Genomic DNA, 72,089 nt, shown 5'->3' with positions numbered 1-72,089 from the left:
CGACAGACATACTCTGTTGAATATTATTAGTAAAGATTTATGTAAGCGAAATAAGAAAAAGCGAGAATGTGTAGTTTGAAAATGTTCAATTTACATTGATGAGCTATAACAGTAGTTTTTTTTCAAAGTGTGTTCAGAGTCGGGCGGTTTTGAAGACATACTTTTGAAATATTAACAAGAAAAATAAAACAGAAAAAAAATGATCTCCTAGTAACTTCGGAGCAGAAGTACAGAAAAGAAACGATCAAAAAAAGAAAGATTAGGAAAAGATCAAAATATGTTCTACAAATTTGATAAACAGGAAGTGCAACTAAAAAAGAAACGAACGGCTAATTTTTACAGAGGAAATTGCAAGGCAGATGGTGTAATTGGTTTATCCCGATAAATTTGTAAATTCATATAACGCGCTTGACGATTATAACTTCCTAGTTAAAGTAAGTAAAATGTTATTATTGAAACATGACCCATTTTCAAAATTTTGTATTAGAACTTCTGATGTTTCAGTGTTCTGAACAAAATATTACACTTTGTTTCAAGCCATATGGAAAAAATCACAGAAAAATGGATTTTGTTTCAAGTTGTTGTAATACGAAATGTTATTTATTCATATCTCGTTACAATCATTTTACTTTGACTGTTTAACTTTGCATTTAGAAAATTTCAATGAGTTTTGGTGCATTTTAAGGATTTAGAAATTATTAGAATCATCGAAAATCAGAGTACATGTCATCAAATATCAGAAAATCGTTAAACAGTTCTAAAAACTACTTGAAACAGTGATGAACACTTAAATTTTGAACTAATTACTTTTTATACGCAGTATCGGAAGATTTGGCTCAATAGGCAAAAAATGGTCCCAACCGCAAAGAACGGTCCCAACCGCAAAGAATGGTCCCAAACGCAAAGAATGGTCCCAAAATTTTGGGTGACCCAAATTTCAGAATTGAATGGTCCCTACCGCAAAGAATGGTCCTTGAAAATTGATACGAAAAACTTTTCACCATTCTCTTAGGCTTAGGTTTCTTAGAAATTGGTGAAAAAATTGACAAAACCGGTTATTAATCGTATTTGTCAATTTTTTCCCAATTTCTAAGAAACCTAAGTCAAAGAGAATGGTGAAAAGTTTTTCGTATCAATTTTGAGGGACCATTCTTTGCGGTAGGGACCATTCAATTCTGAAACTTGTGTCTCCCAAAATTTTGGGACCATTCTTTGCGGTTGGGACCATTCTTTGCCAATTGAGCCGAAGATTTTGTTTGAATTTTGAAGTTCTTGCACAAAAATTGAAAAGAATTGCCATTTTCATCAGACTTAATTTAATCCCATCGAAACGAAACAGTGAAAAATTTAAATTTTAAAAAAGCGATTTGAAAGATGGATGTTGGTTTTTGGAATATCTTTTCTGTTGTGTAACTGCCAAAAATCGAAACTGTGTCTGAGGGATGCGCCATATTTCCTTTTCGATCAAAAAAAAAATCAGGAAAATCCAGTCTTCAAGTAGATTGTCAATTTAAGATCACATAATCAAATGAGCTTATTTAATTTAATGTTAATATCTAATATTGAATGCAGGAATAATGGTTCTGAAACTTCACCCCCATTTTGAAACGGTTGATTTCTGCTAATTTGATGATGGCCTTGGCGAATTTAAGACACCAGTCGGTTGGCGCAGCCTACGGCTGCTCAACCTCCTTTCCTACACCACCCTTCTCAGTTTTACAGCGCCTGCGGCGCTTCCTAAATAATTCAGACAGTCGGGACATTTAAAAGGTCACCGACATCTGGATCGTAAACTTCTCTTCACTTGGTGGTAGATTTTGTAAGCTGAGCTGTCCGTTCCGGGAGATAACAATTGCAAAATCTTTTCAGATTACAATTCTACAAAATTTCTCAATTACCTGTTCTATCCTGATGGAATATAAAATTTAGAAAGAACGGTTTTTGAATTTAATAATCGAGATTTTCTTCCTTTGATTTCCTTATAAGTTTTCTTTTTTCCCTTCTCAAAAGCGAGTGATCATTCAGGTTTTCAGTAATTTTTCTATCCTGAAGGAATTTGGATTTTAGAATGAGCGATTATTTACTTCACCTCTGCCGGAACTATTTTAAAATACTCTTACAGAAAACTGAATTTTGGTAACTTCTCGAAAGGGGAAGGGATCATTGATCACTTTTTTGTAGGTAACCGAGTTACGACAAATTTCCTTATTCACAAATTACCACCACTTCTTGAGTAGTATTCTTCCATTCCGTAAATTCCTAAGTTTCTGGGTGTAACAGCGCCTACGGCGCTTCTTTAGTGGGACATCCGAGGTCTCAGCCTTAATTGAGCAAAATACAGGGAATGCCTTTTTTGGCTTGAGACCGAGAAACCTTTACCGAAATAATTTTGCTGGAATTTGTTCTCCTATATTTTCCTCTGTTTGAACATGGTTTTACTGAAGCTCAGGATTTAGATGCTTTCCTATTCATACCTCCAGAAATATAATTCATTTAAAGTATTATTTTCAAGTTTTAGACCCCTCCCCCCGGAGCAAAATGTCCACCTTTCCGGGAGTTTTGCATTTTTTGACTATTATCATTCAAAAGAGCAGATTCGAAACTATCGGGGTGTAAATTTATAGAGAATTCTCAAGACACACGGGAAGTCAATTCCCCTTTTAGAAATTCGGATTTCCTATTCTCTTCGTCAAAAAATGCTCTTACCGTATTTTTTGAGTTTTTGATATGAAGCTGCGGACAAAAGTCTTATCGTAAGCTGCCATCAGCTTCTGACACAGTTTTTGTGAGATTCTAATTTTTTGAACACCGTCAAAGTGGGAACTCTATCACCCATTAGATGGAATCGTAGCGGTGTGAACCATACTTGCAACGGGCCGGGCCGGGTCACAGTACGAAAATTTGAAAATTTGAATTTTTTGATTTTTTCGCAAAAAAGTCGAATTTTCGACTATGTTTTTACATATCGATAAAACTCAAGTGTACATAGGATTTTTGACTATTTTTGATGAAAATTTCAAAAAATTTTGTGAAAAATTGTGCTCATTTTTTGACTCCGGGCCGACCGGGCCGGCAACTTTCTTTACCGGGCCGACGGGCCGAGCCGGGCCGGGCCGATATTTTGCAAGTATGGTGTGAACAGTGTCAAAAGATTGGTGCAGATAATCACTTACAGCCACTGTTAGCCCTTTTGATCTACGAAATCTAGATTGTAAAGAAGTTATATACAACTTTCATATACTGATTGTCTATGTTCTTTTCAAAACAAAAAACCAAAAAAACATTTCTGACCTGGCGGGAACGAACTCATTACCTCATGCGTAAGAGTCATCTACGTAAACCACTACACCAAATGCGCGCGGCTGGTCGCTCTCGAGAGTGCAGTTAAGAAACACCGAATCAGTAGTATTAGGTTGATGAGCTTTCTACCACCCTGTCGGGACACACCTTTCTCAACGCTTTTTACTGTTGAAATCGGCATCGTCTCCAGAAGACGTCAAATTTGATATTTTTGAAAAAAGAAAAGGACGGGCATCATGCGGGGGAAATTTCTGATCTTTTGGTACAAATTTGAAGAAAATCGGTCCAGTAGGGAGGGCGGTAGGATCGGCGACACACAAACAAACATACAGCCGTTTGCGTTTGTTAATAGTTATAACAGTAGTTTTTTTTCAAAGTGTGTTCAGAGTCGGGCGGTTTTGAAGACATACTTTTGAAATATTAACAAGAAAAATAAAACAGAAAAAAAATGATCTCCTAGTAACTTCGGAGCAGAAGTACAGAAAAGAAACGATCAAAAAAAGAAAGATTAGGAAAAGATCAAAATATGTTCTACAAATTTGATAAACAGGAAGTGCAACTAAAAAAGAAACGAACGGCTAATTTTTACAGAGGAAATTGCAAGGCAGATGGTGTAATTGGTTTATCCCGATAAATTTGTAAATTCATATAACGCGCTTGACGATTATAACTTCCTAGTTAAAGTAAGTAAAATGTTATTATTGAAACATGACCCATTTTCAAAATTTTGTATTAGAACTTCTGATGTTTCAGTGTTCTGAACAAAATATTACACTTTGTTTCAAGCCATATGGAAAAAATCACAGAAAAATGGATTTTGTTTCAAGTTGTTGTAATACGAAATGTTATTTATTCATATCTCGTTACAATCATTTTACTTTGACTGTTTAACTTTGCATTTAGAAAATTTCAATGAGTTTTGGTGCATTTTAAGGATTTAGAAATTATTAGAATCATCGAAAATCAGAGTACATGTCATCAAATATCAGAAAATCGTTAAACAGTTCTAAAAACTACTTGAAACAGTGATGAACACTTAAATTTTGAACTAATTACTTTTTATACGCAGTATCGGAAGATTTGGCTCAATAGGCAAAAAATGGTCCCAACCGCAAAGAACGGTCCCAACCGCAAAGAATGGTCCCAAACGCAAAGAATGGTCCCAAAATTTTGGGTGACCCAAATTTCAGAATTGAATGGTCCCTACCGCAAAGAATGGTCCTTGAAAATTGATACGAAAAACTTTTCACCATTCTCTTAGGCTTAGGTTTCTTAGAAATTGGTGAAAAAATTGACAAAACCGGTTATTAATCGTATTTGTCAATTTTTTCCCAATTTCTAAGAAACCTAAGTCAAAGAGAATGGTGAAAAGTTTTTCGTATCAATTTTGAGGGACCATTCTTTGCGGTAGGGACCATTCAATTCTGAAACTTGTGTCTCCCAAAATTTTGGGACCATTCTTTGCGGTTGGGACCATTCTTTGCCAATTGAGCCGAAGATTTTGTTTGAATTTTGAAGTTCTTGCACAAAAATTGAAAAGAATTGCCATTTTCATCAGACTTAATTTAATCCCATCGAAACGAAACAGTGAAAAATTTAAATTTTAAAAAAGCGATTTGAAAGATGGATGTTGGTTTTTGGAATATCTTTTCTGTTGTGTAACTGCCAAAAATCGAAACTGTGTCTGAGGGATGCGCCATATTTCCTTTTCGATCAAAAAAAAAATCAGGAAAATCCAGTCTTCAAGTAGATTGTCAATTTAAGATCACATAATCAAATGAGCTTATTTAATTTAATGTTAATATCTAATATTGAATGCAGGAATAATGGTTCTGAAACTTCACCCCCATTTTGAAACGGTTGATTTCTGCTAATTTGATGATGGCCTTGGCGAATTTAAGACACCAGTCGGTTGGCGCAGCCTACGGCTGCTCAACCTCCTTTCCTACACCACCCTTCTCAGTTTTACAGCGCCTGCGGCGCTTCCTAAATAATTCAGACAGTCGGGACATTTAAAAGGTCACCGACATCTGGATCGTAAACTTCTCTTCACTTGGTGGTAGATTTTGTAAGCTGAGCTGTCCGTTCCGGGAGATAACAATTGCAAAATCTTTTCAGATTACAATTCTACAAAATTTCTCAATTACCTGTTCTATCCTGATGGAATATAGAATTTAGAAAGAACGGTTTTTGAATTTAATAATCGAGATTTTCTTCCTTTGATTTCCTTATAAGTTTTCTTTTTTCCCTTCTCAAAAGCGAGTGATCATTCAGGTTTTCAGTAATTTTTCTATCCTGAAGGAATTTGGATTTTAGAATGAGCGATTATTTACTTCACCTCTGCCGGAACTATTTTAAAATACTCTTACAGAAAACTGAATTTTGGTAACTTCTCGAAAGGGGAAGGGATCATTGATCACTTTTTTGTAGGTAACCGAGTTACGACAAATTTCCTTATTCACAAATTACCACCACTTCTTGAGTAGTATTCTTCCATTCCGTAAATTCCTAAGTTTCTGGGTGTAACAGCGCCTACGGCGCTTCTTTAGTGGGACATCCGAGGTCTCAGCCTTAATTGAGCAAAATACAGGGAATGCCTTTTTTGGCTTGAGACCGAGAAACCTTTACCGAAATAATTTTGCTGGAATTTGTTCTCCTATATTTTCCTCTGTTTGAACATGGTTTTACTGAAGCTCAGGATTTAGATGCTTTCCTATTCATACCTCCAGAAATATAATTCATTTAAAGTATTATTTTCAAGTTTTAGACCCCTCCCCCCGGAGCAAAATGTCCACCTTTCCGGGAGTTTTGCATTTTTTGACTATTATCATTCAAAAGAGCAGATTCGAAACTATCGGGGTGTAAATTTATAGAGAATTCTCAAGACACACGGGAAGTCAATTCCCCTTTTAGAAATTCGGATTTCCTATTCTCTTCGTCAAAAAATGCTCTTACCGTATTTTTTGAGTTTTTGATATGAAGCTGCGGACAAAAGTCTTATCGTAAGCTGCCATCAGCTTCTGACACAGTTTTTGTGAGATTCTAATTTTTTGAACACCGTCAAAGTGGGAACTCTATCACCCATTAGATGGAATCGTAGCGGTGTGAACCATACTTGCAACGGGCCGGGCCGGGTCACAGTACGAAAATTTGAAAATTTGAATTTTTTGATTTTTTCGCAAAAAAGTCGAATTTTCGACTATGTTTTTACATATCGATAAAACTCAAGTGTACATAGGATTTTTGACTATTTTTGATGAAAATTTCAAAAAATTTTGTGAAAAATTGTGCTCATTTTTTGACTCCGGGCCGACCGGGCCGGCAACTTTCTTTACCGGGCCGACGGGCCGAGCCGGGCCGGGCCGATATTTTGCAAGTATGGTGTGAACAGTGTCAAAAGATTGGTGCAGATAATCACTTACAGCCACTGTTAGCCCTTTTGATCTACGAAATCTAGATTGTAAAGAAGTTATATACAACTTTCATATACTGATTGTCTATGTTCTTTTCAAAACAAAAAACCAAAAAAACATTTCTGACCTGGCGGGAACGAACTCATTACCTCATGCGTAAGAGTCATCTACGTAAACCACTACACCAAATGCGCGCGGCTGGTCGCTCTCGAGAGTGCAGTTAAGAAACACCGAATCAGTAGTATTAGGTTGATGAGCTTTCTACCACCCTGTCGGGACACACCTTTCTCAACGCTTTTTACTGTTGAAATCGGCATCGTCTCCAGAAGACGTCAAATTTGATATTTTTGAAAAAAGAAAAGGACGGGCATCATGCGGGGGAAATTTCTGATCTTTTGGTACAAATTTGAAGAAAATCGGTCCAGTAGGGAGGGCGGTAGGATCGGCGACACACAAACAAACATACAGCCGTTTGCGTTTGTTAATAGTAAAGATTCTTCTGTTCTGGATTGATGTGCATTGGGGGGAGGTGAACTCAGTTAACATATCTATCAGTATATTGAACAATCTTATCAGTCGATACGCTAGGAAACTTTCCACATTATTCTAGTCAGGTAGAGTAGAAGAATTCCATAATTAGAGGGTCATTCAATTTACTGTACCACAGACGCTACAATTCTCCTTCTGTCAGAAATTGTGCCTCTATAGAACGGGTCGTATTTTGGGCTAGAGGATGAGAATGAAATTTTAGATAAGTATTGTGCGAAAAAACAAAGATTTTCAGTTTCACACTTTCTAGAACATCAAAATAAGTTATACGAATTTGATAAGGAATTGAGGAACGGTGGATAATACAACGACTAAAAATGAATCAAAACAAATTTTTTTTCAAATTTGATTGACAAAGTGGTCTCAATTGATACTTAAACTAATGAAGAATTAATGAAGATTACCAAAAAAATGTTATTGTTGAAACAGGACTTATTTTCAAATCACTTTTTGTTGAGGAAATGCAAGACAAAAACTTTCACTGCTAAAAACTTTCATTTATCATGTAATCATGAACAAAACATGCCGCTCAGTAACTAAGAATAAATTTGAAACATTTCTTGTCAAGTTGAAGCAGAAAAAACGTGAACAGCTCTCCGAAAAAGTGAAAATGTTACTTAAACTCAAGGAAATCGCGCCGAGGCCGCGGTTTTTTCCTGAAAATTTCAAGCAGCCGCGGCTTTCTAAACTTTCAAAGGCGACTATTTGAGATTTTCAAGAAAAAGCCGCGGCCGGCCGTGCGACAGCCTTGCCTAAACTTCATTGATACTACAGTAGTCTCATCTCCACTTTTTATCAGCTCAGCAAATTTTCCACCTGATTCGACTATGGTAATTGGATTACTTAACTTTCGGTTCATTTGAAAATACTCACGAAACTGTTTTTATTCGCATATACATTTATGTAAGGTTTGCAACAAGCCACAAAATAAATGTGTAGTTTGAAAGCTTTTACTTCAAATTGATGAGCAATATAAAAAATTGAATTCACAGGAAAATAATTTATGTTTCAAGTAACTGTAAAATAATAGTTCGTTCAGGCTCTTCTCGTTGGAATTCTATACACTGCAGGTCGCAATAAATTTCATGACACCTTTGAAATTTATAAGTCATTATAAGCATGAAAACAAATTGCATTACAACTCCAAAATCTACTTGTGACGGTGATGAACAGTTTCGTTGACCTTAGAAGTCTCTTGCAAGCAGTATCATCGGATTACGCTCGAAACTTGAAGGACTTTTAAGTTAAAAATAAAATTTAAAAAGGGTAATTTTGATTTCCATTAGCCATTTCCCACCTAAAGGAAACAGTGAAAATTTTGAAAACCAACATGAATGTTATTTTTTGGAAAATATTTCCTGTTTTGTAATCATCACAAATATTGAAATGTATTTTCTTACTCAATATTAGCAAACAAGTAAACCATGATCAAAACAGCAGAGAACTTCAGTTTGTTCGTAGTAGATGTTGTCGTACAATTTCCACTTCCTGCAATATTAAAGAAAACATTACATTAAAACAAATACATATAGAAATGAAATGGAAACATTTTTTGGCGATGGTCAAGCCACATTTGCTTATTTGCAAAATCTTGCTGTGGATTTGATATCGAAACGACACATAACTAGATTTTTCCGGAAGTATTTCCGAAAGTAGGTACACAGAGAACACTCTTTCATCATCATTGCAAACTTGAGAAAATTTGAATTTTTTATCACATGCAACCGTGAAAAATTTATTTTTAGGACACTGTTTCACAAATTCTCTCCCAACATGAAATAACTGTAACACATCCGACGGGTCTTCGACCAAAATTGGACTTGTCAAAAATTGGGCCGGTCCGTGACAATTCTGTAAAAATGCACTTCGAAAGCTAATAAAATTATTTGCATTGGTTTTTAGCACTGTTAATTTCACCTCTTGAAACAAAAATATATGTTTCAGAAAAGCAAAAACTACATTCAGAAATTCCAGATGAATTCTTAATCTTGTTCTCGATAAATATGAATGAGCGCAATTTTTCCCAGGGGTCACAGGAATAACAATTTTTAGCAGGATTTTTGGGTCAGAGATATAATTTTGAGACAAAAATGTGAAGCTGATGCCTAAATGAGTTAGAACTAGAACAACTTTGTTTGAGAAAGCAGTTTTTCATGAAAATGAAATATTCGGAACAAATTACGATATTAATAATAGTCTCTTGTATCTATAGTACCTGAAACACAGTTTGTGTAGCTGGAAAGGAGAGTTCTCATAAAATTTCTACTCTCTGTCCCTATTATCCAGTTTCAGTGGTTTAAGTCTGGAATTTTTCTACTGTTCCATCTTGCTCTCAATTTGCATTCTCCGTGTGCCTCTCCAATGACGTTGACTCCATCACTTGCAAAATTTGAATCATAGACCCGCCTCCCAACCAGCCCCATCGATTTCACCCACTCATTATATCGGATTTCGTTGTAATTTTCAAAAATATTTTCAAAAACTGTTTCATTTTTCTCATTTTTGAATTTCTTGAATTCCGGATCTATTAGGTAAAACGGATGTAAATATTCTTCTCACTCATGCTTCTACCCGATTTTTTTCAATTTTGGCGTTTTGTTTTACGATGGTAATATCTAGAATTTTCATACTTGCTTCTATAAAAACTGGAAATTCTCGTAAAATCGAAAATTTTTTACTTAAAAATGTTAAAGAAAAAATGAAATTTCTACAGTTTCTATTGTTTTTCCTACGAAAAACAGTTTTGACATTTTTAATGTTGCAGTTTATTTTGAAGAATTTGGTAAAGTTCTATAATCAAAAGTCAAATAAAAACTTATCAATCAGTAACAGGTAACTAACAGCAATAATGTTAGTTTCGAAACAGAGGTTTTTTACAAACTCTAAATGTTTTCTACTTCAAATTAATTTCAGTTTCGAATTCCAGGTTTCTCCACTAAAGGTTAGAAAGTTTTGTTAGTGGGTACTAGAGTGTCGAATCGCGAGACGATTCCAGCTGAATCCAGCATATTCTCGCAATCGTCTCGTTTTGTTTCGTCTCGTTTTGTCCAGCATGAAGTTCAGCATATTCTCGTTCAGCATAGTTCAGCATAGTTCAGTTACAGCATATTCCAGCACGTTTAATTTATTTCTCATTCCCGCATAATTTTATGCTGAACATTGCGAGAATCTCGCGAGACAAAAATGACCCTGCATCCTCACGAATAAATATAATTTTGACGTTTTTATCCAATTTTTCATACAGATTTTTACAAAATGAATTTAAAAAATTTTGAAAATCAATATTGTTAGAACCGTGACCTGTGGAAAGTTCAAAATGAGGGAAGAATGTGCTTGATTCACAATGAAAAGTCACGGAAATAATACTTTTCAATAGATTTTTCTATTTTTCTCACAGGAAATGAAAATACGTTCGTCTCGCGAGATTCTCGCAATGTTCAGCATAAAATTATGCGGGAATGAGAAATAAATTAAACGTGCTGGAATATGCTGTAACTGAACTTTTGCTGAACTATGCTGAACGAGAATATGCTGAACTTTATGCTGGACAAAACGAGACAAAACGAGACGAGAATATGCTGGATTCAGCTGGAATTCTCGCAAAGTGCTGTAACTGATTCTCGCGAGACGACACTCTAGTGGGTACCCATTTTTACCAATTTTTTTTTGAAATTTTTCGAAAAAAAGAGTAAAAATGCTTAAATTATCATACATATTCACATTTTTATTCAATTTTAAATGTTTATTCGAAAACTATACTTTTTTCAAAAAAGTTTTAAAAATTTTCCAAAATTTTCCAAAAAAAGTTCAAAAACACAAAAATGTTTTGAAAAAATGTTTCAAAACGGGCCGAGCGGGTCGGGTCGGGCCGAGATTTTTCCTAATTTTAGCCCTGCCCGGCCCGTGACAAGTCTGATCAAAAGCAGTAAAAAAATTTAAATACAAACATTTTGACCCTCACAAACTTAACATTTTATTGTTTCTCATTCTTTAGAACCAGTCGGTTAACGCAGCCTAACGGCTGCTCAACCTCCTGCTCTACACCACCCTTCTGGGTGTTACAGCGCCTGCGGCGCTTCTTAAATTGGTCTGACTATCAAGGTCTCAGTACGTTCTTCTCCTCCTGAGTTGTTTAACTTCATCACTTGTTTGTAGTTTTCTTTAGCTGAGCAGCTCGTTCCGGTAGAGAAAAATTAAAACATCTCTGTTTTTTGATACGATTTTGACAAATTTTCTCAGTGACTTTTTCTATCCTGATAGAAAATGGATTTCAGTATGAGTGGATTTAAGTTCACCAATCGGAACTGTTTTCATGTTTTCATGTTTTCTTGTTTATCTAAACTACTACTTTAAAAGAACATGAACTTGGCAACTCTCCTTTTCTCCCTCAAGTGGCGAGTCATCTTTCAAATATTAATTTCACACTTTTGACTGATCGGCGGCGATGCCGTCCCTCTTCTCTGAATATGGCAGATCAAGACCATGTTTTAACAAATCTTTATTCTAGAATTTATTACCTTGTTGAAGGAAACCGAGCAACGACAAAGTTCATATTTCACAAATCACCATCACTTTTTGAGTAGTGTTCTTTCATTAATTTTACACCTATCAAGCTTCTTGCTGTAACAGCTTCTTTGATGATGGAGAGATCTGAGGTCTCAGAATTTATTGTACTAAATCAGGAATTTTTTTTTGGCTTGAGACTGAGAAACCCTCATCAATTCTTTTACTGTAGCTTAGGAATTTGGAAACTTTCCTCTTCACATCTTTAAAAAATGCACTTAAAGTATTATTTTAAAGTTTTTGACTGACAGCCGGTAAAAAGGAATACAGTAATGGCTTTAATTCTAACAACGTTGGCTGTTTTCAGTTGAAAATGTCCAACCTTGAGAGGGTGTGAAGAGAAACATGATTCTACTCTAGTTTAGATGTCCTTTGAACACTCGAACGTCCCAAAAAACACTTAGACGTTCTTTGGGGTCCCAAAAATTGTCAGAAATGATTAGACGTCCGAAAACCGTTAGGACGTCCAATAAAATATTTAGACGTCCCCTGAAATCCCGTTTTTTTTTATTTAAATAAAACTGCTTCACATATTTCGTTGTCCCAAAAAATATTTGAATGTCGCGTGAACACAAAAAAACCAAGAGCTTGCTGTGACACGTGGAAGTAGTGATTACCTAAAAACAAAAAGTCCTAGAAGCTTGACATTGTTCTTAGGCTCAGCACCCGGGAAGTAGCGGTTTCCTTAACACAGAGACATCCAGCAGCTTGCTTAAGTTTTGGGAAAAGTGCAAGCAAGCCTCAGAGGCTCTTTTTTAAAGAAACCACTACTTCCAGGGTGCTGAGTCTCTGGAATTTTAAGGGACGTAAAAACATTTTATGGGACTTGTTGGATTTTTAAACGTTTTCGAGACGTCTAAATGTTTTTGGAAAAACGTTTTAAACGTTTGAAAGTACGTTTTAACTTTTGGAAAAAATTCAGGGCTCGAAAGAACGTCTAAGTGTTTCAAGGGGGACGTTCGAGTTTTCAAAGGACATCTAACCTGGAATAGAGCCAAAAAATAGTTTATGAAAACACACGCATTTTTCTAGACGATTTGAAGAAATGAATTCATTTGAAGAATGAAAAAGTTCTATAACTATTTTCCCCGTGAACTTCTATTTCCCTATTTCGGAAATGAAAGCCACTGAAAGGCTTGAAAACCACTTTTTCTCACGTAGTGACCTAATTTAGAACTATTTTAACTAAAAAAATAGACGGGCATCATCCGGGACAAATTTCCAAGCCATCTGTGTAAGTTTCATTGAAAACGGTTCAGTACAGAGGGCGCTAGAGTCGGCGACAAACGGACAGACAAACGGATCTGCTGAATATTATTAGTAAAGATTTGATTTTATCTATTTCTACACGTTGCGTTTTCTAATTCCTTTTGAAAAAACGCTTATTTTCGCTTAATTGAGGTAAATCCTCGCAGACCGTCCCCCGTGTCTTTCTTACTTGCTGTTGACCACTGTTGTTGGACGGTCCGTAGCCTCCTCTTGGCACACTGCCAATTTCTTTGGTGACGTCATAGTTACAACTGGTGCGTATTTGTATAACCCCCAGTAGATTGCTATCAAAAACCGTTCGGTAGAAATAGTTACTGTTGCCATGAAGATTACGTGAGACGATAGATATAATAAATAGTTGGGTGGGACAGATATAAAAAAGGTGGGAAAGAAAAATGGAAAGAATGAAAAACTTAATGTCAGAATATCAAAAGTTTCATTGTTCTCGAAAATCAGAAACAGTAAGCGTATCGAAATATTTCAGGTTGTGATTCAACATCAGAAACTAGAGCAAGGTTTTTCAGAGAGCCCTGTATATATGTTCTTAATTTCATATATAACAATTAGAATTTTCAAATTGTTGGCACTAACGTTTTTGGAAAAATGGAAAATCGTGAAAACATTACAAGAAATTCGAAGTTAGTTTTTCCTCTTGTTGCACCTTCGTCGATTGATTGAAAAAAAGGAGTAGAGGAAAAACTGAATAATTGAAACTGAAAATTTTCAATCCTTACAAGTCCCTAGAAAGTTTTGACTAACTAAATTTTGAATATAATAGTTTCCCAGAATATTGAAACAGACGTAAATAATTTTGAAGTCGATTCTAACTGGAATTCCCTTCGAAACCACTTTTCAGCAGTCTGAAAGGACATTGGAAGTGACGGAGACATAAACAACCCCAATCGGTGGAATGAGGCGGCGGACTTCAAAAAGTTGTAACTCGAAAAGTACCCGTTCAAATTTCTAAAAAATTATATTTTCTGAATTCTAGAAAGATTACACATCGATTGATGTAAAAATATCGGTATGTTGTCGCTGGAAATCGAGAGAGATTTTGAGTCAAAGTCGGAAGTTAGAGTTACTTTTCTGGAAAACTTGGATTTTTATCAGGATAGAGAGGTGGAGTGGTGATAAAAGTTATATAGGCTTGTCGGAAATGTCTCTGGCTTTCCAAAAATCTAGGTTAGAATCTCATTGCTTTAATCACGGAGCTGATAACTCAATTTCCCCGAGCTCGGGTCAATTTGAAACCAAAACTTTAACTTTGAACGCATGCATTACGGTCATATTTGTCGAAATTTTTCGGATTTTCGATATGTCATAGATAAAATATCGGGCTATAAGTCCAAATAAACAGCTTTTAGAATTTTCTGCTCTAATCTGCAATTACGCACACTATTTGGGATCCCGTCCTTCCCCCTATTCACAAGGGTATTCGGTGGAAAATGGAGAGGCGAGGTGTGTCTCGACAGGGAGGAAGTTTTCTATGCACCATTTCCGACTCTGATATTGATAGTTCCGAATTTCACCAAATGATATCTTCAGGTTGAAACAGGAAAAAATGAGATGGTGTCTCACAATCAGACAGTTTTGATTCTGAAGATTTCTGAAAAAAAACTCGAGTATGAAAAGCGGATTTCAAAATTTCAGCACTTTTAACTTTTTGGAAAAAAAAACGATTAAAAATTTTACTAAACTCAAAACTATTGGCTCGCACAGAAAGCCGTTTAATGATCGAAGAAAAGATTTCATATAAAATGGAATGACTGAAACTGAAATTTTTTTAAACCAACATTTTTTCAGAGTTTTCTAACAAAAATTCCTAACCACCGGAAAATGTTGTTTAGCTGAACTAAAAAAAGTATTTTCCAGATAATGGAAATATTTAGTTCAAAGTTATCAATTCTAACTGGAGGCCACTTCTCAGCAGTCTGAAAGGACATTGGAAGTGACGGAGACATAAACAACCCCTTACGGAGGAATGAGGCGGCGGACTTCAATGCGGTGTAACTCGAAAACTCACCGTTCAATTTTTGAAAATGTTATATTTTCTGAAACCCAGAAAGATTACGCATCGATTAATCTAAAAATATCGGTATGTTGTCGCTGGAAATCTGGAGAAATTTCGAGTCAAAGTCGGAAGTTAGAGTTACTTTTCTGGAAAACTTGGAATTTTATCAGGATGGTGATGTGGAGTGATGATAAAAGTTATATAGGCTTGTAGGAAATGTCTCTGGCTTTCCAAAAATCTTGGTTAGAATGTCATAGCTTTAATCTCCAAGCTGAAAATCCAAATTTCCCGAGCTCGGGTCAATTTGAAACCAAAACTTTGACTTTGAACGCATGTATCTCGGTCAAACTTTGTCAAAATTTTCCGGACTTTTGATATGTTATAGATAAGATATTTGGCTATAAGTTCACATCAATAACTTATTGCATTTTCAGCTCCAATCTGCAACTACGCGCACTATTTGGGATCCCGTCCTTCCACTATTCACAAGGGTATTCGGAAGAATAGGGAGAGGCGAGGTGTGTCCCGACAAGGGGGAAGAGAATTTTGTTGTTTGGTAATTCTGTGTGACCTCTCAGAAGATGTAGATTAGAATAAATTCTTATGACATCTTGTTTTTCTGAATCCGAGAACAGGAAAGATAACCAAGAAGTGATGAGACATCTGAAAAAGTGGATCTTTTGAATTCGAGGACCGAGAATTGATAGAAGTCTGAGAAAAATCTGAATGATTGCTGAAATTTTAGAGAAAAATAAGACAACACCAACACAGTTTTTTGGATTTTATAATTATTTATTATTCTAGACGTCAGAATTAATGGAAAAAAGTATAAAGAGGAAATAAAATGGAAAGTACCCGCAAGATTTCAGTATGTCAGCTTACAGGGAGTGAGAAGGTGGGGGGTTTCAAGTAAGAAAAGGAAAAAAGAGATCCAGTACATTAATACGATTGAACAGAGGTAATGAGGAATGAATGTACAAAAGTATGGGGATCATTTAAGCCTTCTTAGCAGCGGCAGCTGGCTTAGCGGCGGCGGCCTTCTTCGGTGCGGCTTTCTTGGCTGGAGACTTGGCGGCCTTCTTAGCAACTGGCTTCGAGACCTTCTTTGGTGCCTTGGCCTTCTTCTCTCCGGCGGCCTTCTTTGGCTTGGCGGCTGCTGGCTTCTTGGTCTTTTTCTCTCCAGTGGCTGCGGCCTTCTTTGCTGCTGGCTTCTTGGCGGCTGGCTTCTTGGCCTTCTTCTCTCCAGTGGCGGCCTTCTTCTCGGCGGCTGGCTTCTTGGCGGCGGCGGCGGCCTTCTCGGCGACACGGAAACGTCCGTTAGCTCCGGCTCCTGCGGCTTGGACGAGGGCTTTGCTGGAGACACCACGCTTGAGGGCTTGACGGAGATGGGCGTTGATCTGGAAGAAGGGGACTATGCTTTGGATTTTTCAAAAAAAAATTCAAAATGTAAGAAAAAAGAATTGTTAAAAAAAACTTACTTGAATAACGTTGTCTCCGAGCTTGAAGTGGGAAGAGATGAACTTGAGGATGGCTTGCTTGGAAGCTCCCTTACGGTCCTTGAGCTCCTTGATGGCCTCCTTGATCATGTTGATGTATGGTGGATGGACGACTGGAACCTTGGCCTTGGCGACCTTGGTTGGCTTAGCGGCCTTGGTGGCCTTAGCCTTTGGAGCTGGGGCGGCTGGAGCAGCAGCGGCGACGGCGACTTGAGCGGAATCCGACATTCTTGAGGGTTGGTTGTGAGAGAGTGACACTGAGAATAGTGATGACTGGATCGTCCTCCTCCCTTTATATATATACAAACGCCCAACCCCCCTGTCGGGACACATTTCTCCTCTCCTCCACACACCGAATAGCAGAGTGTTGGAGTGGAGGATAGGGGTCTGGAATGGGGGCGCGCTACCTGGAAGACGATGACAATTATAGAATTTGTAAATGTGAAGTTGTAGCCAGAAATTTTATCTATAACATATCAAAAATCCGGAAAATGTCGACAAAGTTTGACGGAGATACGGGCGTTCAAAGTCAAAGTTTTGGTTTCAAATTGACCTGAGCTCGGGAAAATTGGATTTTCAGCTCGGAGATTAAAGCTAGGAGATTCTAACCCAGATTTTTGGAAAGCCAGAGACATTTCCTACAAGATCATATAACTTTTATCACCACTCCATCTCTCTGTCCTGATAAAAATCCAAGTTTTCCAGAAAAGTAACTCTAACTTCCAACTTTGACTTAAAATCTCTCCGGATTTCCAGCGACAACATACCGATATTTTTACATGAAACGATGCGTAATCTTTCTGGCTTTCAGAAAATATAAAATTTTCAAAATTTGAACGGTTACTTTTCGAGTTACACCGCTTTGAATTCCGCCGCCTCATTCCTCCGCAAGGGGTTGTTTATGTCTCCGTCACTTCCAATGTCCTTTCAGACTGCTGAGAAGTCGCCTCGAAGATAATTCCAGTTAGAATTAATGTTTTTAGGGTGCACCTGTATGCTTCCAGATCAAGATAACCAATTTCAGATATAATTTCAGAAGGCTTTCAGGGTATCACAATAATTGGCTTGGCCCCCCATACATCTCTACTTCCTGGTTGTTATTGCCAATCCCTTGAGGGTTTTATGCATTTTCTAGACAGGATTAATAAGTGGAGTATGGATTATCATTATTTATCTGTAATCAATCAAGGTGATGACTATGTGTTAAGTATTCAAATCTGAAATTAATTTGCTTTTTCAGTTTTCTAGTAAAAAAAAGTATGATAATAGAATTTTTAATCCAGTGGAGTTTTTTCATACCCTGTTAAAATATTAAATTTTTTTTAGTCCCTTTTCAAAATACGGCGGAAATTTTCAAATTTGAGAGTGATTAGAATGTTCTGTTGGTTTTCCCAGAATTTTTTCTTCTTTTTTCCAATGGGGAGAAAGGTCAATCGCGGTAGAAGAAAGACGGAGAGACAAAGAGATGGGATTGAAGAATCAAGATAATTGGTTAGTTTTGAAAAGTGATTGTTGTTACAAAATCTGGATAATAATTTTGAGTTTTTCGACAGAAATTACTAAATAAACACCCGAGGAAGATCGTTTATTAATTTCCTTCTGAAATTCGATTGTTTAATTTTGAGATCATGTACTTTTGAAACTATATATTGTTTTGTTAGCCAAAATTATTTGATACATTGAGAGCTAAAAACTTTAGTTCTGCAGTTGAACTTTTTTTCATTGTAACGACCGATTATTGGAGAGACAGACACACAAACAGACATAGTGACTCACGGAGAAAAAACAAAACATGGAATAAAGGGAAATAGTTCGTTTCGCGATTTGAACAAGAACACGCAACTTTTATCATTCTATCAACGAAAAAAAAATTGTCAGTGGTTAGAATTTATTGATTTAAAAATGAAATACTTTCGAAACAGAAGATCAAACTTTGTAAAGTTTGTATATGTAATGATTATAGGAGGTGTTGTTTCCAGACTTGCATCGGGTCGGGCCAAAAAATTCTGCCGGCCCGGAAGTTTCAGCCAAAACAATTTTTTTTTTGCAAAAAAACTTTTTTAAGACTGGTTTTTTGTAGGTTTCAAAGGTTTTTGAGGAATATGCTTGAAAAAATATGGCAAATTTTCAGAAAAGAATTTGGCTTGTAGTAAAAAACCCGGAATTTTGCTACTATTTTGTACGGATTTTTCCTACAAGGAAGTAACAGCGAATCGGTTTTCCAATCAAGTAGACTTATAAAGAAACTTGCGTAAAACAGAAAAAAAAAACAGAAAAATAAAATTTTCAAAATTTTTTTCGAGTTTTTATTAACCATTATTTTCGTTCACCAATCAAATTATTGTTACGTATTTGAGAACAATGGAAATATTCCAGACGGGCTTTCTTCGTACTCCCAGATATTTTTTCCCGTGGGGAACAAAGGTCAAGCGCAACATACGAAAGATAGACAGATATTCACCAACAAAAAATGCGTTAGTTTTTTTTTTCAATTTACTGATTATAACTGAAAAAAATTACTGCTTCTGTTAATATTTAATTTTCAAAACGGTTTTTGTAGATTTTTATCACCAAATTGAGACCTGATGAGAAAAATATTGAACATGAATTTGAAACACAATTCCGGAGAAGACATCCCGATCAGTGTTCCTTTCATTCAAACGGTCTTCTTGGATGATTCTATAGGCAGATTACGCCATCAAACGTGGAATGTCACGATAATGAAAAATATATCAAAAATCACGCGTGGGAAGATTTTTTGAATGGGGAATGAGGTTATTATTCATTTTTCTGAGTGACCAGCGTATTTTGCAAAAATCTGTCACACAGTTTTGTTGCGTCAGCCTAAGCTGGTCTTCAATAAGTACCTATCGGCAATCATCCTTTTTAGACCATTCGACTGATTTCGTTTCGATTCCGCCTTTTAATCACACTAACCAGAAACGGCACTCTCCGTGTTTGCAATATAATTCCGAGTTGACTAATTCGAAAATCAGCGCTCTAAAAAATTGTGTTGTATGATTCTTCTAGGAATGCTTACCACGGAAACATAAAGTCAATCGGAACATAGGAAGGACAGAGAGACACAAAGACAGATCAGGAAGATAAACTCGTCGGGTGGAAATGGAATTAGTTAACTTATTCATTGAAAGTTTTTATGCTGTGAACGGGAACGAGTAAAAATTGAATTTTAGAAAATTTCTTAATAAATAACTGAAACAGAGCATCCAAGTTAATACAACAAAAATTGAAACCACTCAAGTTTATTCAAATTTTTGATATCAAGAGTAAGTGACAGAGGCAACACTTTCCGTTTTTTATAGACGCCCTGTTCCCACAGAGAAACGAGCACACTCGACGGAAAGACAAACAGACACTAAGACAGACAGCGTGCCCTCTAAGAAACATATTTAACTTGAAAGAAGAAGCTTCCCAAACAGGGCTGAGCGAAATTCCGCATTCCGCAATACTAAGATTTTTCAGCTTTAAAAAATTATTCGTCTTCTCAAGTTTGCTGATATTTTTTGAGGTTTTTTGCAGCAAAGTTATATGTTTTTATTGAAAAAAAAAACGAAATTTAACAAAATATAACCATTATAGGTAGGGACCGCAATGAACGTGGGCGGAGTTATTCATTTTCTTCTCTTGGGACGTCATGGGGAGATTATCAGAATGTTTGACGGTCTGCCCTGAGAACCCAGAACGCTAAAACAGAATGAAAACTTTTGACCCCTATGTAATCGAGTACGTAGAGTTCAATGAACATACTTTCGTTTCACCCAAATTTTTAGTTTTCTCAGAAAAGTGAAAAAAAGTTTTGCTTCGAACAGAAAAATGTCACGTTGAGATCGTTGTAGGTCAGACTCGCATCGTTTTTTTACTATTTCTAGTAGTTCTTTACATACTCTAAGAGGTTTTGAAAGAAAATTCAATTTTCGTGTTGTAGAATTTTTTTGGGAGCCAGCTGAACTTCGAGGCATCACTTCAAAAAATTTACAGTGATTACCTATATATTTTCTGATATATTGTTTTCGGAAATCTCTTCAGGTACCTGGGGCCAAAATTTGGAAGCTCATTGATTCGTAAAATGTGGTTTTTTCTATGTTGGAAGACAACAGATTCAAAATGAAAATCAGTTTTCCCGATATTTCAGGTTAATGCAAGTCAGACTCGCATCGTTTCTCGACGGAATCAAAATCTACGCAAAATTTCGATCAAGACCCACTTAGAAATTAAAAAATCCGTATTGTAGAACTTTAGATATTTGATGTTTTATCTCAAAATATGCTGAAAATCCTTCAAAAAATTCTCTTGAATTTTAAAAAATCACGTCAAAAATATATTTTCCTATTATCAGCGTCATTTTTGTGCTCATTTAGTTCATTGGATAACACGCTGGTTTTTAACCAAAGGGTTTCTGGTTCGAACTTTCCTAAATTTTGCAAAAATTTGACGGATTGAAAGTGAAAACAGAAAATATTTTTGGCGTGGTCAGGAAAACGAAAGAACAAGAGAAATTCAGTAGTAACCATGGCTGACTAAAAGGTACTGTAGCTTCGGAGAATGTGAATATTTTTGGGAAAAATTTTGGGAATGTACTTCGATATACCTGAAGAACAGGCCAGGAGAAAAATTTTAATGGAAAATTGAGTTTGAAAAAAATGTTGCGGTCTCTAATTATAGGAGCTTTTTGAAACAAAATCAAACCAAAATCGTCATCTAAAACATGGCATTTTATTCCGACTCGGTCATCAAAATTTAACATAAACACCTAATTACCCAGCTTAAAATAATGAAATTGAAACAGAATTTTTATGAACACGTTCCTCTCAAATTGACGCTTTCGAAGTCAAATAAAACGATTTTTGTATATAATACGAGCAGAAAAAATCAAAATATTGGGGAATAATATTAACCATTGAAACAGAAAACAAACATATCAAAAAATATAAAAATGACTAATTCCAGTTTCAACGGGTAAAATGGGATAACTTGGGAATATATAAAAATATATTTCGGCTGCTGATCGGTTAGATTGTTTTGAAAAGGGACAGTTTTTGGGAGCAAAATGCATAATTGAAAAATTTCTATTTTTCAGTTTTGAGACTCGAAATAGTTCACTTTGTAACTATTTTTTAAGAAGCCTTCTATGAATATTAACGTTTTGATACAGCAAAAAATATATCTCTCCATTTCCAAGTCATTCTGCGTTTCGTTTTAACTCATTTCTTCCAATTCCATTCTCATTTTCTCCGTGATCTCTCTTACTTCTCTATTCTAAAAGAGAACACAACAAACCGAACGTCAACACCCTCTTCACGTGTTCTTCACAAGTTACTCGTCTACCCATCACGTGTTGTGTTCTACTTGTTTTTCTTTTAATGAAAAGTAGCGCTCGAAATGGGGACGCCCACTTTCAGGGGACGTCCCATTTTCCGGGACGGGGATGAGCCCCGTCCCACACTATGGGGACGGGGCGCGTCCCCGTCCCGCTTACTGGGGACGGGGATGAGCCCCGTCCCAAATTTTTACTTTGATGCACAACATATTTTGATTATTTCTTTATACAATTTTAACAATTTCGTTATCAGACATTCATATTCAACGCTGTTGGGAGGTTAATTTTCTGCAGGTGCATGAAATGAAGATAAAAATATGATTTCTTGCATAGGAAGGATTACAAAAGCTTATAAGAGTTTCTATAAAATGAACAAAAAATATATTTCACCAGCCAGGAACTGAACCCTCGACCACCGATTCCCAGTCATCTATACTATCCACTAGGCCATGGTGGCGAGTCGCGGCGGTGGACATATGACTTTCAAAAGGAAGAAGGTAGTCGGCTCGACAACAGCTTAGATTCATTACAATTTTGATTTTCGCGATATGTTCCAAATTAAATTTCCAATTTCGGTAATCGAAAATCTCCTAAACAGATTTTGATGTTGTTTTTGATAGGGACAAAACACTTGGTTTTACCAGACTAGAAAGATTGAGATAACAAGCACATTTTTGAACAAGACCGTATCCAATCATTCAAAAACAGTGAATCTACCTCAAACTTACCGAAAGTTGGTTAATGGGGTTCTTAAAGATTGTCTATGCGTATTTCAATATAAACCACATATAGAGAGCGTTAAAATGTTTCCATTATGTATACGTAACTGTTTAAATCTAGAAGATTTATTCCGTATCTGGGCGAACTAAACTCAAACTCTGTTCGAAAAAATACTTTCAACTAACGGAAACATCAGAATTCTACTTAAATTTAGTAAACAATTGATGCTGCACCAAACAAGCAATTGGGACGGGGCGCGTCCCCGTCCCCATAGTGTGGGACGGGGATCAGCCCCGTCCCCACCATCGGGGACGGGGCGCGTCCCCGTCCCAGATCTGAGGGACGGGGCGCGTCCCCGTCCCAGATCTGAGGGACGGGGCGCGTCCCCGTCCCACAGGGACGGGACGCGGGGCGTCCCCGTTCGTCCCATTTCGAGCCCTAATGAAAAGAGAGAGAGAGAGAATGGAGCTCTTAAACTTCTATACAAGGTTAAACGTTTGTCAGTGTGAATAGTTTTTTTTCAAAGTTTGATGTTTTTTGAGTTTTCCGTCTTGTCAAAATATCCGTTTAAAAACGCTTAAGTTATTAAGCATATTCACTTTTTGATTGAATTTCAAATTTTGAGTCAGAAACTAGGCTTTTTTCAAAAATAAATACAGGACAGGCCGAGCAGAAACATACAACGCACTGGAATTTTCTGAGAGACTTCTGATGAGTTATAAAAATGAATGTGGAATTGAAAGACTGTTTCAGACTTCCTATATCTTTACCTCTATGTCGAAAAAGTATTACCACAATCAGCTACAGAATGTACAGCTTCACAAATAGTCATCGCTCACTAAAACCTGAAAATATACCCCTGGTATAAATTTTCACCTTTAGACCATTATCAATGCTAAATTTCAGAACCCTTTCAAAATATGACGGTCCCCTGGTGAAAAACAACATTTCACCGAGAGTCCCAAACTCTTCTCTAGTACGCCATTGCCTTAGAAATCCCCTTCATAAAGCACGACCATAAATAACTTTGGGGAGCCTGTCTCAAGTCAGTCAGTCTCAAGTAGCCAGTTGCTTAGCAGCGAGAAGATTCTTCTCTAGTTTTTTAAATGTTTTTATACAATTCAATAAAAAGAGCCACAAAACACTAAATAAGCTAAAAAAAACCCTATTAAAGTTTAAAGCTAGCTGTGATCAAAATGTCATAGTTGTATCGCTGTTTCTTCATTTCCATACGGGTGTTCTCGTTTTCCAACATAATCCCTCTTCTTGAAAAAAGTCAACATACATAAAATGTTACATCTCTAAGTCATGCGGATAGGAAACAAGCATAAACTCCAAAAAAGCGGACTCCTTTCAAGTGGTCTATTGTCATAGCAATCTTTTTCAAAACGTACCACCGTAAATCACTCTCGAAGAGTCCGTCTCAAGTACCCTTTGTTCAGAATCGACTTTCTGTTTTTTCAATCTTCTGAACTTCACAATCCAAAACTGAAAAAGAAGGAAATGATAAAATACCGAGCAAAAACGAATGCAATATTTGTAGACACACATCGGAGGAAGCTGTAGAGTTAGTTCTGTTCAAAAATGACAAGATCACTACAATGAATAGTGAATCAGAAACTGATTGTTCTATGATCTCCATATCAGATGATTCCAACTGATTATTCTAATGAGTTGCCAATGCATATTAAATTACACCCACAAAAAAGCGTTCTCTATTTAACAATCAGCCACATTAGTCAGTTCGCTCGTCATGAAATCTATTGGTTTATACCTACTTATTTCTTTAATTCCGGTTCTAGTTAACTCATGTCTTGTTGTCAAGTCCCCGCCATGTCCTTGTCCCATCACACTTCTGGACAGGACCAACATCGATCAGATGTCTGAGAACCCTTGGTATGATTACGTTGTTCAACGTCCACTCGTCACACCAACTGTGCAATACATCAGTAATTGCGTTGCCTGGACTCGGTGTCAACTTAATTACACTCTGTATGACATTGAATATATACATCCGACCGTGAGTTTCTACTTCTTGTGTTACTAGTTGAAATACGTCTCCATTTGAGACTTTTCTACCGTTCCAAGCTCTAGGAAATTGCGATGCAAAGACTAAAACCTGGATCGTTGCTGATGGGCAACGCATGTATAATTCTACTAACTGGACTTCAATTTGTGTTATGGAGATACGTTTGGAATCGTATCCTTTTCAATCAACATCATGTTTTTTTCAGAGAAAGAGCTTTGCACTCCCAAAACTAACACCACTTTTCTTTTTGCATATTCCAATGATATGGACGCAGCAAAAGTGCAAGAAATAGTTGACTATATAGATATCCCGGAGATTGATTATATCCGATCTCCGCAATTTACATCAATAGCTCGTGTTCGTTTTGATGTTCTTCAAGAAGAAACCTTTGAGTATCACAAAAATTATAAGTAAGCGTTCTTTATATTTTTGTCAAAAAGCAAAAAGATACACGTGGAACCGGTACTCAGGAATAATCCTTTCTATAGCAATTAAATAATACGGTGTGTTTTTCATTTGAAGCTTTTTTTTCAAATTCATCAATAGTTCATGTTCTGACCCTGGGAAACAGGTTCTTGTCCCCTTTTTTTTGATCTCGAGGTGTCTCACAGATTTAATGCAATTGCCTCACAAGGGATGTATTTACATGACGAGGCGAGTTGAACTTTTTCTATGAATGCATAACTTGGCCGTTTTTGAACAAAATTTTGTTGGCTAATTTATTTTTTTGGTAACAATCTGGCAACCAGGGTTCGACCCCCACTGGTGCCAACACTTTTTGTTTTCCAAGATTCAGATCCTTTTCGGAAAGGAACAGTTCTGAGAAGAGACTTTTGAAAGTTTTACGGTTTTGAAATTGATAAGTTATGAAAGACACAACAAGTTTATGGTAGACTTTTTGCCAAAAGTATCAAGTCATGCTTTCAGTTGATATTCAAGAAAGCCGTCGCCGGCTTTTTAAGATTTTGAGGGAAAAGCCGCGGACCTTCACGGCCGGCCGCGATTTTCGACAGCCTTGCCCCGAGGATTTCAAATCTGCAAGAAAAATCTGCGAAATTTTCTCGGGAACCGAGCTATGAGCCGTCAAACTTTTCACATGGTTAAGATAATTACACAAGACAAGCCTAATCAATCAAAAAAAGCTAAAGCCTCACTGTATAACGTTAATTAATTATCAGAGAGTGGCGAACCGCAATTACTTCTAAACTTCCCGACCCTTCATTAAGCTTTACAAGCTCAGAAACTGGAAGTGATGTATTGAAAGTCATTTCAATGTTTATCAATAACACTCAAGTTCCAATTTGTGGTTCTCGAATATTCATACTACTGAAGCGTTCTCCGAATGAACAGGATATTACTGAGTTGGTAGCTCAAATGAGAAAATACCGTGTTTATGTATATATTGTTGCTTCTTCAATGTCATCGGGAGGTTTTCATCCGGAAACGATAAGAAGTCTAACTACTCAAACAAACGGATGGGATATTCATTATGGAGATAGCTCATACATCTCAGATGTAAGCCCTAAAATGACTGTCGACAAGGCTGTCGTACGGCCGGTCTCGTCTGTCCGCAAGAAAAATAAATAAAAAAGCCGCGGTCGGCCGTTTTTGGTAAAGTTTATCAAGTCATGTTTTCAGTTAATATTCTAGAATGCCGCAACCGGCCGCAGCTTTATGGGATTTTCAGAAAAAAAGCCGCGGCCTCGGCCGGTCGGGATTTCTGACAGCCTTGCTGTGGACATACAAGAAAAACAAAATAATTTTCAGATAGCTTTTTACTCACCGTTTTTCTATAGTGATAACTTGATTTACGCTGCAAACGTGAACTTATCACCAAACGGATCAATCGCTTTACCAAAAATGACAGTACCTCGACATGAAAAAATTGGATACTTGGTAACCCATCATAGTAAGTGTACTTATATGTAGTTATCTTTCAGAGTACTGACCGGCTAGAAATCACGAGAATTCTCGCTGATCAACACTTGAGTTATTTTTCTTTTTTAAGGGATGGAATTTGATATACCTTCTCTGAATTTGAAATTGACAAACGGCAATCTAACAATGAATGAAAATATCACTTTTACGGTTGAGTCATGTGTGGTAATTTTGTTTCAAAAATCTTTTTCAGAATAACAACAACTTCGCCTCAAAAGTTATAAATTTGAATGCCGCAGTTTACGAAGTGCAGCTTGACTATGAAATTAGTAATGACGTTATCTACGCAGTTCAAATTAGAATCTACACTCTCGGGTAGAATAATGATAGTATTCTGATTTATCTTCATCATTTAAAACTTCAGATCTGACAGTTACTGGATTCCATATGATGACTGAAAATTTCTCTGTTACTTTTGTATTGATAAAGTATTTTTACAACTGATAAGTAATCATCTTGTTTTTCAACCCTACGCCGTTTTCTTAAGAGCGTCTCAGGCACCCAGTAATGTGAAAATACACGAAAAAATTCTCAAAAAAGCGGGCATCTTTCAAGTGGTCCATTGCCTAGCAATATCGACAAAGCGTACCACCATAAATAACTGGGGTGGAGTCAGTCTCAAGTACCACGTTGCTTAGTAGAGTAGCGACTCCCCGCCCTCCCGATCCCCCCAACTTTCTCATTCGACTTCGAAAGCGAACTCGAAGTCATGTTGTGGAATCGGACTCGCAAGCAAATTTTGCTGTTGTGGATTCTGTGTAGCATTGGATTATGTGCAAGAGAAGACAAGTCGGAGATAGAAGGTAAGATATTTGGCATGTGTCGTAGTCAGAAGCGTTGTACAAGGGAAGTACACGACGGACCGATTTGAACTTTTTCTATTAATTTGACCACGGTCGAAATTACCTATGGTCAAATTTTCATAAGATGCAAAGACTAAAACCTGAAAAAAAATTTTCCTCGGCCCGGCCCTGGCCCGGCCCGTCAAATGACAAGTATGTAAGCAGGTAAAACAAACTGGACAAGTTATAATTGTAAAACAAGAAATCAGAAAAGATGATATAAAGCATCGTTACACAGTTACAGTCGGATTTTTATAGTAATTTAGTGCAGTTCCAGTAAATAGGGATTCCTTATTCTCTTGTAAGAAAAATAATGATCTCCTTCAAGATGCCACCACTGAAACAACAAAAACCAATTGCTCCTGGCTCTCCGACCCTTTTAACGTTACCGATGAGAAAACTGGACAAGTGACATTCACTTACAACGGATCGTGCTGCTCAAATCTTGCTGCGGAAATGTTGAAAAACAGTTTTTACTCAACAGAAATGGAAAGGATGGAAGACCAATTGAATACATCTAACTTTCGTACGGAGTATCAAATCAGGAACAATATCACCGCTTTGAAAATAAATGCACTGGTAAAAATGTTGTACTGCAATTCGGACGCCTGCCCTGGAATGGATTCGGTTTGGGATAACTGCTCAGGTAGGTTTTATGAATTCTTTTTTTGAGGTTTAAAATTGTTTTGGAGATACTAGTGCAAACTTATTATATTGCTTATTAAACAAATCCTTTCAGAAACTACTAGCTCCTCCTCCACCACTGAAACAATGAAAACTCCAGTTACTACCACAAGAAAATTGGATTGTTATTGGCTTGATGAACCTTTCATTAGTTATTACCCAGTGGGACCAGACAGCATGGTAAATGTAATTTATACTGGTGGTTGTTGTACTGAAACGGCAAAATCAGCATTGGAAAATGGTCCTCCGGATCATTTACACTTGGAATCTTACCAGGAAGACTATAAAGCAGAAGCACTGTTTGATTACTTGTTCTGCATCCAAGACGCTTGTCCTTACATGACCCCAATATGGACCAATTGCTCAGGTACGTCTCAAATAATTAGCTGGGCCATAATTCATTAGTTTCCAGATTTGACAACCACAACTGAAGCTCAGACGACACCGACGACAACCGAATCTACGACTGTCACATCTGAAGTCACGACTACAAAGAAAAGTAGGTATATTTTAAAATTTCTTTTGATTGATTTTTTTTTCAGGACAAGGAGGATTCCTACCGGAAGACACTACAAGGACATCTACATCGACAACCAGTGAAGCGGAAACCTCGACGGAGAAGAAGGCAACACGGAAGACTAATAATGGAGAGCCATCGGATGACAATGAAGTGACAACAAGACTAACTACCGTGGAATCAACTACAATAAGTAAGCATCTTAATAAACATTCCTCTTTCAAAACCTTTTTTCAGCTCTTGCGGATCTTTTGAGCGGTGTTACAAGCAAGGCTGACCGGACCTCAACCATATCTAGCACCTCATCAATTCAAACAACTACTACTGCTGGATCCTCGTCAACAACTACAAGTGAAACACCAAAGAATGAAGAGCCTATTGAGAATGAAATGACAGAAGAACATGAGGAGTCAACAACAATAAAGACATCTCCAAAGGAATTCCAGGAACCCGAGAAGGCTTCGACTGCAACAACGAGTGTGACGCAAAGCAAAACCCTAAACAATTTCAAAATCACAGTTGAGTATTCAGATTCCACTGGGACATCAACCGTTGTCCAGCAAGAAGAAACGTCTACCACTGTGAGCAAGAAGAGTACTTCTTCCAACGAGCCTGAGACAACAACGGATAAAGGTGACGTCTATAAGTAGCACGACCTATTTGCAACTTTTTTTGTTTAGAAACCCCTGCAACCACTACTGATGCTGATACCGAGGTAACTGTCTCAACCACTTCTGATGACTCTGAAACTTCTAAAGACCCTGAAGAAACTAGTGAAAATACAACGCCCTCCGAACCATCCAAATCATCCTGGACTACTGAAAGCTTCACAACTCCTCTGATCAATCTGATCAGCAGTTTGACTGGCTCCACTGTGTCTTCTTCGTCTCCAAAAACAACTGAAATGCCAATGGATTCTGATGAAACTGGAAGCTCCACTACTCAGACTTCGCCAAAAATGACTGATGTTTCAACCACTCCCGAAAGTGGAAGCCAATCAACAGATACTGCTGCATTGACCACATCTGGAACTCATGAAACAGGAGCAACTTCAAGCTCCACTGTGTCCTCTTCGTCTTCAAAAACAACTGAAGTGCCGATGGAATCTGAAGGAACGGAAAGTTCTGCGTCCTCAGGAATGACAGCTGGTTCTTCAACTACCGAAAGTGAAAACCAATCTGGAACTCATGTTTCAAGCACAACGACAAGCCAACGAACTAGCACCACGGTGTCCACTTCATCCTCTAAAATGTCAACGGATTCTGATGAAACTGAACGCCCCACGTCCTCAGGAATGACATCTGGTACAACAAGCTCAGATCCAAAAGACCGATCAACAAATCCAACCTCTCAAACCAGCTCAACTCCTTCATCTGAAATACCGACCACTGCTGAATCTGGCAAGACCGACGTAACTGGATCAGCTGTTGAAGTGACTGCAACAACCGGCTCCACAACACCTTCTTCCACTCATTCTGAGTCTGAAACTGCAAGTGGTTCTACTGGAACGACGTCGACAGAAACCGTCACTGGATCAACCAAATCGACAGCTCATGGCTCAACGGAGACGCCAACAACCACAACGGCTGGAAGTGAAGCAGGCGGTTCTGGAGAACCGAAGACTTCTGCAACTGGAACACCGGTCTATACTTTTATGAATTCTTTCTAATCTAAGCTTATATTTTCAGTCAACTGCTACTCGTGGAGCCACAGTAACCGGAAAATTGGCACCGTCTCCTTCAACCAGTAGTACACAAGGAACGGGCACTGTCACAACTGGAGAAACTGGTAAATCTGGATCAACGAGCACGACTCACCCGGTCAGCAATCATGTCCTGATAGTCACCCGAATTTTCTATTCCAGAAACCGACCATCAGCGGACATATCATTGACTACACAGGGACTGTGGAAACCACTCCAACAGCGAAAACGTCTGAATCGAGTTCTGGAGCAACTGGAAAAGGAGATTCCAGCTCCATGGACTCCTCCACAAAATCCTCAAGTAGCTCAACAACGACTAAACCGACACAAGGAACTGGATCAACATCAAAACCAGGAATTACTGATTCCTCCAAAACTTCCTCAACTTCAAGGAAACCGGAAACAGGAACAAGTTCTAGTGGATCGTCAACTACTACCAAATCATCTGGATCTAACTCGACTAGTGGAACTAATGGAACAACCAAATCTTCAAGCTCGATGAAGACATCTACAACTGCTCAGTCAAGCAATGGAACCACAAAAGGAGCTGGTGCAACAACTTCCAACAAATCTGATAGAACAAAGACGACTACAGCCAAATCAACAAAGGCTTCTAGCTCTTCAGAAAAGTCGAAAGCGACAGATTCCCAAAAAGTGTCCACCAAGCCAACAACAAAGTCTCCAGTCTCCTCTTCTACCTCGGTTACCACCTCGACTACGACATCGACCCCACCCCCAACATCAGCCACCAGTCCGATGTCCGACATTGACCGACGCTACCGACCCACTGATGCCGAGCTGAAGCCGTTCTACGCACCTAGAGAGCGAGTAATCCATCTCTGCATCAAATAGTATAAGATGGAGGGGGCCGGCCAACCCCTGAGGATCTATCAATGTGAAGAAGATGGGAAATGGATTGGAACTTTCCAGCGGTGTGTTCGTGAGTTGATGCAATAGATAAAAGACTGAGCAATGATAGTATTGGTTTCAGCGGACACATTGCCACCGAAAAAGGAGTTGTAAGCAGGAAAGAATTCGGATAATCTGAAAAAGAACCTAATAACCAAAATTCTGCAGTTGAACATTTTCCTCTGAAAATACCGACTATAGGAGAGACAGACACACAGACAGACATAGTGACTTACGCTGAAAGTACAGAACACAAAATGAAGGAAAATATTCCGTTTCCCGATTTGAACAAGAATACGGCACTTCCATTATTCTACCAATAACGAAACTTTTTTCAGTGTTTACAATTTTCGATTTACACTTGCACAAAAGAATATCTAACATTGTAAAGTTTGAAGAATGATCAGAAGGGGCTTTGTTTTCCTGGAGTTTTTCTAAAAGGTACAACAAACGAAGTGAATCGGTTTTTCAATCAAGCGACCCTATGAAGGAACAGAAAAGCAGAAAAAAACATTAGACGAACATAAAAAATTTGTTAACCAATCAAATTACTGTTAAAATTCACGAATTTAAAAATAATTGAAAAGTTCAAGACGGGTTCTCTGCGTACTACCATATCAGTTTTTCGGGGAACAAAGGTCAATCGCGATTTGAGAGGCAGTAAGCATGAATACAAAACAGTTATTCACCAACAAAAAATGAATCAGTTAAAAAAATTTCCATTCTCAATAAATTGAGACCTGATAAGAAAAATATTGAACATGTATTTGAAACAGAACACTTTCACTGAATAATGAAATAAACTGGTGAAAAATTGCCGAAGGATCAGAAATAGGGCTGTTAAAACGCGATCGCCGTCCACGCCGGAAATGAAACCGGCGATTGCGGAAAACGCAATTTTCAAAACTTGCTTTTGACACCGCTTTTTAACATTTTCATTCTTTTTCAGTATATTTTCTACTCAAAAAAGCGGCGTTTGACGCCGGTTTGGAAATGAAAACCGCCAATGGAAGCAAGTTTTGGAAATGAACATGTAACAGCCCTAATCAGAAATAAAATGAAATTATACCATTATAAATGAACATCAAAATTATTATTCCCGATTCAAAACAAGATGAAGAAAAGACGTAAATGAAAAGTTTTTAATAAGAGAATCTTTTTCTTTTTCTCGCTGACTTTGAAAATTGAACTCTCCGTCTGACTATGCTTCAACTTTTTCAATTTCAGACTACTTTAGCCTATTTCTGTTCGAGAAAAAAAAATTGTGTTGTACGTTTTTTCTGAGCATGCTTACCACGAGGAAGGCCAGACAGACACACAGACAGATAAAGAAGAGAAACTCGTCGTATAGAAATAGAATTAGTTAACTGATTTGTTGGAAAGTTTTATATTATACAACAGAAACGGAATATTCGAGAAAAAAACTCAACATGACTCAGCCCCTTACCGATATTACAAACCAGTAGTCTAGTATCAGGATTGAGTGACAAAAGTAACATTTCTCTAGACGTCCTATGTCCTCAGAGAAACGGACAAACAGACACAAAGACAAACAGGCACAAAGACAGACAGCGTGAGTATGGAGACAATGCAAACAAGAACATAAATGTAATACTACCAAACTTTTTTTTATTTGAATTTAAATCGGAATATGTATAGACACGTTGTTCTCAAATTTTTTTTCCAAGTCAAATTAAACGACAATATTATGGGAAAATACAATTAACCACTGAAACAGAGAACAAACATATCAAAAACTGTAAAAATAACCATACTTGTCAAAAATCGGGCCGGGCCGAAATTTCTCTTGGCCCGGCCCGGCCCGGCGGCCCGGATTCAAAAATGGGTACCCATTTTTACCAATTTTTTTTTTGAAATTTTTCCAAAAAAAACAGTAAAAATGCTTAAATTATCATACATATTCACATTTTGATTCAATTTTAAATGTTTATTCGAAAACTATACTTTTTTCAAAAAATTTCCAAAAATTTCCAAAAAAAGTTCAAAAACTCAAAATGTTTTGAAAAAATGTTTCAAAACGGGCCGAGCGAACCGGGCCGGGCCGAGATTTTTCCTGATTTCGGCCCGGCCCGGCCCGTGACAAGTATGAAAATAACTAATTCCAGTTTCAAAGAGAACAAATGTGACAATTGGGTTCTGGAAATATTGCTGCAATGTGTATCGGTAAGATTCAGACTTGCAACGGGCCGGGCCGGGCCGGGCCGGGCCGGAATGAAAATTTCTAGGGCCCGGTGGGCCCGGAAGTTCAGTACTGAAAAATATTCAAATTTTTTTTCGAAAATTTCCCGATTTTTTTTGAAAATATTTTTTAAAAACAATTTTTTGTAGGTTTCGAAGGTTTTTGAAAAATATACTTGAGGAAAAATATGAAAAATTTTCAGAAAATAAATTTTTGGACAAAAAATTTTAGTGAAAAAAGTTCAAAAATTCAAATCCGGGCCGGCAAGCCGGCCCGGAATTTTGCAAGTCTGGTAAGATTGTTTTGAAATGTAAAGAAATCTTCTATAAATATGCAAACTCTGACACAGCACAAACACTTTCTCGATAATTTTCTCGACATTTTCTCGATAGTCATTCTGCAATTTATTCCAACTGATTTCTTCCAATAAAGGTAATCGCTGTAAGTTTTTTCGTTTAGAAATTCTCACTTATACCTGAAAATGTAGCCCTGGTATAAATTCCCACCTAGAGACAATTATCAGTGCTTTATTTAAAAACCCCCTTCTAAATATCTAGATCCCACACAAACTTTTTTTCCGTTGAAAAACAAGAAAGTCCCAAACTCCTCTCTAGTACGCCATTGCATATCTATTTTCTTCAAAACGTACCATCATAAACAAGTCAGTCTCAAGTACCCAGTTGCTTAGCAGTGAGAAGACTCTTCTCTAGTTTTTTTCATGTTTTTATACAATTTAATAAAAAAAGCCACTAAAAACTAAAGAAGCTAAGAAAACCCTATTAGAGTTCAAAAGTCGGAATTGGAAAGCGTGACTAACAGAGGACCCAAAAATCTGTTATTTGTGTATTTCAAAGTTTCTCAACAAAATCCTGGTTCTGTGTTAGCTAAATCCATCTTGTGATGAAAAAGTCATAGTTGTATCGCTGTTTCTTCATTTCCATGCGGGTGTGCTCATTTTCGAACTCAATCCCCACTTCTTAAAAAAAACCGAAATACATGAAATGCTACATTTTCTAGTCATGCAGATTGAAAACAAGCATAAACTCGGTAAAAGCGGACTTCTTTCAAGTGGCCCATTGCCATAGCAATCTCCTTCAAAACGTACCACCGTAAATCACTTTCGAAGAGTCCGTCTCAAGTACCCTTTGTTCAACTGAGAATCGACTTTCTGTGTTTTCGATCTCCTGAACTTCACAATCCAAAACTGAAAAAGAAGAAAATAATAAAAAACCGAGCAAAAACCAATGCAAGATTTGTAGACATATATTGGAGGAAGCTGTAGTGTCGGGATCATAATCTGTTAAAAAAAACATTACAAAAATGAATAGTGGACCATCAGATACTGATTGTTCTATAATCTCCTGATCAGTTGATTCCAACTGATTATTCAAATGAGTTGCCAATGCATATTCAATTACACCCACAAAAAAGTGTTCCCTATTCCACAATCACCCACATCACTCAGTTCGGTCATAATGAAAGCTACGGGCCTATATCTACTTGTTGCTGTAATTCCGGTTCTAGTTAACTCATGTCTTGTTGTCAAGTCCCCGCCATGTACTTGTCCCATCGCAGTTCTGGACTGGTCCAACATCGATCAGTTTGCTGGTCAATCATGGTATGATTACGTTGTCCAACGTGCTCTCACCACACCAACTATAAAACCCTTCGAAAATAACTGCGGTACCTATATTCATTGTCCACGTCCTTATACTCTGTATGACGCTGAGTTTGTGGATGTGAACGTGAGTTTCTATTTCTTGCATTCCTAGATGGAATACGTTTTATTTTTAGGATAAAAGGAGACCGACCCAAGCTGTAGGGCATTGTGATCAGAAGACTAACACGTGGAATGTTACAGATGGGCTAATCTCGCATGAGACCACTAAATGGTCTCCGATTTGTGTTGATGAATCAAGTTTGGAATTCTATCCTCTCCAATCAAAGTTCCCAACTTTTCAGCGGAAGAATTTTGCACTCCCAAAACTAACACCACTTTTCTTTTTGCATATTCCAATGATATGGATGCAGCAAAAGTGCAAGAAATAGTTGAATTCCTTTCAGTTGATGATATACGGGCTCCGCAATTTACAACATTAGCTAATATTCGTTTTGATGTTCTTCAAGAAGAAAGTATAGAGTATCACAAAAATTATGAGTAAGTGTTCTTTATTTTTTTTTGACAGGAAGCAAAATGAAACCCTTGAGACCACTGCTCAGGTATAATTTTTTTCAATAGTTGACACATGAGTTCTGTAGAAACGGCATTCCTTAAAACCGCGGGAATTAAATTTTGAAATAGGAATTCGACACGTGGCACCGTGACCTCTAAAATATTTTTCTCCTTCATCCAACAATAATAAGACTCTTATAAAATTTGGGCATTTAAAACAGGTTCTAAATAATTGTCGGCAAGTTGTCATGTTTCAGAATTGAATAAAAAAAACGTTGAAAGTGGAGCAATGTTCAATTTTGAACCAGAACTCTGGTCTTGAGGTGTCACACAGATTTAAGTACATTAACATTATTTCATCATCATAACCAATCGAAAAAAAGAGAGAGCCTAACTGTATAACGTTAATTGATTGCCAGAGAGTGGGTAACCGCGATGGGATCTAAATTTCCCGACCCGTCATTAAGCTTCACAAGCTCAGAAACTGGGAGTGATGTATTGAAAGTCATTTCAAAGTTTATCAATAACACTGAAGTTCCAATTTGTGGTTCTCGAATATTCATACTATTGAAGCGTTTTCCAAATGAACAGGATATTACCGAGTTGATAGCTCAAATGAGAAAATACCGTGTTTATGTTTATATTGCTACTTCCTTGCCTCCATCTGGAGGTTCTCATCCGGAAACGATAAGACGTCTAACTACTCAAACAAACGGATTGGACTACTACTATGAAGATAGCTCATTCACTTTATCGGTAAGCCATGACATGACTGAGGACATAAAAAGAATAAAAAAATTTCAGATAGCCTTACTCTCACCGTTTTTTTTTGACGCAGATTTGATTTACGCTGCAAACGTAAACTTATCACCAAACGGTTCAATCGCCTTACCAAAAATGATAGTCCCTCGTCATGAATACAGTTTTTACTTTGTAACTTACCCAAGTTTGTGTACTTATATCGCTCAAAAGATTACCAACTTTGGTTGTTTTCAGTGGAAATTTATGTGCTTAACAGAACAAAAATATCACATTATTTTTGAAGTTGGCCATTTTTGTAGGGACACTATCATGAACGTTACAGGTATTCTGAGTCATTTCTCCCTGAAACCAGTTAATTTCAATGCTTATTATCGACATTTTGGAGCTTTTCACTTGGACAACCGGTACCTCAAGATAGTGTCCCTGCAAAAAAGATCAATAAAATGCTGTACTGCTTTTGCTCTATTCAGCCAATACAGAATTGAGTTTATCGGATAACCAGATGACACCTAAATACACTGTCAAAGGTTCTACTAAAAACAGCCAAAGTTGATAACTTTTTGAGCGGTACTGTAGTTAACTTTTAGAGTACTGACCGGTCTGCCACTTTCTTGCTGAAATAGCAAGAGTTTTCGCTGGTCAACACTTTTTTGACAATTCTATATTTATTTTTTAAAGCGTTGGAAACTAATTTACCTTCTCTAAATTTGATGAGGACAAACGGCAATCTAACGATGAATGATATTATGACTTTTCCGGTTGAGTTATGTGTGGTAATTTTGCTTCAAAAATATTTTTCAGAACTACGAAAGCATGGTCTCAAAAACTATATATTTTAATGCCTCCGCTTACGACATGCAGGTTGATTATGAAATTGGTGACGCCGTTGTCTACGCGGTTCAAATTAGAATGTATACTACCGGGTAAAAGAATGATAGTATTTCAACTGTCAACTATTGAAATTTCAGATCTGACGGCTACTGGATTCCATATGATGACTGAACAAAGAATGTTTCTCAGTTACTTTTGAATTGATAATTTTTTTTCACAACTATAATAATAAGTAATCTTATTTTTCTTTTTAACCCTATGCCGTGTTCACATAAAAAGCAGGCATCTTTCAAGTGGTTCATTGCCTAGCAATTTCGACAAAACGTACCACCATAAATAACTGGGGTGGAGTCAGTCTCAAGTACCACGTTGCTTAGTAGAGAAGCGACTCCCCGCCCTTCCGATCCCCCAACTTTCTCATTCGGCTTCGAAAACGAACTCGAAGTCATGTTGTGGAATCGGACCCGCGAGCGAATTTTGCTGCTATTGTTGTTGATCGGAATTGGGCTGTGTGCAAGAGGAGAAGAAAACATCGGTGAAGAAAGTAAGTGGGGTATAAAAATAAATGGAATGGTAGTAGGTAATTCAGTATAGGTGTAGTAGGTATAGGTGATTCATAAATTTTTTGGCTCTTATACAGCACCGTCCGAAAGGTTTTAAACTTTAGCCGTTTTCTGTTTAAATTAGCCAACTTTGAGAGAGAGCATGGTAATACCGATTGTCCCATCTAGTAGATTTTTAATGATTATACAGAACAAAGGTCGAGCTGCATTTTTGTAGTTGACAACTTTTTTGTATGAACATCCCCTAAAGAGTTACATATCGACAAAATAATTTCTCCCTCAAATCGATCAATTTCAATGTAAAATACTGCATTTCTTGAACTGTCGTCTTTCTAGGGAGTGTCCGTACAAAAATGTTGTCAACAACAAAAATGGAACTCCACCTGTGTTCTGTACAAGTAATTAAAAATCTACTTGATGGTACGATCGGTGGTTTTTGATGGAATTTTGTATGAAAACAACGCCAAAATTCGTTTTCAGCTATGACTAGAAAAATATTTTCTCAAATTTTTAACTTTCAAAATTAACTTCCGACTTCCGAGTTCGGAACCCAACTTCCGACTGTCTTCTTCATAAATTTACTTCCTGCTTCTTTCTTCCGACTTCCCTTTTGAAAATGTTAAGTCCGACTTTCTTTTTCAAAAATTTTACTTCCGCACAACTCTGAAGTCTACAATACATATTGCATACCAATTTATGAGTCTCAAAGTTTTTCGAGGCAAAGCTAACAAATAGTAATAAAAACAATGAAATGAACATTTTGTGAAAAAAAGTTTGGAAGATAGAAACGAAAATTTCATATTTAAGGCAGCCCTACTGAAACAACTAAAACAAATTGCTCCTGGCTCTCCGATCCTTTCAACGTTACCGATAAGACTGGAAAAGTGACATTTGCATACAATGGATCGTGCTGCTCAAATGTTGCTGCAGAAATGTTAGAAAACAGTTCTTACCAAAAAGAAATTGAAAGTAATCAAAACTTGTTGGAACGAATGACTGAATATAACTTGTCAAAAGATAAAATAATTAACACTATTATTGATGCGAAGCAGAGTGCACTGGTCAAACTATTGTACTGCATTGAAGACGCCTGCCCTGCAATGGATCTAGTTTGGGATAACTGCTCAGGTAGGTTTTATGGATTTTCTTTTCTTAAAAGTTCAAAATTTCTTCGATATTACTATTGAAAACTTATTATGTTGTTTAAAAACATATCCTTTCAGAAACTACTACTTCCTCCTCTACCACAGAAACAACGACAAGTCCAGTTACGACCACAAAAAAATTGGAGTGTTATTGGCTTGATGAGCCTTTCATTAGTTATTACCCAGTGGGACCAGACAGCATGGTAAATGTAATTTATACTGGTGGTTGTTGTACTGAAACGGCGAAATCAGCATTGGAAAATGGTCTTCCGGATCATTTACACCTGGAATCTTACCAGGAAGACTATAAAGCAGAAGCACTGTATAATTACTTGTTTTGCATCCAAGACGCATGTCCTTACATGACCCCAATATGGACCAATTGCTCAGGTATGTGTTAAATAATAACCTTGATCAATATTGACTTTTTTCAGAACTGACAACAACGACAACAAAAGCTCAAACGACACCGACAACAACCGAATCGACAACAGTCACATCTGAAGTAACGACTACAAAGAAGAGTAGGTTCCTCTTCAAATCACATTTGATTAATTTTTTTTCTCAGACCGAGAAGAACCTGTGAAGGACCTATCGGAAAACACTACAACCACATCTACATCGACGACCAGTGAAGCGGAAACCTCGACGGAGAAGAAGATGACACAGAAGACTGAAAGTAAGGGTATCTTTGAATTATAAATATGAATTTCTATAATACCTTTTGAGATAATGGAGGCCCTTCTAATGACAATGAGCTGACAACAAAATCGACTACCTTGGAATCAACTACTGATAAGACTACCACGACAATAAGTAAGCATCTTAATAAACATTACTCTTTCAAAACCTTTTTTCAGATCTTGGAGATCTCTTGAGCGGTTTCTCAAGCAAAACTGACAAGACCTCAACCATATCTAGCACCTCATCAATTCAAACAACTACTACTGCTGGATCCTCTTCAACTACTACAAATGAAGCACCAAAGAAAGAAGAGCCTATCGAGAATGAGGTCACAAAAGAGCATGAGGAGTCAACAACAACATCGACAACATCAAAAGTCACCACTACAGAACTCAAGGAATCTTCAACTGCAACAACTAGTGTGACGGAAGGTATTAAGACGGCACGCTTCTTACAACCGCGCTTCACCGAAACTTAAAGCGAAATTTTGAGACATGGAGAAAAGAGACATTTTTCAAGGGCAGTTCGGTGGAGCGCAGTTGTAAGAACTGTCCAGAGCTGATAAAACCTTTAACAATTGCAAAATCACAGCTGAGTACATAATTTCAGATTCCACTGTGACATCAACCGCTGTCAAACAAGAAGACACGTCTACCACTGTGAGCAAGACGAGCCCTTCTTCCAACGAGCCTGAGACAACAACGGAAAAAGGTGACGTTCATGAGTAGCATGATATTTTTTTCAAATTGTGTTTGTTCAGAAACCCCTGCAACAACTACTGATGCTGATACCGAGGCAACTGTCTCAACCACCTCCGATGACTCTGAAACTTCTAAAGATCCTTCTGATGACTTTGAAGAGACTAGTGAAAGCACAACACTCTCGGAAACATCCGAATCGTCCTGGTCTACTGAAAGCTTCACAACTCCTCTGATCAATCTGATCAGTAGTTTGACTGGCTCCACTGTGACCTCTTCATCCCCTAAAACAACTGAAGTTTCGATGGATTCTGATGAAACTGAATCTCCGAAGTCTTCTGGAATGACAGCTGGTTCAACAAGTTCCGGAAGTGAAAGCCAATCAACAGATCCTGCTACATTGACCACATCTGGAACTCATAAAACAGGAACAACTTCAAGTTCCACTGTGTCCTCTTCGTCTTCAAAAACAACTGAAGTGCCGATGGAATCTGAAGGAACGGAAAGTTCTGCGTCCTCAGGAATGACAGCTGCTTCAACAACTCCTGAAAGTGAGAACCAATCTGGAACTCATGTTTCAAGCACAACGCCAAGACAAGATTCTAGTTCAACTGTTTCCTCTTCGTCTGACAAAACGACAACGGGTTCTGACCAAACGGAACGCTCCACATCCTCAGGAATGTCAGCTGATACAACAAGCTCTGACCAATCAACAGATCCAACCGCGAAGACCACACCCGACACTTCTGAAACCGGCTCATTTGAGACACCGACCACTTCTGAATCTGGCAGGACCCATGCAACTGGAACATCTGCTGATGTGACGACAACGACTGACTCCTCCACACCTTCCACTCATTCTGAATCTGAAACTGCAATTGGTTCCACTGGAACGACGTCGATAGAAACCGTCACTGGACCAACCAAATCGATATCAACGGAGACGCCAACAACAACAAACTCTGGTAGTGAAGCAGTCGGTTCTGGCGAACCGGACACTTCCGCAACTGATGGAGCCACAGTAACCGGAAAATCGACACCGTCTACTTCAACCAGTACTACTCAAGGAACTGGTACTGTCACGACTGGAAAAACGGAGGGATCTGGATCAACGAGCACTGCTTATCCGGTGAGTAATAATAATGTTTTTCGGCTCACTGTCTTCCCAAATTTCCATTTCCAGAAACCGACCATCAGCGGACATATCATCGACTACACCGGGACTATGGAAACCACTCCAACAGCGAAAACGTCTGAATCGACCTCTGGGGCAACTGGAAAAGATGATTCCAGCTCCATGGGCTCCTCCACAAAATCCTCAAGTAACTCTACAACGACTAAACCGACTCAAGAAACTGGATCACCATCTGGTCATACGGTAAGAATCAGGTTAAAAACTTTCGAATTTGATTAATTTTTTCAGACATCTGCAAACATAGTAACTACTGATTCCTCCAAAACTTCCTCAACTTCAAAGAAACCGGAAACAGGAACAAGTTCTGGAGGGTCGCCAACTACTACCAAACCATCTGGATCTAACTCAACTAGTGGAACAAATGGAACTACCAAATCCTCAAGTTCGGTGAAGACGTCTACAACTGCTCCGTCAAACAATGGAACCACAAAAGGAGCTGAAGCAAGCAAACCTGATGGAACGAAGACGACTACAGCCAAATCAACAAAAGCTTCGAGCACTTCTGAAAAGTCGAAAACGCCAGATTCCCAAAAGGTGTCCACCAAGACAAACACAAACTCTCCAGTTTCTTCTTCTACTTCGGTTACCACCTCGACTACGACATCGACTCCACCCCCAACATCAGCCACCTGTCCGATGCCCGACATTGACCGACGCTTTACGAACCGACCCACCGATGCCGAGCTGAAACCGTTTTACGCACCTGGAGAGCGAGTCATTCATCTCTGCATCAAATATTATAAAATGGAGTGGGCCGGTCAACCTCTCAGAATCTATCAATGTGGAGAGGATGGGAAATGGATTGGAACGTTCCAGCGGTGTGTTCGTAAGTTGAGAGTTGGGAGTTTGAGCAATGATAGTATTGATTTCAGCGGATGTGCCTTCACCAAAAAAGGAGTTGTAAGCAGGAAAGGACTCGGATAATTTGGACACGTGTTAAACTTTGAATAAAACTCCCCCTTGTTAAATTTTTCTGTTTACATTTTACGTCTTTTAGGTGGTAAGAAAAATAGTATCACAGTCAATTTATTCTTTACAATAACGCTGGAACTTTTTCTACTAAGCAACGTGATACTAGAGATTGCCTTTCTAAAAGTTATTTATGGTGGTACAATTTGTTGGAATAGCTATGCAATGAGTACTTAAAAGAGCCGGCTATTTTTAAAAGTCATAAAAAGGACGCGGATACAAAAAGTACTCAAAAAGTATTGGTACAGAATGAAGATCAAACAAACAGAAGAAATGGAAGTTTATTGTTCCTCTTGCTGATTGATATGGTAAAACAGGTTTAAGAAAACGAAATAATTTTTTGTTGATTGAATACCAACCAGTGTGATCTGATTATCTGGCATTATGAAGATCGAAATACCCGAAATAACTGACGCCTTAATACAACACACGTCATTATTCAAAACTTTCATGACTCTGTGTCACTTTTGTCAATATTTGAAATTTATCTCGCTGTGAATACTGTTTCAAATGGAACAGTAAACCAAAACAGCTTGATAGTCAATGATGCTTGATAGTCACATACGGAATATTGGTGAAGAGCTAAAGGTAGGATTGTCCGTTTATCTTATGTATTTTTATTAGGTTCTTGGAAAGATCAAGGAGTTGTTAATGTTGATACCTCATTCTGAAACTCCAGGTCTTGAAAAGAGGTATACCATCTGTGAATAGGCGCTATCCAAGTGGACGGGAATACTACCAACTTTCTAGTCATTCACAATCTTTACAGCCGATCTACATATTAGTTGGTTTTTATCTATCAACAATTACTGTTTTGAATGGAACAGTACAGGGTGCGCCATAAATAGTGATATGCAACTTTGCGTCAGCTCTGACGCATGCACAGAAGACGTAGCGCTACAGAATTTTTTTTTTCATTTCCTTATTTGTTTGTTTTTGTTTTCCCAAAGTTTCAGGTTTTAATTTTAATTTTAAAGGTAATGACGGCCGCTTCTCCATACCGTACCGCCATCATTAACTGTTCACGTCAAGGAATGACCCCTCCCATGATTGTTGAGAAGCTCGGAGTGCCCCCAATGCTTGTCCACAGGACAATCAATCGTTACAAACGTATTGGTACACTCAAGGACCTTCCGAGGAGTGGTCGCCCGATAAGTATTTCGACTCCACCTGTGATCAAAGCGATCCGAGAGAGAATTCGACGAAATCCGGAGCGAAGCCTAAGAAAGATGGCACCAGGCTTCAATATGTCACCTACAACAATGAGACGAATCGTGAAATTGAAGCTTAATATGATACCATATCGTATCCAAAAAGGCGCCTTCTTGACTGAAAAGAATAAGCAGCTACGAATGAAAAAAGCCCGGGAGCTCCTTCTTGGCACGCACAGTGGCACTCATCTGACTACTGTGTTTACGGATGAAAAAATTTTTACAATCGAAGCTAACAAGAACGGCCAAAACAACAGGATTCTAGCAAGAGACTATCGGACAGCATGCCAGAATGGAAAAATTCTGAATAAGACATCCCATCCAGCTTCTGTCATGGTTTTTGGTGGAATCTGCTCAAATGGCAAAACTCCTTTGATTTTCGTGGATCCTGGAGCCAAAGTCAATCAAGAATACTACAGAGAAAAAATTCTTGAAGCTGGAGTTCTTCCCTGGGCCAAATCCCATTTCGGAAACCAATTTTGGACATTCCAACAAGACGGAGCGCCGGCCCATCGTGCCAAGACTACTCAGCAGTGGTGCAAAGACAATTTTCCGGCATTCATCTCGGCATCGGAATGGCCAGCGTCCTCACCAGACCTCAATCCATTGGATTATTCTGTCTGGGGATATTTGACCCAGATAGTTTCTACAAAGAATTATGCCAATTTGAATGCTCTGAAGGCTGCCCTCCTGAAGGCGTGGGATGATCTTGACGTCAACTACCTGCGTGCCGTAGTGGATGACTACCCGAAGAGATTGAGAGCTGTAATTCAGGAGAAAGGAGGACGGATCGAAAATCATCATTGAATATCTGTTCTGTGCCGAATGAATAAATTTGTGTTAAAAGGAAAAGATGTTTTGATGTTTTTGAAAAAAGTTATAGCGTTTTTTGCGTATATCACTATTTATGGCGCACCCTGTAAATGTCACGAAAACTCAATGAGATCTGTTTCAATCGATAAGTTGAGAAGCAGGTAATTTTGTTTAACTGTTGGTGGATCACTCTGAAATTTCAGATATTGAAGAAATCGTTTTACTCTTTTTTGATGTAAAAATTATGGGAACCTTAGCAACTTTTTTCTGTTTCAGAACTTCCACAAGTTTCATACGTCTGGTTTTTTTCTAGTTCCATCTTGTGAACTTCTCAAACCACTTCTAATCCCATTGCCTTCCGGCATACTTTCGTTATTCGTTTTCGCCGTCTCTTCACCAACATGTACCTCTAACGTCTTTTTTCTATCTTTCCATCTGTTCAGCATCAAATCGTTGGCGAGCCGATCAATATGTTTGTTTGCATAGCAGAACACATCTCTGGAGGTCATCTGTTCTCCTCATAGCATTCTATTATAAATTCACGACACTGCGCCGCATGGCTTTTGGCGCCTCTAATTTGTTCAAAATGGTCTCGAAGCGAAAAACATTATTTGCATTTATTTTTAGACCTGCAAAGCTCGAAAATAGGGTATTTGATCTTTTTCAACTACGAGACCATTCCGCGAAATTTCTAATAAATGGGATGCGCCTTTAAAGCCATGCGGCGCAGTGTTGTGAATTTATAATACTCTTTCTCCCCTCCAGTTGTTGTTTTTTTCAGTCACTGTCTGTCCACGACACCAAACAATATTTGACCTTTCACTTTTTTATACTTTCTGTATATTATTTTCTACATTGGGAGTCGGATTTCAAACTCAATCCGCCTGTTTCAAAATATCAAACATATCTGAAGCAGATATGTTTTCTGGTACGCAAGTCTTCCGCAAATATATTGCTTTGTGTGCATTCCGTCTTCCCTAGAATTTTGAAAAATAATTCAGAATATGCCTACGAATTTCTATCCTTCCTCTTCTCTAATCCGTCCGTCATCTCTGCTCTGTTGCCACGTCACATCTCCTTTCTCCAAACCAAACACCCCACCTCCCTTTCTCTGCAATTTTATCACTTATTTTCCCACGATTTTTTTTTGGATTATTTATATGTGTGTGCGTGCGCGTCTACATCTCATTTGACACTTTTTCTCTTTTTTTCTCTTATACATATTATACGGGGTATGCCAACAGTAGTTAGATATTGTTTTGAAACCGGACATAAAGGACTCTTCAAAAGCGTGTATAAATCTTTTTTCCCGCGTTTTTACGGTTTCTCCAAGTTATTTTATTGTAAGGCTACTTTTCATCAAGATTTTACTGCCAGTAGTCGCTTTAAAGAAAACTTTATCAACATGTGAGCCTTCAGGCGGTAAGCCTCCAGCCAAGATAATTTTTTTTTAATCCCGTTTCCATGAAATTTTGAATAATTCAGAAATGTTCAGCCTACAGTTCATCGAAACCCTGATCAGCGAATCCATCTAATTTTTGGTTGCAATAAAATAGTGGGACACCCCTCTTGATCGCTAATACGACCCTTCTTTTTTTGTGTAAATTGGATTACTGTCGTCAAATTTACGTGACGAACCTAACCAGTTTTTCCAAGATTTTACCACAGTTTCTTAATTTTTACTTCTTCTCTTGTAAATTTATGCACAACTCCATTCTTTGCATTATTCATTGCTCATGTTTAAAATACCGTAAATACTGTATTATAACGGCATGCAGTTATATTTTTCAACCAGCTCCCAGAGAAATTTTGTGGTTTCAGAAACTTATTAAAATTTACCGGAAAAACTTTTTTTTGGAGTTCTATCGGCTGATCAAGAAGTTACTAATCACGCTGCTTCTAGTCAGAACCAAAAAAAGACACCGGGATGATCACATTCATGAATTCTGAGTATAGATGGGGTGCCGTTATAATACAGGTGCCGTTCTATTACAGGTGCCGTTATAATACAGAATTTACGGTAGTTTGCAGGCCATGGCATGAGAACTTTTTTTTTACGTTATCTAGTGTGGTCAACGCTGATTTTCAGACGTTTCTTTTTTATGCATACTACTCAGGGAATTTTGAGCGAATCGCCCACCGTTTGGGCGATTTGCCCACCAATTGGGCGGCCGTGCCCACCCGGGTTGGGCACTACCGCCCAAATCAAGGGCGAATCGCCCAACGTGTGATGTTTTTAGCGCTCGCTTTCCTTGCCGATTCTCATATATTTTGCTTGTAAAAACAGAAGGCAGTTATTGTTTTCATCAATATTTATTAATTCAATTAAAACGAAAAAATTTATCAAGTCTCTGGCACTTCTTTTTGTTGTTAGCTGTGGAAGGAGTTGGTGATTGAGAGAAAACCATCGATTCACGAATTGGTGTGGGAGTATGGTTTCATGATGATCCGTATTCATTAGGGAGAAATCTGTAACATGAATTATGAAAGCATGAAGAGTTAGAACCATATAACATTTGGTCCTCTTTGAAATCTTTTTTCACATCAACCGGCGGATCACTTGCAGAAAGAAACGATTTAGCAGAGTGGACATTTTGAAAAATATATTTTCATAAATTTCGCAAGCGTTTTTACTCTATCAAAGTACACTAACCTCAATTAGAAATCCATCCTCATGGCATGAGTTGCAGATTGAGCAACTAACGCGGTTGCAACAAAAAATGATCCCCTATCCTTTCCGACGAACAATTTTCCGAAGTCTTAAACATGTTTTTAGAATTAAATTGTGTAATTTATCACTTACAAACCTTTCTTCTTTGGTCGCACGGTGTCCTTTTCTCATATTCATAAAAGAATAGTGCGTTTGAAACAAAGAATTAATGCAGAATATTAATGAAAGAAATGAAAAATTGAAATGATTTTTCCAGTACGATAGAGCGCGCGTTCATAAACTGGGCGAATCGCCCTACAAATGGGCACTTCGCCCTGCCCCACCACTCCTCCTTTCTCAATTCTTCGACCTAACCGTCGCCCAACCCTCGCCCACTGGGCACTTCGCCCAAAACGCCGGCGATTTGCCCTAAATGAAGGCTCATCGCCGATACTGTAGGCAATTCGCCTACCTGATGCCCACCCGATGCCCAACCCTTGCCGAAAATTCCCTGAGTATACATATTGCTAATAGCTTCTATCTTCTCAATTCCTTCTCCTCCCACGTATTATAAAGATATTTCCCATTTCCAGAATGTCATATCCCTTGTCCAACATCAAAACCGAATCCCGCCCAATTTGGGAGCAACCGCCACCAAACATCGTTCTCCCAGAGCTTCCGCCTGAAGACCCCACACGTCACATGACGCTCCAACAATATAAAAAGCTCGCGTGTGCTCCAGAAATCGCGCGGCAAACATGGGCTCGTGTTGGGCAGAGTTGTGAAGCCAAACAGTTACTGGAGTTGACGATCCTACACTGCTTCAGCGAAGTTCCTCCACTTGGAAAGAAAAGGAATAGCCATCAGAAGGTACAGGATCACTATGCAATTGTTGCTATCAAAGTGTGGAAGAGAATTGGGATTCTTTACAGCCGTAAGTTTAATAATAAGCACGGCACGCTTCTAACAACCGCGCTCTACCGAAACCCAAGAAAATTGTGTACGAATTTGGGAGACTCAGAGAAAAAAAGGAAAAAAAAGTTTTCAAGGGAATTTCGGTAGAGCGCGGTTGTAAGAACTGTGTCGAGCTTACATTTTGTTTGTTCAGAGCAAGTTGTGAGTGGTTGTCTTATGGCGGCGAAAATTGGGCTACGAAGACGTCTGAGAACATTTACTATCGAAAAAAAATTATCGAAAGAGAAGGTGGAGGAAAAAATGTGGGAGTGGCCACTCTATCTATACATGAGAACATATCGCCAAGAAGATTATGAAAAGGGATTGAGGACAAAGGCGTTGAAAGATAAAAAATGGGCAGCCTTTCGTTTTTGAGTTAAATGACGACGACGATAAGGAGGAGATGGAGAATGATAGAAGTGTAGAGTGAGTTTATAAAATAGATCATTTTGAAAAATTATTTATTACGTATCTCAAACGGGGGCGTACTACATTTTTTGCCCAATTTTAAAAACAGCGAGGTGTTGTCGGAGTGCAGTGAGACTTTCACAGGGTAGAGGACGTCCGAAATTTTTTCGAAAAACTTTTCGCGAAAATTTTTGACCTATTAATCAAAAAAGTTTTCACTGTAAACTTTTTCGAAAACCGCCAAAACCGAAAAAGTTTTTTTTTGCACTGCCCTGGTTCCAACTCATCCTTTTTTGAACGCAATTTGCTTGAACTAGAGCATTTTTTTTATAGAAAAGTTACTGAGCCATCTCGAAAACTCTGGACGTCTCTTTCCTATACATATCATTTTCCAGATCCATCCCTGCTGACAACATCAAGAAAGAGTCACCAGCTCTATCCGCCTTGAAGCGCTCTGTTCTTCTTCAAGTCAAGCAAGAAGGAGAACCTCCGAAGAAAATTTCTCTCTTCTTGCCAAAGACACCTGTATTCACTCCAGACATGCCAGAATCGTCTCAAAACATGCCAGAACCATCCTTGACCCACTCGGCGAAAGGGTCACCAGCTCTATCCTGTTCAAAGCGCTCTGCTCTTCGTCACATTAAGCAGGAAGAAGAAGAATCTCCAACAAAAATTCCACAGGTTGAGTCAAACCTATCTGGATCCTCTCGACACGTGCCAGCAGTTTCTCGTCAACATCAGAAGGCTCAGTATAAGCAAATGCAGCGAGATTTGCCAGCTTCGTCCCGACACGTGCCAGGTTTTTCTGCAGACGTGTCAGGTTCATCTCAAAACATGTCTGGACTATCTTCGAGCCTCTCGCCGAGTCCTTCTCATCAACATCGAGTTCCTCACTATGACCCATCGCTTCAAGATATGCAAAGTAATTCTCCAGAGATGCCAGGCCGTTCTTACCAACAGGTTAGTGGTCACCACGGGAACCAGTCTGAATTCCTGAAGCAAAGGGATCCGCTTGGAAACCAGCAAATCATGTCCTGTTTTCCTACTGTAAGTTTACGCAAACCTCAATAAATTATTATCTAAAAAATTTTTAGGCCCTGAGCGAAACCGATCAATACCATTTCAATGAGGATATGAAATATCTCAACCGAAAGCTGTTGAGAATCCATGAGAAGAACGAGACGCTCTATAGATCCGCAAGGGACGCCGTGCTTGCGGTGACAGCGGCTATCGAGAGGAAGACTCCGGCTAAAAGTTTGGAATCGGTCTTCTTAGGATTGGCAGAGTTTTTTAAGGATGTGAAGATTCCTGAATGAGTTTTGACTTGAATTCTCGGTACAGTAATCTCCATTATTTTCATATTTTAAAACTTTATTTTTTGTCAAATCGTTCAATTTCCTTCCTTGCAATTTGTATGTACCATCAGTTTTTCACCAATTAATGTCTATTTTTAACATATCATAACGTTTCAGTTGTTTCATAAGAGGTAATTGTTTGAAAACTGAATCGATAGCATGAAAAAATTTTTAAAAATTCGAAAAAGAATGTTGAAGTTTCAGAAATAGAACGCCCATAACAAAATATCACTGATACAGTGATTTCATTTTTCAATAATAGAAATTAAAAATTAATGCATATCCGTGTTTTGCGAGAAAGCGAAAGAATTTTCATTTGACATCGTAAGAGGTACGTTAAGCGTCAATAGGAGGAACACTATCAAACTTCTAAATCGCTCAATTTTTTTTTAATCTTTGACTGTAATTTTTTTTTGCATTTTCAGAACTTTTAAAACTGCTTGCACATAATTTTAATATCATGAAAGTGGTAATACCGTTAAACTTTCTTAAATCCAAACTCTTCATGACACAGCTGGACATCCTAACTCGTTCTCCTTCGAGCGCATATATTGAGGAACGTTCAACATCTCAGACAACCCCCAAACTGGAATAGACCCATATGTAGATAACAACTCTTTTTTAACTGATTTTGTGATCATCACGTTTTGTTTAAAGAATGAATGTTTCTAAAGTTTCAGGAATAATCCAATTGTATTGCCTGGTTCCCAAAAAATTCATTGTTTCTAGAAAATCTTCCAAACATGTGGAAATTCAGCAATAATTCCCATATTTATTTAATTTCAATGACCACTTTGAAACGGTTGAGAATCCACTGATTAATTAAAAGAAACGGGAGGTCTTGTTGAAAAGATGAAATTTTCAAATTTGGCCTGGTTTATATCATAAAGTTACTGTTCCAGTTGTTTCATAAAAGGTAAGTGCTTGAGAATTGTATCGATAAATTTAATCTATTCAGAACTACTCGAAAACAACATTAAGGTTTCAGAAATAGAACACCCATAACAAAATATCACTGATACAGCGATTTCATTTTTTAATAACAGAAATTAACAATTACTGACTCATCCAGATTATTTTTCAGTATAAATTATTTTTACGTGATGAAATGAACACATGCCAACCAAAATTGATCATTTTTCTTCTGACATTTTTTTAAAATTCGCTCTCAATGAGTACTGAATAGTTCTAGAAAAGTTCCTGAAAGAGACAGTTCTGAAATCGGAAAGTTCTGGGAGCCTGCGTGAAAGCGAGAGAATTTTCATTTGACATCGTAAGAGGTACGTTAAGCGCCAATAGAAGGAATACTATCAAACTTCTAAATCACTTACCTTTTTAATTTTCATCTTTAACTGTAATTTTTTTAATTTGCCTTTTCAGAACGCACATATACAACTGCTTCAACATTATTTTAATATTACAAAACTAGGGAATTTTGGACCGCCAAACTGTGATAAAAACTGTAAATAAAAACTGTATTTATAAAATATCAGATCTCACAATCTCGAAAGGAAACATTCCACTTTTTGTTATTACCAACATTATCTTCTGTACATCTCAAATAACACCGTTTCCTTCAATTTTTAAAGCTGTGAAACAGGAATCTCAATCAGTTTGTTGTGAGCATCTAGCGAACATTCGTATACAGTGTTAAAGTTTTTCTGTTTTACCAAAATGATAAACTTTTGAACTCTTGTATTTGAAGCTATTGGTTTTGTAGTGCAAGCTCTTCAATTTTCACTTTCATCATCGAAATCCTATAATATTTTCCCCAATCAAAACTTTTCCTCAAGTCAAATTCTATCTTTTTTTGTTCTGGTGCCCCGTGGTGAGAGTGGGCGACCTCTATCTGGCTGACTCACCATCAGAATCGCGTTGTCTCTATCTCTGGGTACCCTTTTCTTGGTCACTCAAAATATTTCTTTTTTTTCCTCGCTCCCCTCAATCAGAATGTCAATAAGAAATTGTCTGTCCCTGGGACATTTATTTACACATGTTGTCTTCTAACGGACGGTCAGAGTGTGTCCGTTCTCGCTCTCTTTGTCTGTGGTCACTTAATATTTTCATATTTTTGCATGTGTGCGCGTGTTCGTGTTATTGATTTTTTTCACATCCTATATTTTCTGATTTGAAAACATGTAAACTGAATTTGTCGGAAACGAAAATTTCGTTATTTTTTTTTAATTTTGCAAGATCAATTTGTCTATGTTTCACATTTTCCATTTTAGATCTTCAGTCTTCAATCATTTTTGTTATGCTTCATTCGACTTAGGTTCTCCGCATTTCGTTTTGACTTTCTGGAATTTAGGGCATTTCCGTTTTTCGTCTTCTATTTCCACTATCTCGGAGTAATATTTTACAATTTCTCTCTCCCTCTCTCTCTCTCCCTCTCTCTCTCTCCCTCTCTCTCTCTCTCTCTCCTCTCTCTCTCTCTCTCTCTCTCTCTCTCTCTCTCTCTCTCTCTCTCTCTCTCTCTCTCTCTCTCTCTCTCTCTCTCTCTCTCTCTCTCTCTCTCTCTCCTCTCTCTCTCTCTCTCTCTCTCTCTCTCTCTCTCTCGACTCGTGTTGGAGAACGTACACTCTCGTCTTCTGTGTCTCCCTTTTCTCTCTTTCTCTCTGCCAATGCAATAGAAGTAAATACTATGCTTTTCTCAAAAGTGACGCTGTGTGAGGGGATTTATTGGCTCCTCCCACTTTGGCAACATTGCCGCATGGTTTTGTCGCGCCATTTTTTCAGATCATATCAAGATGGTTTTTGCTGAAACATAGTGATTGTCAAGGCTCGGATAACTGACGGCAAAGTTCAAAATTCAATTTTTTTCGAATTTTTAAAAATTACTTAAATTTTTTTCGCGAAAAAGTCAAATTTTCGACTATGATTCAAAATTTTAAAAAATTCTGAAAAATCAGCAAAAATTGATAAAAAAGTCGAAATTTTTCAAAATAGGTTTTTTTTTTGAAACAAGGTCTTCAAAATTGCAACGCCAAGGGTTTTTACGTTTATTTTACGTATCTTTAATAAAAGCCGCGACGCGCACGCAACGCAACTCGGAAAAAATTCAAATTTGTTCGTTGCGGGCCTTACCACTCAGCGTCCCCAACCCGTAGTTTTCCTTCCAATAGCTATTCTTTGGAGCTTGTCAAAATTTTTTATCCTTATTGACACGGCGCGCCTTCGATAAGTGCGCTCCATCGAACAAACATAAATTCTCCTTCTGCGTCTCTCCATTCCCCACGCGACGATGCCCCTTGCGTCTCGCTCTCTCCACGTTTGCACGCTCTCTCAAATTTCCAATTTTCTCTTTTCCATCGGTTTAGAATGACAGCGAGGATTGTTTGAAGAGTGTGCTTTCTCTCTTGCCGTCTCTTTCTCCATAGCGCAGAGCGAAAAAGACACATGAAGAAGGAGAAAGAGAATGCATAGTGTGTCCTTGCCGCGGGCAGCGCGCAAATCTTCTCTTTCATACACATTTCTGCACGTCTCCTCTCTCTCTCTCTCTCTCTCTCTCTCTCTCTCTCTCTCTCTCTCTCTCTCTATCTTTTCCTTACACTCAACAGCGGTCGCCTCATGGGAGTAAATATACTTGCTTTCCTCGTTTCTTTCACCCCTTTTCACCATTTTGTGTGTCTGTGGTCTCTCTGTCTATTTCGGTATAATCCCCCTTTTAAACTTTCTGTATTTGGTTAAAAACATGTAAATATACTTCCCAGGAGGCGTAATGTCAGCAACAAACTAGTTTGATGTTTTTTTTTCGGAGTCGCGTTGCGTGCGCGTCGCGGTTTGTATTGAAAGAGAAAATACTTTATTTGTCACCGTGCCAACTGTTGTGCGATGGAGCGCGTTTTTGTTACCTTTCGCCTCGCACTGTTGTGTGCGTGACCATGGGACAACGTGACAAAATTAAGTGCCACAGTTTAGACGCCGCACGCATTTCTCACTTTTGTTTTTCACTTAAAGTGCCGTGATAAAATACAAACTTTGACCTGTTTTAGTTGAAAATGACCAAATTTTTAATAGGGTGTTAAGGTATCACTGATTGTCCCACAAAGTAAATTAAGTACAAACCATACAGAACAAAGGTAGAGCTTCATTTTTGTAGTTGACAATTTTTTCGTACCGACACTCCATATAAAGTTATGGTCATTTTAAGCGAGCGGACTGCTCAAAAATCGCTCTATTTTGCACTGAAATCGGTCGATTTGAGAGAGAAATTACTTTTTCGAAATGTAACTCTCTAGGGAGTATCCGTGCATAAAAGTTGTCAACTACAAAAATGAAGCTCTACCTTTGTTTTGTACTTTTCTAGTTGACAACTTTTTTGTACGGATACTCCCTAGAGAGTTACATATCGACAAAGTAATTTCTCCCTCAAATCGTCCGATTTCAGTGCAAAATAGAGCGATTTTTGAGCTGTCCGCTTAAAATAACCATAACTCTTTATGGAGTATCCGTACGAAAAAGCAGTCAACTACAAAAATGAAGTACTAATTTTGTTCTGTACTTTCAACTTTTTGACCGGTACTCTTTCATCCTTCCGTCTTACGTACTTCCATCTTTTGTATTGTATTGATATTGTTTTGGGCGTCAACAATTTTAATAGTTCTTATTAACGCAAATCTGTTTTGACAATTGCGCTCCACCGAAAACCCCTATCTTTTATATCTTGTGAGTATAAATTTTTTGGACAGGGTATATCGAACAAAAATTGTAGGAAATGTACTTGAGGACGCTCTAAAACTGTTACATTTTGAAAAAATTTGCTGAAAATCATATAAACCCGGTTTTACTGTATCAAAAAAGTTATTTTCTGACCAAAATTCACGTTTTCTTGCTATCGAAATGATTTTTTTTGATCCATAGCAACGTCTGCAAACCTGAAAATACTGCATTTTCAGTGCAAAAAATTGAAAGATTGAATTAAAACGTGAAAAAATCGGCTTCACGTTTTTTACAGATCTTTTTCGCAATGTGGGAGACCGTGCAAGTTGAAATTTTTTTACTTGATTTTAAGCCTAATTTGTTATATTTGTTCCGGTTTCATCCTTCTTTCATTTGTACTTGCATTATTGCTTTTTACTTTTCCTTCATTCTTTTGACTTTATATTTTTCTGAGCTTTTTAAAAAATATCATTCTAATTAACGCAAATCTGCTTTGACAATTGCGCTCCACCGCACACTTTCATATTTTCTCTCTGCGTCTCTCAACACACTTAATTCCATTTTTCTCTTTTCCATTAGTTTAGAAAGACAGCAACGACGGCTGGTTGTTTGAGCGTGCCTTTCCTTTCCTCTCCGCAGCGCTCGTAGAAATTGATGGAATTTAAAATGGAAAAAGACGAAGAAAGAGATAGGGAGAAAAAGGAAATAGTGTGTGCTGGCGTCCACAATGCTAGATGGAAAGAAAAGAGAGAAAAAAGGAAAAGAAATGAATGAAAGGAAAAATAAATTATGTATGCTGCTTGCGCGCTGCGTCAACACTGCCGCAGTCAATTTTGTCACATGGTCACATGGTCACGCCCGCAGCAGTGCGAAGCGTAAGGCGCTCCGTCGCACCAAGGTTGGCACGGTGCCAAAAAGACTTGCCAAGGATTTTTACGTTTATTTGTCGTTTCTTTCAATATGACCCGCAACGCGCACGCAACGCGTGATGTGCTCGAGGACCGGAAAATGTAACAAATGTGCTCGAGGACCGGAAAATGTGCTCGAGGACCGGAAAATGTGCTCGAGGACCGGAAAATGTGCTCGAGGACCGGAAAACAAAATCAAATTTGTTCGTTGGGGTCGTTGCGCCTCCCACTGATGTGTCTGCTATGACATTTTTGCGTCCATTCCAATAGTTTTCCTTCCAATGTCTGTCCTTTTGAGCTCGTCAAATAAATTGTTATCTTTATTGACGCTGCACGGTTTCGATAAGTGCGCTCCATCGAAACACTCTTTCTCCGTCTCTCAATTCGCCACGCGACGACACTCCTTGCGTCTCGCTCTCTCCACTTTTGCACTCTCTCTATTCTATCGATTTAGAAAGAAAGCAGCGACTTTGTCTCTTGTCGTCTCTCTTCTCTCTTCTCTCCGCAGCGCAGAGCGAAAAAGACGGAGATAGGGAAAAGAAATGCATAGTGTATCCTAGTTGCGTGGAGCGTGCAAATCTTTTCTCTAATACACATTTCTGCACGTCTCCTCTCTCTCTCTCTTTTCTCTACATACTCTCAACAGTGGTGTCTTTCGCTCCCGCTGGGTCGGTTTAATCCTTTACAATTTCTCTGACTCTCTCTCACAATCTCTTCATCTCTCAATGTTTGTGTGTTTCTCTGTTCCCTCCATTCATTTGCTTTCTCAACGCATGAATGAATGCAACGAGGATCGGTCTCTCTCTTCTAAATATTTATTTCGAAAGTCGACGATTCGCCGTTGGAGAGCGTACACTCTCTATCAAGACCCTCTCGTCTCATGTGTCTCCCTTGTTGTCTTCCTGTGCCAATGGGATAGAAGTTAGTACTCTGTTTTCCTTAAAAATGTGATCTGTGTGAATGGGTTAATTAGCTCCTCCCACTTTGGCAATACTGCCGCGAGGTTTTGTCGCGCTAGATTTTGAATACAAACTACATACTTGACGTTGCTTCCCATCCGCGCTATACTGCGGTAGTGAAAAGAAGGCTTCGGGACATTTTGAAACCAATGTTTGAAATTTGAGACGCTTCGAAACCATGACATTTTGACACGAAACGTGAAACTTTACCTTTATCCTTGATCCTTTTTCTTTTCCCTTTACCGTTTACCTTTACCCATTCCCTTATCCTTTATCCTTTTTTCCTTTATCCTTTACCTTTTTAGGCATTACCTTTTTTAAAGGGATTTTCTTCATAGTTGGTGGCGAAATTTGATGGGTTTGGAATGCCCGGTGTCGCCCCAAAAAATTCCGTTTCCGAATTCCGTCTTCCACCTTCCGTATTTCCGCTTGCCGTTCTTCTAGTTATATCAATTTTTGATTCTCTATGTCTTCTCCTCCTTACTGCCTGTTTCTTTTCCACTCTCTAATTTCCATTTCCAGAATGCAGTCTCAAATGCTCATGCCCAAACAAGAGCCCGTCGCTCGTCCACTCTGGGAAGAACTTCCAGTACCACCACACGTCGTCCTTCCTTCTCTGCCAATTGAGAATCCCGGTGCGCACATGACGGTACCTCAGTACCTGTTCGCAATTCAAGCTCCAAATGTGCAGGAGCAAAAGTGGGCAACTGTTGTCTCCAGAAACAGTAAGCAGTTGCTCGAGTGGATCATTCTGGACTCCAGCACCAAGTATCCAATGGAAGGTGCCAAGAATAGAGCGAATATTCACAAATGGTACTGCACAACTGCAGTTTCAGTGTATAAAAGAACGGGACTCGTCGTGCATCGTAAGTTCTATTATTTTTATTTTTATTTTTATTTATGTACTTTTTTCAGCCTCAATCATAAGGGATTGCCTCCGAGCAGCAAAGCAGCACCTCTACAACCGCCTTCTGAAGCATATCAAAACGGATAAGCTTTCCCCAAAGGAAGTGGAGGAAAAGCTGTGGGCATGGCCGACTTATCCATTTGTAAAAGCCTTCCGCACCGAGAAGATGGAAAAGAAAATGAGATCAGCGAATCTTGTTGATGAAAATGGAGCCCCGATTGTCATTGATCTGGGCGAGGATGATAGTGATGATGATGACGATGAGGACCTTATGCCACCAGCTCCCGCCACACCAGCACCAGCCACACCAGCAAGTGTTAAGTTAGTTTTCTTCTTCTTCTTCTATTTTTGCTTAAAACTTTAAAACAAATCATTTTTCAGACCCACATTGCCTCTGAACGCCATCAAGGCGGAGTATTACTCAGCTACACCGGCCAAACGTCGACATGTTGAAGGTGTACCAGATCAATCAACAATGGCCGTTTCGTATCTCCCTGCGACAATGCCAAAAGCATCGTTCGCTTTCATTCCCGCCGATCAAACCATGGACACATCCGGACCAATGGAGCCCGATTCGTCTGCGTCTGTTGTAAGTTATCAAAGCCGTACTTGTTAACCGCGTAACTCGTTTCAAACTGAGTCGTGTGAGCTGAACAATATACCAAAATGTAGCTCTCACCGAGAACTAAGTTTGTGACCTACCTACGGGCCGCATTAATGGTTGTTAATGCTCCGCAAAGCGGGATAAAGTGCCAAAAAACGCAAAATTGGGCGAAAAAGGCTTTTTAACCCGGCCCGCGGTACATTATCGATTAGTCACCAACATTTTCGTATATTTTTCAGCTCAAATAACTCAGTTTGAAGCAATTTTCGCACCGGCCCTTTTTAATTCGGTTGACCACTATGCTCCAAACATTAGAATCATATGTTCAATTTTTAAATTTCAGAACCCACCTCCATCAGAACAGGATCTCCAAGACTTTGAAGCAGATATGATGGCGATTCATCGTGATGTGATGCGGAAAGCCAGAAAGGATCCGAAAAAGATGGACCTGATCCGCGCGGCACACGCCCAGATGATGGCTGAAATCAACACCACCAAAACGAACGATCTCGGAGAGATGTTCATGAATGTTGGCAGAAGAAATCTTGGAAATGTCTTCAATACCGACTAAATTTTTTAACCTTTTTGCCTCTTATTTGTAGCGCCTATCCATGATTTCCTTGCTTTCACTTTCTCCCCTTGAGATACTCGAATGTATGTCCGCAATTTTGTGCATTCCATATAATTTATAATAGTTTTATTCGGTTGTTCACTTTCAATTTTTCCTTCCCGCCTTTCTTTTTCCTTGTTAAATTGCCGGTCTCTTCCAATTTTTATTTGTGGTTCTTCTCAAGTTTTTCATTTTTCCTTCTTCAAATACTGTAAACTCTCCTTATAATTATGTACATGATTAATTGATTATAAGTTCCTCGATGAATAAATCCAAGTTTCTTTTTCAAGTTGATGATTTTTTTTCTCACTACAAAACTGGAAACTTTTAAAGACAGGTAAACTTAAGTTTTTGAATACCTATATAATTTAATATGTTCATTTTCTAGAGAGCCTCATTTTTAGAAGTCGCGTTATTCAAATCATTCATGTCACAGTAAACTGTATATTTTAAAGAGAAGTTCAGCTTTACTGAGTTCTTTTTGAACTTTCATTATATTAGCTCGGCACAGTTCTTACGACTGTGCTCCACCGAAATGACCTTGAAAAATTCCTCAACTTCACACACAATTTTTTTCGGTTTCGGTAGAGCGCGGTTGTAAGAAGCGTGCCGTGCTTATATGAAAAATGAAAGAAAAAGTCATTGAAAGTGAAAATGAAACTTATTGTTTCACAAAGCTATCTTCTCACTTTGAAAAAGTAAAATATGTTTATTCCGAGGTTTCAGATGTAGATTGCAATGAGAAACGCGAAACTGATTTTTCTCACATTGGACTGTAAAAGTTGTTTCACAAATGTTGCACATGACAATCGGTTTATTAACAAGCTCTAGTTTTTCTAAAATATGAAATGCTCAAAAATTTTATAGGTTTTAATTACAACAATAGCTAGATAAAGAAATCAAAAAACGGGAGTAAATTTATAGTTTTAGGTATTTTAACATTAAGTTACAAGAAAAAAAAGCTCTTAATATTAGTTAGAGAGTATTTACATTGAAGGCTTCGAGAAGTTGAAATTTCTGAACTATTGTTATTCAAAATATTTCTGATACAGCAAATTGGCATAATTTAGAGAGAAATTGATTTTTAGTGTCTCCTAGATTTTAATGACTCATAATGACTCACAGGTGAATTTTAGTGACCCATGACCTTATGTGAAAAACTTTTATAAAATCTGGTTCGCGTTAATGATATTTACTGTTTTCCCAAAGTTATTTTCTCACTTTGAAAAATTAAATTATGTTTTGCTGCTCGGTATTCATGTTGTCAGAATTGCGTTTCTAAGATTAACTCTATGTATTGCGTTGTGAAATTGATTTCATATTCTCTCTCCATCAAGTTTCTTTATCTTCTTTTACTATGCACAACAGTTGTGTTGGTTATTATTGCTGAATTTTTCAAGATTGAAAACGTTAATTGTTTCATTCTTCAGTTTTCATTACCCGATGTGCGCAGATCATAATACTTGATAATTCGAATTATCATCATTTTTTGATTTTTTTCTTCACAGAAAACTGTGACAGTGAAATTTTTTAAAGCCAACTGATGATGAAGTACAACCTAATTCTAGATTAAGAATTCAAAAAAAATCTTATTTTCATACCCAAGGGATTCATATGAAATGAACACTATTTTCTCATGTTTCACAGAACACATAAATTATTTCATGTCAAAAATCATGTGTTCGCGATTTGAATAGTTAATGCAACTTCAATTTCTAGAAAAGTATGTTCACAGTTTACAAGTAAAAAACCATTATTCAGAAAAAAACATTAATGAGATTTAACGTTTCACGCAGCCACCAAATTCCCTCCACCAATTTACTGGTGTTCCTTTTGCCCAATTTTTTTGACGAGACAATTCCAGCAAACTATTCTAGCAATCCTCTCTTTTCAGGCTTACTATCAGTGCACAGGAATTATCAATAATTGAACAACTTTCTTTCAAAAACCGGAAAAGTTGCACATTGGTAATTGAATAAAATGCATGAAATTTTTTATTGAAACAACATTATGTAAATTTCAAAAACAGTTTCACCACATATATGATTCTTCTGATCTTCAATACAACTTACTTCGTTGTCTGGTTCCACATTTCACAGTAAGCTGAAAAATAGAAGTTCACTGATATGAAAATTTTTAAATTGCAACAGCCAACATTACCAAATCATTCATTCAAAGTGGAATTCAATACTGTTTCAAGAAACCGATAATGTTCTATTGTAACATCAACTATAATTTTTCACAGGTGTCTATGCTTCCATTAAATCATGTGTCATAAAGTGTTTTTAAAAAACATACTTGCAAAATATCGGACCGGCTCGGCCCGGTCGGCCCGGAGTCAAAAAATGAGCACAATTTTTTCCTAAAATTTTTCGAAATTTTTTGAAATTTTCATCAAAAATAGTCAAAAATCCTATGTACACTTGAGTTTTATCGATATGTAAAAACATAGTCAAAAATTCGACTTTTTGCGAAAAAATCAAAAAAAATTTCAAAAAAATTCAAAATTTCAAATTTTTGTACCGTGACCCGGGCCGGGCCAACCGGGCCGGTGAGAATTCTCAAATCGGCCCGGCCCGGCCCGTTCCAAATATGTTAAAAAGTATTAATCGGTTTCAAATTGCCAATAAATTGTTATAGACCTCACTATTTTTAGTGACCTATCTCGATTCTCACCGTGTTCCGTATTTTTCGCACTATGGATTTTGAAAAATCCGATCTGTTCTATAATTCATACTATCAGAATTTCATTAATATCCATTTTTTGGAAAGCATTAAAAACAGGAACATATCAAATTATTGCTGATTCAAGAAACTGATATTTGAAACATTATTTTTTAATTATCATTAGATTTTGTAAGTATTCATTAAAGTATTCCGAATTAATCAGTATGATGGCTCCATGACAATGATTTTTGTACTAAACAAAAAATAAAAGTTGAACGTTTTATGATAACCATAAAACGTCTCATTAGTAAATGTATCGATCGTGTTTTCTTCTTCTTTATGGACACCGAACTGTTAGAGTTGTAATGTGGGTAGTTGTGGAGGCAAAAACAGGAGTAAACACGGATGGTTCTCTGGTAGTTTCTCAAAAAGTTTTTTATTCCATTAGAAACATTTCCATCATAATTTCTACCGTATTCACATTTTTCTCATTTCGGAGAACATTTAAACTCCGCAGATTTAATGAAAAAAAGTATCACTGTTTCAATTCTTACGTTAATAAGAATACAGTTTTAATTAAAATCAATCCGAAGTTCGTCAACGGTATACTTTTCAAAACTATTTTTTTTATGTCGCCTCTCTAGGAAAAATCCAGTCCAATCAAGATATTTGTAGCTGCGTTTACTGTTTCAATAAGTCTCCTCATGATTGCACAATACTTCCAGTTATTGTTGAGCTAGTAGTACGGTCTGTAATACATAATACTAAAAGAAAACGTTGAAGTATAGTCGTCTTCTTTCAATGAAGTCAGACGTTTAAAAATCATGTACGTACATAAACCAGCGGAGAAAAGAAAATAGCCAGATTCTAATTTTTGTGTGAAACTTACAATTTCAAAAAAAAGACATATAAGTTGTATCACAAAGGTTAATTAAATGAAAAAAGATAGATATTTAACGAAATGACCAGACAAAGTGAATAATTAAAACTTCGCCCACAATTTTCTTTGGTTTCGGTAGAGCGCGGTTGTAACAAACGTGCCGTGCTAATATGAAGAATGCAAGGAATAGTTATTGGTTTCTAATTCCTGATAAACTAATTATAATTGAAAGTGATCATGAAGCTTACTGTTTCTTGAAGCTATTTTGTCACTTTGAAAAATAACTATTTGTTGACTGTCGTATCACAAATGTTGTACATGATTTAACATCAAAATTATTTTAGTTATAAGCGCGGTTGTCAAAAGCGTACCCTGCTAATACAAGAAAGGCAATGCTGGGAAACACCAAATCGTTGAGAATTCAGTAGTAACGTTATTCAAAATATTCCTGATACAGCAAACTGACATAATTTAGAGAGAAATTGATTTTTAGTGTTCCGTGAATATAATAATCTTTCAAAAATCAGGTTTGTCTTAATGAAATTTACTGTTTTTTCTCCCTTTAAAAAATTAAAATATGTTATGCTCCATGATAGTTTTTTTTGTCGGAATCGCGTTTTTTTCATTAAATATTAGCTATATGCATTGCTTTGTTAAAGTGATTCCAGATTCTCTCTCTGATAAATTTTTCGACATTCAAAACATTAATTGTTTCATTCTTCAATTTTCATTACCCGATGTGCGCAGATCATAATACTTGACTAATTCGAAGTATAATTTTTTTTTCTTCACAGAAAACTGTGACAGCGAAATTTTTTTAAACCAACTGATAATGAAGTACAAAGTAATTCTAGATAAAGAATTCAAAAAAGGCAAAAAAAACCTTAATTTCATAACCATATGAAATTAACACTATTTTCTCATGTTTCACCCAAAACAGAAATAATTTCATATAAAATCACATTAATCCTTAATCATCTTGAATTCAATTTCAAGAAAAGTATGTTCACAGTTTACAAGTGAAAAAACATATATTTAATCAAAACTCGAAAGAAACTGTGTTTTTTTTAAATAAGAAAAAATTCCCTCCACCAATTTACTGGTGTTCCTTTTGACAAATCGCGAGACAATTCCAGCATACTATTCTGCCAATCCTTTATTTTCAGGCTTACTATCAGTGCACAGAAATTATTAAGAAACGAACAATTTTCTTTCAATACATGAAAGCTTCACAGTGGTATTTGAACAGCATACTTTAGGAGCATATAGATTTTTAATGAAGCAACATTTTGTAAACTTCAAAAACTGTTTCACGACGTCAATGATTCTGCTGATCTTCAATAGAACGAAATTCGGTTTCCGGTCTCATTAATCATAATTAGATGAAGTTTACTGATATGAACATTTTGCAACAGACAACAAATCAAATAGTTTTTTCAAAGTGACATTCGAGACTGTTTTGAGTAACTGATAATGTTCAATCGTAACTATTATAAATTTATTATAAATTCACAACAACACTGCGTCGCATGGCTTTAAAGGCGCATCTAATTGTACGAAAGGGTCTCGCAGCGAATACTTCTTACTGTAGTTAATTTTATAGGGTTTCTCGTGAATTTGTCAGCTAAAATCAATTTCAAAAAATGGTTTATTAAATAGTTCTTTTTTATTGTCAATTTCACAAGAAGAAAAAAAGTATAGCAACGAGAAAAAAATAACTAAAATGAACTACAGTAAGAAGTTTTCACTGCGAGACCCATTTGAACAATTAGATGCGCCTTTAAAGCCATGTGGCGCAGTGTTGTGAATTTATAATAACAGATGTTTGTTTTGTAAAACAATACAATATTACTGAGTCTATGCTTCCATTAAATCATGTGTCCGTAAGTCCTTTTTAAAAACAATTCATCGGTTTCAAATTGCTGATAAATTATTATAGACATCGCTATTATTAGTACCAAAGTTCTTATAATTTTGAATTATCATCGTGTTCCGTATTTTACGCAGTTTGGATATTGAAAATCTGATCCGTTCTATAATACATACATACTATCAGAATTTTAAAATAAATATGCATTTTTAGGGAAAACGTTTATTTTTTCTTTTAAATTGTGAAATGTTTAGATTCAAGTCAGACTCATTTCGAAACTGCACATTCCGAAACGCATAAAAATGACAACCAGCTCTGAGTTATTTTTTTAATGTAAATTTTCTTTTAAAAATAGCAGAAATATTCTAAAAAAGTAATATATCAAATTATTGCTGATACAGAAAACTGATAATTGTGTCATACGGCGTCCCTGGCGCCATGACGCCGATAGGGAGTACCCCTAAAACAGGTGCCAAGAATACAATGACAGCACTATAAAGTCGCTGATAAGACCTAACTGGGGTCGGGTCTTGGCTACGGGTCACACAGAGTACAACGATACTCAACCCTCATAATTATCTTATATCACCTCTTATTTTATTTTATCTGTTTGAATAAACTCTTTATAACCGGATTCATACTCTTTGACCTTTTCTAGTTCAGGGCCTTCCAGATTTAGGTCTAGAAACATCCCTCGTTGGCCACTTGGGATAGTTCTAACTAACTTCTCAGGCAAAGTCTTAGAGAAAACCAGACTAATCAGTCAAGTGCTTCTCTCGAACTATCACCTGGGGTCCATGCGCCGTCTTCAGATAGACACGCGTAATCCCCCATTTACATGGAGGTCCCACTACTCGTTTTGATAAACTTTCAAAGCGGAATTGGCGTCAGAATACGATCAAGCCAAATTTTCGAACTCAAAATTGAGAGTGCAGAGAAACACTTTTTCCCAACAATCTGAAATCTGAAATAACATTATTTTCTTCATGTCAGTAATATTCTGCGCAGAACTAGTTCGTTTATTATCATCTGAACAAAATGTCATATTTGTTCATACGACGTCATCTTATCATTCTGCTGCATGAGAGACTAACAGGTCTTGTGCACATTTTCGAGGTCGAATACTAAAAGTTACATTACTGGATGTACTTTTATTACGAAATCTCGATCGAAGAAGAATAACAACTTCTTTGGAGCTCCTGGAAAATGAAAATTATTCAGAAATCTCATGCGGAAGTCGCGGAATCTGGAGACAGGTGATATTCGATCCATTTGGTTCGTATCCCCCAGCCGTCGAGTGGTCTATTCATGAAGACTCATTGACCGTCCACCTGTTAGAAAGGAGAGCCCACTCCAGAATCCAGAAGAACGATTCTTTACCTATCGAACGCTGAACAAAAAGAGAAGAATTCTCTCAGAAATCAAAGAGAGAAAAGAGTAACAAGGTTACTGTTTCAAAGTCTCAGATGAAAACTTATTCCAATCTATTTCATCAGAAGTACGATGAAAGCATTGATAATTCCTAAACTTGAGACGTCACAAACGACAGTCGATAAGACATACATTCTTGACTTTGGCTCTAAAAAGACACAAAACGAGACGAAACAGAAGATTGTAAATGTAACAGTCGTAAAAGTGCTAGTGAGCCGACATGGTGGACAAATAAAACGGCGAGCGGACCAACTCGGAAAAGAGAAAGAGAAAATACAATGCTAATAGCAGAGGGAGAGATAATATGAATATGAAACATTAGATAAGATGATATGAATGCATATATAAACACCGTTTACCTGACGAAAATAAGCCACGCCAAAGCACTGCGTCTTCAAATTACTCGTTTCGTCCAACGGAAAAAAAAGAAGACTCTCCATCTCCGGAAACCGAAGGAAAAGCCTTTGGTAAGTATTTTCTCTTTATACATATATATGTATATATATTTATGTCATATGTATACGTGTGCATGTATATATATATTTTTTTCTCTTTTCTCTGTCGCAAAGGTTTGAAAAACGAACCAAAATGTTCCAGAAAAAGGGCATCGAACATGGAAGCCTCATGTGCGCCACCACCACCACCACGTCCTCCTCCCAATCCTCCACCGCAACCGGCCGCAGCAGCCGCAGCCGACCCGCAGGAAAATGGAGCAGCCGCTGACCTTCTACAACAGATCGAGGAGATGCGCCAAGAAATTGGACAACTGAAGGACAGAGCCCGCCAAAGAGGAAAATCAAGACCCTTTCCGGGGAAAATCCTCAAGAAGCAAAAACAACGCGAAAGAGCAATTCCCGAACCCACGTGCAACTCATGCTTGTCCACAGGTGGACTCCCCCCGCGGAAAAACTCTATGCTTTTCTACGGGAGGGGTATCGCTTAAGATGCAATAAACAAGTCTGCTCAAAATGCGGGGAGAATGCGACCGTAGTCCACTCAGTAGAAATTTTTTTATGGACTAGAAAAAAAAGAATGGCTTCCTGTGATTCTCCTTTAGGAAATAACAATTGTTATTTGTTGAGGAAAAAAACGGTTTTTTGTGTGTTCTTTTGTGTTTTGTTGTTAAATAAAATCATTCGAACCATCCTTGTCTTATCGTGCTCGTAAAACGAAATGTCGGAAACGTAACCGAAAAGAGAAAGAGGGCAAACAAAAATGTTTGCAGAATGTAGTGACAATAATCACGCCACTGATAAGAGGAAATCCCGCAAAAAAGGAGGGGGATGTCATACGACGTCCCTGGCGCAATGACGCCGCAAGGGAGTACTCCTAAAACAGGCGCCAAGAATACAATGACAGCACTATAAAAATCGCTGATAAGACCTAACTGGGGTCGGGTCTTGGCTACGAACCCATTTACAATTGAAACATTGTTTTTTAGTTATGATTTGATACTGAATTCAATGAAGTACTCTGAATTAGTCGGCATTATTGCTCCCTGAAAATGTGTATAGTTGAATGCAAGCGCTAAAGACTGACGTCCAAAATTTGAGAAAAAAAGTATTGAACGTTTCAAGAAAACCATAAAACGTCTCATAAAAAATGTAAAAATGATGCACGCTGAACAGTTTTGGTTATTGTTGAAATATGGGCAGTTGTGGAGGCAAGAACAGGAAAATAATTGGACGACTTGGTTTGTTTAAAAGTTACAATTTCAAAGAGAACATAAAAGTTGTATTACTAGAAACGCGTGCTGCGAAGCGTGTAAAATGATGCCCCGCATTACAAAACAAAAAACAATGTTTTCTAATAATAATGTTGTACAATTTTAAAGGCATGTGAAGCTATTCTAGTCATTTTTTGAAAGACTATCTACACTTAGCAGTTATCCAGTGTTACGATCAGAATGATTAGTGAGTCAAAGTCATAAAAATCACAGTTTCAACTTTCTTTATTCTTTTCTTTATTCAAAATTGGACACTAGATTTTCTGCAGTGGAACTACTGATAAGATCTGCAGTTGGGAATTTGATGAAGTTTCAAAAAATTTAGTTCAAAACTTGCAATTTTTCAATTCAAAACACGTTAACTTGCTTAACTAATAAGTTATTTTTTGTCTATACAATTGTGAACATAAAAGTTGCATATTGCAAAAATATGGAGATAACCGCTATTTTAAAACGTAAAAACTCTTCGCGTTGCATTGAAACATGAAATTTCAATTGTTACGCCGAAAACTAAACGGGGTAATTATTAAAACTTAGCAATTTTCAGAGTTTAAGATTAATTCGGACATCGAATATTTATTGGTTTGACCGAAGCATGTTTTGAAGTTGAAACACATTTTGTTTTTTGCAAAAGTAACACTTTCACAATAATTATAATTATAGGATGTTTATTTTGCGGTCAATCGCGTATAGATTACGGTGGAGCTCTATTTTAGTCACAAGCAAGTTCAGTTGTTGGCCAGCTTTCTTTCTTATCATGTTTTGATTTTTTAATAACATTGTTTTCCCGTAAGCTGAAATAATTTGTTTCTATTCTCCGAAGTCAAATCCAAATCATACTAGCCAGAAAAAGAGAAAATTTCATGTGTTGTAAAGCAAATACTGTTATAGTGATAAGTGAGATAATCCCTTATTTACTGCTCTTTTACAATGTCCATTTCATTTTCTGGAAATGAAAGTCATCAGAGAGTGTACAATAAAAAGAATGTACGAAACATAATTTTTGTCTGTTTCACAAATTGAATGAGTCTACATCAAAAATTTATAAATTAATGGCACCTCATTAGATCAGTGTTTTTTGTGCATCTTGGAAAAATTCACATAGACAACTAATTCCGAGCACGCAGTTTTAATTATTGCGTTAATTAAATATCAATAAAACATTATTTCTATGAATTGGTTTCGTAATGGACTTGAAAAATCCGTGCCGTAATCAGCTGCAAAATAATAAATTTCTGTTCTATGGTAATTTTGAATGTTTTGTTTTACGAGGCACTATCTGTAAGAGTGAGAATGTTTGTGTTGGGCCCTGGCACAGTTGCAAAAAGTTGTTTCAATCCGAACTCTTTTTACAGCATATATACCCCTATGGTAGTGATTTACAAAAAATATGTCACCAGTCCCCTATGACGTCATCCTAGGAAAACATGACCAATAATTGACTTTTCACCCAAAAATTCATAAAAATTTGAATTTTTCAGATAACATTGGGAAACGTTAGTAACATGTTAGGAGTGTTTTTGACTACCCCTACACAAATTTCCAGCCCTCCAGACACCCAAGAAACCGTTCAATTAAAATTCATTTTCATGTTTTTTCAACTTTTCTCAAAAAATCCCTCTAGAAGCCATAAAATTTTAAATTGTATTCATATTCCCCGCAAAGTGTTCTATCAAATCCAATTAAAATCGTCAAAAAGTGGGTGGACCATTTTGAGATATTTCGATTTTTTCAAAAATCACATAAGGGTCCCCCCTTATGAAAATTTCATTTTTGAAAAAAATTTCAAAAAAAAATTAACTCCGAAAATGATCAGAAAATTGATAAATCACTTGGAATAAGCCATTTCCTAGATATCACACCTCAGAAATTGGTTTGAACAGATTTCGTATTTTTCTTCATCAAAATTTTTTCCCATTTTTTGACGTTTTCATCAATAATTTGTACTGAAGCCATAAAATTTCAACTGATGCACTAAATTCACGCAATATTTAACACACGATCCAATTAAAATCATCAAAAAACAAGTGGACCATTTTGAGATATTTTCATTTATTTTGAAAATCACATAAGGGTCCCCCCCATGGAAAGAAAATTTTATCGAAAAAATAAGTCGACATTATTTTTATGCAAAAACGTTCAGAGCTTTAATGAAATATTAGAAAACCATTTGTAAAATGTTTTGAACGTTTTTGCATAAAAAATAATGTCGACTTATTTTTTCGATAAAATTTTTTTTCCATGGGGGGGACCCTTATGTGATTTTCGAAATAAATGAAAATATCTCAAAATGGTCCACTTGTTTTCTGATGATTTTAATTGGATCGTATGTTAAATATTGCGCGAATTTAGTGCATCAGTTAAAATTTTATGGCTTCAGTACAAATTATTGATGAAAACCTCAAAAAATGGGGAAAAAATTTGATGAAGAAAAATTCGAAATCTGTTCAAACCATTTTCTGAGATGTAAAATCTTGGAATTGGTTTATTTCACGTGTGTTATCAATATTCTGATCATTTTCGGAACAATTTTTTTTTTCAAATTTTTTACCAAAAAAAGTTTTCATAAGGGGGGACCCTTATGTGATTTTTGAAAAAATCAAAATATCTCAAAATGGTCCACCCACTTTTTGATGATTTTAATTGGATTTGATAGAACACTTTGCGGGGAATATGAATACAATTTAAAATTTTATGGCTTCTAGAGGGATTTTTTGAGAAAAGTTGAAAAAACACAACAATGAAATTTAATTGAACGGTTTCTGGGGTGTCTGGAGGGCTGGAAAATTGTGTAGAGATAGTCAAGAACACTCCTAACATGTACCGAAAGTTTCGCAAAGTTATCTGGAAAATTGAAATTTTTGTGAATTTTTGGGTGAAAAGTCAATTATTGGTCATATTTTCCTAGGATGACGTCATAGGGGACTGGTGACTTATTATTTGTGAATCACTACTATAGGGGTACATATGCTGTGAAAAAAGTTCGGATTGAAACAACTTTTTGCAACTGTGCCAAGTGGAATCCTCATCTTACAGACAACGCCTCTTACAGCATTCGCGGCTTTTCTGGTATAATATATATTTATTGACAAATAGAATAACAGAGAAAAAACATTAAGAAAGGGGAGACTAGATACATCCCTCACGAGATGGACTAGTAACATTGTAACAATTAAATATTAATGAACGTTTATTTTTATGTCTTCCATTTCAAAAATAAACAGTCATGTGCTTGGAAAACCCGTGTCGTAATCGGAGCTGCAAAATAATAGATCTCTGTTTTATGGTAATCTTGATTTTTTATTTTCCAGCATTCGAGGCTTTTTCTGGTATTACAGAGTAATTTTTGCAGTTTTCAAAGCAATGGAACAAAAACCCTATTGCAACATTACCTGTTTATTGCATTGAATCAAATGCTAACAGTAAGTTACTGACTCATTTTTCTCATTTTTTAACAATTTTAACTTTTCGTTCTTTTCAGTTTCCATGAATTTTCATATTGACTGTTGGTTTTTGACACGAATCCACGGTGTATAATCAATGGAATTGTATTTTGAAGTTGGATTGCTTCTATATTATGAATCATCACACAAATAAAGAATAACTAGAACTGAAACTGGAAGATGAACTGTTTTCGCAGTTCTCTGATAGTGAGATAAGCAAGCTATCCATATGTTTAACGAGTTCATTTTAGAACTGAGTTAGTTTTTTTTTTTGCACTGTGCCATATAATATTTTCTGCGAAGTCATATCAATCAGGGCGTTTTGATTCGGAGCGAAATTCACGTAATAGCGTACATTTTCTGAAAACTGAACGTTTATGTCTCTCTAGAAGCAGGAAAAGAATTACTGTTGTATCACACTTTTGTAGAATTCACTGTCACAAACATGTCACTTTTCCGGAACCAGGTTTATTTCTTTACTAGTTTTCCCAGAGAAAAATTCCATTTCAATAACAGACTTTTGTATCATCTTCTCTTTTCATAGTTTTGTAATAAAACAGTAGGCATCTGAAGCGATAGTAAAATTATTTTGAATTTTAAAATGAATGTTACAGAGCAGATTACAATGGAATCAAAATAATAACTAAATAAATATAGAAAAGGTTTTAAAAAATAATATTATAGTTCTCTACACTGAACGGATGAATTTTAAAAACTTTGATAGAAATATTGCAGTAATGTCTTTGGATAGTTTGTTACAGTTAACACAAGTAGATGTAACTGAAAATGTATTTGTATTTTTAATGTCGAGCTCAATTGATGGTCACCACACATAAGCTATTGAAAAAATGAGGATATTATTGTTTCAGGAATACTGGAAATAAGAAAATTCTTCGAAAATTCGTTGATTATCGTGTACCCTATAGAATCTGCCGTTTGTTTTTTTTTGAAATTTCATTTTCATTGGCTTTCGGGCTGAAAAGTTTCTATCTTCTTCTTGAAAATACATTAGTTCCCGCAGAAAATGAAAAGAAATGGTTCAAAAAATAGAAAGAGACAATTTTTTTGAAAATGAACCACAAAAATATATACAGCCGTAAAATGAGTTAAGCCGGGCCTTGATTCTTAAACATATTTTACAGCGGCTCTCACTGAACTCATATTGAAAATGATAATAGATTTGTGTAGAGTTCACCGAGATCTACAACTTGATAGAGTGATCAACTCCAATTGTCATTTTGAAGCGAGTTATCTCAAGAGCCGTCCAATTTCGGTTGCTAGTTTGATCAGGACAGACTGCAATCGCGGTCCTCCACGCATGCCTTCTCCTTAAAATTCTTAAAATTCTTTAAAATTTTTAATTAACTAATTAAGGTCAGGAGTTGGAGGAACTTGGGACTCTTTCACGGCGTCCTTGATTCTGTTGATTTTCAATAATACGATATTCGTGTTCTCATAATTCACAGTCAGCTGAAAAGTAGAAGTATTGTCGAAATAAAAAAAGTGATACCCGGTGTTTGCGGACTTAGTGGAA

At 37.2% G+C, this 72,089-nt stretch overlaps 9 protein-coding genes across 9 annotated transcripts; 8 read left to right on the top strand and 1 right to left on the bottom strand.

Moving 5' to 3' along the window:
* Positions 1-16,100: 16,100 nt before the first annotated feature.
* On the bottom strand, positions 16,101-16,829 carry GCK72_012414 (uncharacterized protein; the record flags this gene model as incomplete). The annotated part of the gene is made up of 2 exons (XM_003091900.2): positions 16,101-16,502; positions 16,584-16,829. The coding sequence occupies 2 exons, from the start codon at positions 16,827-16,829 to the stop codon at positions 16,101-16,103; spliced, it is 648 nt and encodes a 215-aa protein (XP_003091948.2).
* Positions 16,830-24,538: 7,709 nt separating this feature from the next.
* GCK72_012413 (uncharacterized protein) lies at positions 24,539-26,945 on the top strand (the record flags this gene model as incomplete). The annotated part of the gene is made up of 4 exons (XM_053729093.1): positions 24,539-24,608; positions 25,929-26,203; positions 26,456-26,584; positions 26,820-26,945. 4 exons carry the CDS (start codon positions 24,539-24,541, stop codon positions 26,943-26,945), a joined length of 600 nt encoding a protein of 199 aa, XP_053583865.1.
* A 390-nt stretch (positions 26,946-27,335) lies between these two features.
* On the top strand, positions 27,336-31,223 carry GCK72_012412 (uncharacterized protein; the record flags this gene model as incomplete). Its single annotated transcript, XM_053729092.1, has 9 exons — positions 27,336-27,429; positions 27,797-28,114; positions 28,208-28,519; positions 28,565-28,651; positions 28,695-28,862; positions 28,907-29,302; positions 29,350-30,311; positions 30,358-30,489; positions 30,534-31,223. The coding sequence occupies 9 exons, from the start codon at positions 27,336-27,338 to the stop codon at positions 31,221-31,223; spliced, it is 3,159 nt and encodes a 1,052-aa protein (XP_053583864.1).
* Positions 31,224-34,955: 3,732 nt separating this feature from the next.
* Positions 34,956-35,529, top strand: GCK72_012411 (uncharacterized protein; the record flags this gene model as incomplete). Its single annotated transcript, XM_053729091.1, has 2 exons — positions 34,956-35,225; positions 35,275-35,529. 2 exons carry the CDS (start codon positions 34,956-34,958, stop codon positions 35,527-35,529), a joined length of 525 nt encoding a protein of 174 aa, XP_053583863.1.
* Positions 35,530-36,088: 559 nt separating this feature from the next.
* Positions 36,089-37,417, top strand: GCK72_012410 (uncharacterized protein; the record flags this gene model as incomplete). Its single annotated transcript, XM_053729090.1, has 3 exons — positions 36,089-36,409; positions 37,217-37,338; positions 37,384-37,417. 3 exons carry the CDS (start codon positions 36,089-36,091, stop codon positions 37,415-37,417), a joined length of 477 nt encoding a protein of 158 aa, XP_053583862.1.
* A 276-nt stretch (positions 37,418-37,693) lies between these two features.
* GCK72_012409 (uncharacterized protein) lies at positions 37,694-42,455 on the top strand (the record flags this gene model as incomplete). Its single annotated transcript, XM_053729089.1, has 11 exons — positions 37,694-37,790; positions 38,617-38,937; positions 39,033-39,344; positions 39,389-39,478; positions 39,523-39,633; positions 39,684-39,770; positions 39,815-40,069; positions 40,248-40,349; positions 40,399-41,465; positions 41,520-41,714; positions 41,760-42,455. 11 exons carry the CDS (start codon positions 37,694-37,696, stop codon positions 42,453-42,455), a joined length of 3,333 nt encoding a protein of 1,110 aa, XP_053583861.1.
* Positions 42,456-47,768: 5,313 nt separating this feature from the next.
* On the top strand, positions 47,769-49,852 carry GCK72_012408 (uncharacterized protein; the record flags this gene model as incomplete). The annotated part of the gene is made up of 4 exons (XM_053729088.1): positions 47,769-48,108; positions 48,283-48,391; positions 48,932-49,583; positions 49,631-49,852. 4 exons carry the CDS (start codon positions 47,769-47,771, stop codon positions 49,850-49,852), a joined length of 1,323 nt encoding a protein of 440 aa, XP_053583860.1.
* Positions 49,853-56,940: 7,088 nt separating this feature from the next.
* GCK72_012407 (uncharacterized protein) lies at positions 56,941-58,499 on the top strand (the record flags this gene model as incomplete). The annotated part of the gene is made up of 4 exons (XM_003092232.2): positions 56,941-57,283; positions 57,333-57,645; positions 57,706-57,913; positions 58,272-58,499. 4 exons carry the CDS (start codon positions 56,941-56,943, stop codon positions 58,497-58,499), a joined length of 1,092 nt encoding a protein of 363 aa, XP_003092280.2.
* Positions 58,500-65,999: 7,500 nt separating this feature from the next.
* On the top strand, positions 66,000-66,329 carry GCK72_012406 (uncharacterized protein; the record flags this gene model as incomplete). Its single annotated transcript, XM_053729087.1, has 1 exon — positions 66,000-66,329. The coding sequence occupies one exon, from the start codon at positions 66,000-66,002 to the stop codon at positions 66,327-66,329; it is 330 nt and encodes a 109-aa protein (XP_053583859.1).
* Between the last annotated feature and the right edge of the window lie 5,760 nt (positions 66,330-72,089).

This window comes from Caenorhabditis remanei, chromosome IV (genome assembly GCF_010183535.1).
Source record: "Caenorhabditis remanei strain PX506 chromosome IV, whole genome shotgun sequence".
In the NCBI taxonomy this organism is placed as follows: Eukaryota; Metazoa; Nematoda; class Chromadorea; order Rhabditida; family Rhabditidae; genus Caenorhabditis; species Caenorhabditis remanei.
The sequence above is the reverse complement of the archived record's forward strand: the minus strand, read 5'-3'. Positions and strand labels throughout refer to the sequence as shown.